A 72,089-nucleotide genomic window follows, 5' to 3' on the forward strand; every position below is an offset into this window, starting at 1 on the left:
CTACAAATGGTACGTTGCATGCCAAAGGCTAAAGGATATCAAGCTGTCCCTTACATGTGAATTAGTCAGCACATTAGTACATCGATTTACGTACGAGGTTTACAGCAGTATACGGTACAATGTAAGGAAGGAGTCACCGTTTCTAAGAAGAAAAGTCGAAAGATACATCAGTTTGACGAAACTGACTGCACCAGATGCGACGTCTATCACAAATTGTTATGTAGCCCTACGACAACTTTGATAATTACGTGCTTGATGAAACAGGAATAGAAGTTTTATATAGAAGTTTAATATTATAAGGAATATAATAGCAGATATCGCAATATAAACTTCGGAAATATGTTAAAAATAATATTTGGCAAGCAAGTAATAGGCTTCATTTTAATGAAACTGAAGAAGGATAACCACCTGTGACCAAGACCTTTGTTCAACGATGAATATTACATGCTCATTAGCCTTTGTGAATTTTCTTCTCATTTGTTATCCTGGAAGTCAATTTTACCAAAGTCAGTCGTGAAGTTCTCGGGAAAAAAAGTGGTCAATATTGCACATCGTAAGTGCAAAGGACCAGGACTCGACCCTCGATGGAAAGGAAAGGTTTTTAAACTGTGATATGTTAAAATATGCCTTGCAGAAGAGTGAGATCTGCAGCAGTGACCTTGATGCCCAAAACGTTCGATGACATATACCGCAATATAAAGACGTCCACGACCGAGGCTCAAGAAATTTTTCTCGACGTCTCTGGAAAGCCATAATAGGCAGAATGCATGCGCTGTCTTTACCACCAGTCAAATTATAGTTGTAGAGTTATTTGTCCTGGTATTGCTGTTTCGGCATTACGTTATTGTCAGACATAATTATTTGATGTAAGTAATGGTACCCTTGTAGGGGTGATATCCAGTTTTATAGCAACGGAGATCAACAGTTGTGCTCGTTAAGTAGCATTATGGCAAAACTTGTGCTGTTCTCATGCATTGTGAAATACGATGCTGCGGTTTCACTCACGCAACTCACACATGAGCCCTCAAACATGAACTACCACCGGTACACATATGCCAAGGGTATTCCTCACAATTTCAGTAAGCTTATATTCATTACATTGATGACAGTGAGCGTAAGATTGCTGGCATCCAATAATTTCAACCATTTTTAGAAACGGCATGGTCCTTTAAGTGCGGCTGGTCCCGGCGGAGGTTCGAGTCCTCCCTCGGGCATGGGCGTGTGTGTTCGTCCTTAGGATAATTTAGATTAAGTAGTGTGTAAGCTTAGGGACTGATGACCTCCTCAATTAAGTCCCATAAGATTTCACACACATTTGAACATTTGATTTGGTCCCTTAAGATTGAAAATATTTCCTCTTTGTTTTTACTTCTTCTTTTTCGGCACAGTAAGATTTCAGTATTGTATCTAACTAGCAACGTTTACTAGTCTCACGAGTTCACAGCCCTACAGGAGGAGTTATTCAGATCGCGATCAGCTTCAGTTGAGAACTCTTCTGATTACTGTCTCGTATTGTCCGTCTAGTATCTTTTGGCGTGACCTCTAAAGTTAAGCTTCAGACCTAATCGTACTACAAGTATTCTTCGTCATTATTTCTGACGACCTGACCATTGGTATAATTTGCGATTCAAGGAGGCATAACTGTAGTTACACAGTTAGCATGTATCACCTATTCCACGAAAAAGGACAAAACTGCATCAAACTTTGTATTGTAAGTCACTCTTGTCCATTAAGAATAGAAGGAAATTTTCTTGTTGCTGTGTGTGTTCAAATGTGTGTTAAATCTTATGGGACTTAACTGCTAATGTCATCAGTCCCTAAGCTTACACACTACTTAACCTAAATTATCCTAAGGACAAACACAAACACCCATGCCCGAGGGAGGACTCGAACCTCCGCCGAGATCAGCCGCTCAGTCCATGACTGCAGCGCCTTAGACCGCTCGGCTAATCCCACGCGGCTCTTGTTGCTTATCTTGATAGCACTGAAATGGGGTACCAATACTAGAGTCAGATCATAGACAGCAAGAGATCTACGTTTGATGACAGTTTAATAAAATTTCTCTATTGTGTCACTAATGTGAAACGAGACGGACAGGTGACAAGCTGTTCTGTGAGCGTTATAGCTTGCCTATGAAGTCTGCTGTTATATCAGATCTGTATTATTGCAGTTCATAGTCTCTTTGAGTTTCTTATTAGTTGGAACCATTAAACTGAATAGATTCGAAGCAGGATTTAGATATTTATGACGGTCTTTTGGCTGGAAATACAAAAACATGACAGTCTGCTGAGCAACATTGTAGGAAGAAAGAAACGAGAAATACACAGCGTGAACACCTGCTCCCAAAATATTCGTTCTCAAAGAAGTCTTGTATATAGCGCTTCCCCCTATCAAGCTCTCCCTGCGCTACAACACAGAAAAAAGTCTTGTAAATCATTACTGAGCAAATATCAGGGAATATACGACGACGTATTGTCTACAGCTCATAATGTGCTACTTGAAAGAAGAATAGATATCTGAGACCAAAATGGAAATGATGCGGTTACTCTCTGCTTCTGGAGTATGAAAACAAATATAAATGAGGTGACAAAAATCATGGGATAGCGATATGCACATACACTCCTGGAAATTGAAATAAGAACACCGTGAATTCATTGTCCCAGGAAGGGGAAACTTTATTGACACATTCCTGGGGTCAGATACATCACATGATCACACTGACAGAACCACAGGCACATAGACACAGGCAACAGAGCATGCACAATGTCGGCACTAGTACAGTGTATATCCACCTTTCGCAGCAATGCAGGCTGCTATTCTCCCATGGAGACGATCGTAGAGATGCTGGATGTAGTCCTGTGGAACGGCTTGCCATGCCATTTCCACCTGGCGCCTCAGTTGGACCAGCGTTCGTGCTGGACGTGCAGACCGCGTGAGACGACGCTTCATCCAGTCCCAAACATGCTCAATGGGGGACAGATCCGGAGATCTTGCTGGCCAGGGTAGTTGACTTACACCTTCTAGAGCACGTTGGGTGGCACGGGATACATGCGGACGTGCTTGTCCTGTTGGAACAGCAAGTTCCCTTGCCGGTCTAGGAATGGTAGAACGATGGGTTCGATGACGGTTTGGATGTACCGTGCACTATTCAGTGTCCCCTCGACGATCACCAGTGGTGTACGGCCAGTGTAGGAGATCGCTCCCCACACCATGATGCCGGGTGTTGGCCCTGTGTGCCTCGGTCGTATGCAGTCCTGATTGTGGCGCTCACCTGCACGGCGCCAAACACGCATACGACCATCATTGGCACCAAGGCAGAAGCGACTCTCATCGCTGAAGACGACACGTCTCCAATCGTCCCTCCATTCACGCCTGTCGCGACACCACTGGAGGCGGGCTGCACGATGTTGGGGCGTGAGCGGAAGACGGCCTAACGGTGTGCGGGACCATAGCCCAGCTTCATGGAGACGGTTGCGAATGGTCCTCGCCGATACCCCAGGAGCAACAGTGTCCCTAATTTGCTGGGAAGTGGCGGTGCGGTCCCCTACGGCACTGCGTAGGATCCTACGGTCTTGGCGTGCATCCGTGCGTCGCTGCGGTCCGGTCCCAGGTCGACGGGCACGTGCACCTTCCGCCGACCACTGGCGACAACATCGATGTACTGTGGAGACCTCACGCCCCACGTGTTGAGCAATTCGGCGGTACGTCCACCCGGCCTCCCGCATGCCCACTATACGCCCTCGCTCAAAGTCCGTCAACTGCACATACGGATCACGTCCACGCTGTCGCGGCATGCTACCAGTGTTAAAGACTGCGATGGAGCTCCGTATGCCACGGCAAACTGGCTGACACTGACGGCGGCGGTGCACAAATGCTGCGCAGCTAGCGCCATTCGACGGCCAACACCGCGGTTCCTGGTGTGTCCGCTGTGCCGTGCGTGTGATCATTGCTTGTACAGCCCTCTCGCAGTGTCCGGAGCAAGTATGGTGGGTCTGACACACCGGTGTCAAAGTGTTCTTTTTTCGATTTCCAGGAGTGTATATAGCCGGCGATAGTTTCGAGTACACAGGGTATAACGGAGCAGTTCATTGGCGGAGCTGTCGCTTGTACTCGTGTGGTTCATGTCAGAAGGTTTCCGACGTGATTATGGTTGCGCAATCCATTTTCATGGATTATATCTCGCCAGGGGCAACGCGGTGACCACCGACCTTCACATAACCACCAAGAGCGGCGGCTTTTGCGTAGTCAGGGCTAACAGACAAGCAACACTGCGTGAAATAACCACAGATATCAATGTAGAACGTATGGTGAACGTATTCGTTAGGACAGTGCGGCACAATTTGGCGTTAATGGGCTATGGCAGCGGACGACCGACGTGAGTGGCTTTGCTAACAGCACGACATCGTGTGCAGCGCCTCCGCTGGGATCGCGGTCATGCCGGTTGGACCCTAGACAGCTGGAAAGCCGTGACCTGGTGAGATGAGCCCCGATGTCAGTTGGTAAGAGCTGACGGTATAGTTCGAGCGTAGTGGAGACCCCACGATGCCACGGACCCGAGGTGTCAACATGAAACTGTGCACGCAGGTGGTAGCTCCATAGTGGTGTGGGCTGTGTTTACTTGAAATGGAATGGTTTCTCTGGTCGAACTAAAGAGATCATTGACTGGAAATGGTTAAGTTCATCCCTTGAGACCATTTGCAGCAATTTACGGACGTAATGTACCCAAACAACGATGCAACTTCTATTGACCACAATACACTATGTAACCGTGCCACAGTTGTTCGTAATTAGTGTGAAGAACATTCTGGACGATTCGAGCGAATGAGTTGGCTACCCATATCGCCCAACATGAATACCATGGAATATTCGTTGAACTTCATCGGGACGTCAGTTTGTATACAACAACCTGCATTGGCAACACTTTCGCCATTATAGAAGGCTGTAGAGGCAGCATGGCTCAATATTTCTGCAGGGGACTTCCAGCGACTTGTTGAGTCCATGTCATGCCGATTTGCTACAGGAAGCCGGGCGAAAGAAACTCCGACACTACATTACAAGATATCTCATGACTTTTGTCATGTCTGTGTATAGGATAATACAGTAATACTTCCTCATTTTTAAATTTATACCTACAGCTCTAATCTTATTTTCTTTCCTTCGTCTCATAGCTGATCTGTCCAGTAGTATTTATGGTTACTTAGGATCGACAGCCTCTAAATAAAACAACTGTCGGGTTGTAGCGAACACTGGATATATATCTGTGTAAAATTTGTACATTAATGCTCACTTTTACTAATCACTGGAAGGGATGATCAATACGGTTACTTTCCACTATAGAACTTACTCACCCTGCGTGTTTAAAATTATTTGTTACACACTGTACGATTAACACCAATATTTTTCCTGAAGATAGATTATTACTGCACAAAGGATGTCAGATTACTCGCTAAGTGTAACTTAACCAAATTAGATACTAAAGCTCATCTAATGTTGCTAATATGCATCGTCATTTCTAAGATGCCTGAAGTTTCTCGAATAGTAAGAGTAATAACATTTATTTTCGAGGATATTCTGAGTACTTGAGCCCGCATTCGAAGGTAGTGTTCTGTGGTAATATGTTCCAGCTTGCTGAAAAAAAAAAAAAAAAAAAAAAAAGGAAACGCAAACTCCTGTCACATTACATATGCCAGGCAATGTGGCATGCACTGCACTGTATTGTTATACTTGTTCAATGACGCCAAGCTAATTTGTTCACCTTTGGTGATACACTTTGGCTTAATCATATTAGAATAATATAGTGCTTCTTTTGTACAGGTCAGATATGAGCCGGCCGGAGTGGCCGAGCGGTTCTAAGCGCTTCAGTCTGGAACCGCGCGACCGCTGCGGTCGCAGGTTCGAATCCTGCCTCGGGCATGGATGTGTGTGATGTCCTTAGGTTAGTTAGGTTTAAGTAGTTCTAAGTTCTAGGGGACTGATGACCTCAAAAGTTAAGTCCCATAGTACTCAGAGCCATTTGAGTCATTTGAGTCAGATACGAAGATGGTCATTATGGGGCGAAATCGATAGTCTGACGAAATCATTTTCTTATCATTAACTGGAATAAATACATTCTTTTTTGAGAAACCTAAATACCCAAATATTAAGCAGAACAGCAGTTTATATGCTCTTATTCCTTGTAGTACCCGTAGACAATTCAAAAACAGAATTATTCAGAAACGCTATGTATCGATTCTACGGTCAACATCATGGGAAAAATTATTTATAATAGGCCGTGTGAAATGGGACAGCTTACTGAAATTTGTTTTCCAAATTAAAATTTAAAGACATTCTCTTCATTAGTTTTGTCGTCAGTTAAAATCGTTTCGAATGTCGCAAACATACGACATGAGAAACCTAAATACCCAAATATTGAGCAGAACAGCAGTTTGTATGCTCTTATTCCTTGCAGTACCCGTAGACAATTCAAAAACAGAATTATTCAGAAACGCTATGTATCGATTCTACGGTCAACATCATGGGAAAAATTATTTATAATAGGCCGTGTGAAATGGGACAGCTTACTGAAATTTGTTTTCCAAATTAAAATTTGAAGACATTCTCATCATTAGTTTTGTCGTCAGTTAAAATCGTTTCGAATGTCGCAAACATACGACATGAGAAGCCTTTCCAACGTCAGAGACATGTGAAACCTACAGTTCACTGTAGTGATTGTGCGAAGTGGTACTTCAGCTCTCTTGTAGCAGAGACCGAATAATTTCTATTTGCCTTTCTGGCCATCGCCTTCTTTCGCGTACACAGCCAGCCGTAAGAGCTTCTTGTTCAGACGGTCTACATGTGGCAGCCGCCTTTGATGTAGCAGTTGCTCTCCTGAAGTGCCTCGGTCAACGAGGTCCGCTAGCGTCCTGCCGCTGCTAGCTCACGAAATTTTCTGCCTCAGTGGCCCCTGTTACTGCACGGTTTTTCCCTCTTCTGAGTATTGAAGGATGTTCTTTCTCTCTTCGTTTCACCGTTTCGCTTTCTCCAATATTATTTCGTGCATTACCTTCCATTTTTCAGTAAATAACGCGTGTTTCTTACAAAGTAAATGCCAGAAAATGTAAGTGTTATTCCGTCTTCATGTTTTGGTGAGTTTGTATAAGATATGCTATATTTCATGGCGTAACCATTTTGTTCGCCGTAGGCGTGAAGTTAAATCTGAATTTTTCTTTTCCATTCACGTGCAGTTTCGCTCGTTTCGTTATTCCCACGCTAAGCTGTGCGAGATACAGCATTAAGTTTATAAAAACACGTCTTGCTGCTTGCACTGTGCTTGCTGTTGCAAGATATTGAAGCTGTTGCTTGCCTGCAGACTGAGTTTTCAGAATTTACAAAAAGTGGTAGGAATTTACTCGTCATACTCGTAGAAGAAATCTGCTCAATGCACTGTCGAAAAAACCCGGATTCAAATATCAGTTCACTAGTTCTCACATAACTTCTCTATTTGGGCTTTAGGCTTAATGAAATGTGAAGGACGATTGATTCATCTTGGTCATGCCCAATATCTTCTTCCCGTACAGAAATATGAGGACATATTCGATAAGACGCTTGACCAATTTTTTTTTTGTTCTGTTAGACAGCTGTCACAACATTTACATCTCTTACAACATATTTTGATTTTAATATGATGTTTTAAGTGGCTGTGGTAACCAGCGAATACAGCTTTTGGCCGTTGAGTTCCCGGGTTCATTCCCGTATGGGTGAGAGGCGTTTTCCTAGTTCCAGTGTCTGCAGGACGACCCCTAATCCACTGAGCCTACTGCCAAAATGAAAACCGGAGATCTTTCAGGGCTGGTGACAGACAGCCGGGGCGATGCGCCCGCCGCCCTTCCCCTCCTACAGCCGTGGCGAATAGAAAGGCTTCGCCCTACATAAAATCAGAACGGTAGTCTCGTGTCGGAGTTGTGCCACAGATTTTACCTGGTACCGTATGATCTGTTTAAATTCTCTTCATAGCCATTCTTCAGATGTTCCAATCTCAAGATAATAATAGAAAAATAGTAATAATAGATAAATAGTTTTAATAGATTTAAATAGTAGATAAATATTTCAGTATTTAATTACCTCTTCATTTTGGGAAGTCGATATAACTTATCAGTTTTGCATTACACTGGGTATGACACTTTTAAAACGTTTCCTACGTAACGCGTGATCATAGTGAAAGTGCGCAGCTGACTGAGGTCCAGTGTCGGCTACAATTATCGCATATCAGCGAAACTTGGGAGCTACCCCAACGCGTTAATGTGCACATGATTTATGCAAGAAAGAAATTAGTTCCAGTTTTGTCCACCAGGTGCAAATCTGGCGCAGTACGCTGTTTGTATGACGGTATGACGTCCACGCCTTCATTTCACAAGCCATAACGTGAGTGAACAGGATGGCTATCGAGAAAAAAGACCGAGCGCTTTTAGTGAAATCATATGTAAACCGCAGCAGTTACAGTGCCACATTGAGAGAGTATAACCGACTGAACGGTCAGAGAAGAGGCGCGAAGTCATTAAAGGTTTAAAGAAGATAACGAAATTCTAAAAAAGAAGGGTGAGCTCGGTGCGGTACCTGGAAGAGGAAGGCGTCATATCCCGATGAAAGTTATTGACGTGGTTGCTGTTGCTGTAAATGTGCATGCAGCGTGTGCCCTGGGTAGTGCTAGTGCTCGTGCAAGATCATGAGAATTGTCTACACCATGGCCTACAGTATGAAAAGTTTTGCGCTCTACTTCACACTCGTATCCGTACAAGATTCAGACGGTGCATCATCTGGAGCCTCATGATTCGCTACAACTTTCTGACTTCGTTCTTCGGCTTTTGGCACGGATCGAAGTTGATGACACGTGATCAGGTGATATTCCATGGAGTGACGAGGCACATTTTACGCTACAGGGTGCAGTGAATACACAGATCTGGCGAATTTGGGGCGCTATTAAACTGGGTACTGTGCACGATGCTCGAAAGGTCACTGCACTTGCCGTATGTGACTGTGTGGTGTGGTTTCACAAGCACGCTTAATCTCGGTCCGTTCTTCTTTTGAGCAAAATACACCCAGAGGGCCTGTAGGGCGTATCCTGACACCTGTACGTTATCGAGACCGCTTTGTAAAACATTTAGTTCATACTTTGTAAGAGCGCAACTGCGTGGAAATCACTGTTTTCATGCAAGATGGAGCAACATCTCACGTCGTTCACCCAGTGAAACATCTGCTTAATGCAACCATCCACGAACGTGTTATCTCCAAAGGTTTTCCAGGTGCATGGCCTACAACATCACCTGATCTGACTCCATGTAACTTTTGGACGTGCGGGTGTCTAAAGGAATGCGTTAACCTAGGACACGTTCGGTCTCCACCTGATCTCAAATCTAGTTGACGGGTACACGTTGTTCATATTCTATCAAAACTACTGCGAGCAAAAGTTCAAAATGGTTCTAATGGCTCTGAGCACTATGGGACTTAACATCTGTGGTCATCAGTCCCCTAGAACTTAGAACTACTTAAACCTAACAACCTAAGGACATCACACACATCCATGCCTGAGGCAGGATTCAAACATGCGACCATAGCGGTCGCGCGGTTCCAGACTGTAGCGCCTAGAACCGCTCGGCCACCCCGGCCGGCGAGCAACAGTTGATCAAGTCGTTTTACGGATGCAGCATCTCTGGACGACTCCGTTAATATAGAACAAATTGTGTAAGCGGTGCCTAATAATAAGATCAATATTAAACCTTTCTCACTTTTTTGACATTTTCTGACGACCGCACCTCGTTCCTAAGCCATTATATATAGAAACATTTCCATAAGTCTTTCTTTCATTCACAGCCCTGGTTTTGCGCCTGCTGGTCAAAATTGGAATTAATTATTTCTAGCGTAAATCGTTTCCGCAATTAGCATGTCTACCAAGTTTCGCTGCCATACGATAATTACAGCTCACACTGGAACTCTGTGAGTAGCACCACTTTTGTTATAGCCTCCAGATATATTGTTTTCTTCACAGATCTTGTGTATCCATGGCACATGAGTACAGAACGTGTCGCTCAGAAATATGTTTATGCATTGTATTTTCAATTTAAATCCTAGGTATTGTTCCATCGGGGAGGGAGCGGGGTTGTACCACACCTTTCTTACTTGTGCAGCTAATGACACTGTTTTGTCATACTTCAAAATAATTGCACCATTTACGTGAATTGCACTGCAGTACAGTTTTCAACGGCTGTTTATGTGTAAAAAGCACTAGTTATGCCCACAGTCTCACAGGATTGATTTTAGGTGTTCTGGTAGTGAGAATCAAAGAACACTTGGTTACTAGTCACAGTATTCATTCAGACACACTCAGTGTTCTAATATGACATTTATATTGCTTTTTCCCTGGCGGAAAAACATAATCTGTTTGTACCTGGTCTTTTTATGCTACGTTTCGAGAAGCTGACCGTGGTCGAGACAGTGCTGCGCACGCGACATCCAGATTATAATTTCTTCTAGGACTCCTATCCGTAGCCAGTCAACAGATTGTAATAACACTTAGATAGTGTATTTTGGTGCAAACATACACGCTTTTAAATGGAACAATGCCCATTGGCATTAACAAACTAAAAGTAAGGTAAATTAGAATGTCACCAGTTTTTGTTGCAGGATCTAGTGCGAGTCGCTTGCGAGATATTTTATTTTGAAAAGTTCCACACCTACACTTTTTGTGCGATTAAACCTGCGTAGTTGCTAGACACAGTGTTGCTATGTTTGCTTACAGTGTGTTGCTTGGGTGTATTGTCACTTGCTAGTCAGTTAGAGTGTGAAAGTCCAAGCAGTAGGTAGTGAGCAGACAAAGGAATTTACTGATGCAGAAAAAGCCGACATGCTCCTGATGTACCGAGAGTGTAGGGAGAATGCAGTTCGTTCTTGTACGGTGTACGAGGCAAGACATCCCAACAGACGTCAATCACCTATGGATTCTTGATCAACCTCTACAACCAGTTTCGTGAAAGTCGTAGTGTGGCACACGGACAGCGTAATACAATGAAACAAGTGAGAAGGGGAGTAAATTAACCTTATTGCTGTTATTGCAGTTGATTACTCGTTACTCACCGCGCTATGGCACGAGGAAGTGGCATGAGTCTGGCAAGTGTCCTACGCTTAATTCGTCGACGTAGGTTCCATCCCTATCACATCTTCTCCAGCAACAGTTGCATGGATACGATTATGAGAATCTTGTTAACTTCTGTACAGGGTCATGAAGACAGGATAGTCCCTAAATGACATGCATCTTGTTTAGTGATGAAGCCATACATGCCAATCGTGGCCAGGTAAACCGACGGAACTGCACTATTGGTCAGTAGACAATCCCCGTCGGCTTTGTCAGGTGGAAGGTCAATGTCCAAGGAGTATGAACTTGTGGTTTGGGATAGTGAACCATCAGCTCCTAGGCCCATTTTTTCATAGACGGAACACCGAAGGCGGACAGGTATCGCAGCCTCCTCACTGGACATCTTCCACGGATGCTAAAAGACGCTCCTCTGGTGACTAGGAGGAACCTGTGGTACCAATATGATGGGTGTCCAACTTTCAGTGTGCGAAGTTCTACAGAAAGTCCTTACGAATTGTTTCCAGATCTTTCCCCGGATCTGACGTTTGTAGACTTTTTTCTTTGGGAAAATCTGACAGACTCTGTCTACAAGGACATACCAACTACACCCGATACCATGCAACGACGTAATACTGCAGCATACTCGGATATCTCTGATGAAATGTTAGCACATGAGACTGGAAACGTGTATTGCCGCTGCCGGTGGTTATTTTGAACACAACCTGTGATGGTCAGTTGTCTCGTTACTGATCAGAATCTACGTAACTAGGGAATGCACTTGTATTGTTTTTTAATGTGTTCAAAATGTTCAAATGTGTGTGAAATCTTACGGGACTTAACCGCTAAGGTCATCAGTCCCTAAACTTACAGACTACTCAACCTAAATTATCCTAAGGACAAACACACACACCCATGCCCGAAGGAGGACCAGACGCTTTTAATGTGTGTTACCACGTATTGTACAAGTGTCGGTGTGGGAACTTTTCAAAATACGATATCTCGTAAACGTCTCGCACTACATTCCTGCAACCAACACCACTGACATTCTAATTAACCGTACTTTTAGTCTGCTATGTCAGTAGGGATTGTTGCATTTGAAAATATTATGTTTGCACAAAATATACACTTTCCAAATATTATTGCAACCTGTTGATGGCTAACAATACGTGCCTCTGACTGGATCCGTTCTGTGAAAACCGCACATCAATAGCACTTTCCATTTTCTAAATATTTGGGGTGAAGGTTTTAAATGATTCACCCTGTATGTTAGTGTCACTACATACACTTCTTGTGTGTTCCAGGACAACTGTTCAGCGATATCATGCAGAAAAAGAGACTGTAAATCCACTGGGGTTAATAACAATAACTAAAGTGGCCTCAGACTGCAAACATGCTTTTATAACTTTTTATCCCATAATCGTTTCGAGACTTCACGTCCCATCTTCAGAGTACGTTCATACTCATCTAATCGATGTTAGTTTTAACTTCCCAGGGCACAGCAGGCTGCCAACCAAATTAGTGGTACGTGGTGCTGTAAACGAGAGCGTGCGCACCGCCAATTTGGGTGTCAGCCTGCTGTGCCCTGGGATATTAATAACTAACATCGATTAGACGAGTACGAAGATATTCTGAAGACGGGACGTGAACTCTCAAAATCGATCGTAGAATAAAATAGGTATAAAACCATGTTTGTAGCTTGAGGCTATTTTAGTTGTTCTTATTACAATAAACGGCTGCATTCCCACCAAGCCACTACGATGGATATTCGAGATATACAGTATATATTCCACTGGAGTTGTTTCCGTTTAAACTGCTGGAGTTTAACCTGTACTTACGGAAAACAATTATTGCGAACATAATGTTATGTTGATGGAACGAACCCATCAATTAATGGCGACCTGTGCGCTGAGATGACACTTTCCGACAGACGGTGCACCAAATCGGGACGACTGAGATCCAGATCATTATCTTCTGAGGAAAATTCTCGAATAGAAATGTAGGTGTAAATTTTATGATTACTTTAAGACAGTAATTAATCAAATAATTTATGACAAGGAACATTTTAACGACACACCATCAAATGGATGCTTTTAAAATCATAGCTTCCTTTTTTCAGTTACGTACTAAACAGAAACACAGGTCGCTCCTTTTCTGACGATATCCTTAAAGCCATAGATCAGCACAGTCAGATATATGCGGTATTTTTAGACTTCCACACGGCATTCGGCACCGTACCATAAGAAAATTTTTTAACAAACGTAGAGTCATATAGCACAACAATGAAAATGTTTGACTGTAGTGGTACTTTCTTTATAGGAAAGACATGATATGTGACCCGAGATGCATATTCATCGACACATGTAGAAATAACTTAAGGCATGCCCCTGGGAATTGTATTCATACTCTTGTTGTTCTGTTGTAAATTACCGATCTTGGAGACAATGTTAATAGTAACCTAAGACTTTACTGTAGGTGATACAGTTATCTATAATGCAATACTGTCTGTCAGAACGTAATATGTTTTAAAGTGGTGCAAAACCTGTAACTTGTTTTACGTACAAAAACGAAAAATTGTGCACTACACAAAACGCGAAATGGCACTGAGCACTATGGGACTTAACTTCTGAGGTCATCAGTCCCCTAGAACTTAGAACTACTTAAACCTAACTAACTTAAGGACATCACACACATCCATGCCCGAGGCAGGATTCGAACCTGCGACCGTAGCGGTCACGCGGCTCCAGACTGAAGCGCCTAGAACCGCACAGCCACTCCTGCCGGCTACAAAACGCACAAAAGTCGTGTTCTATGACTATAACATCAGTGATTCCAAAAAGGTATCAGGCAAGTCATACGAACTGCTTATGGGGATAAAAAATGTAATCATCACATAGGCTCGGTCGTAGCTAAGGCAGGTGACAAGCTTCGGTTCAGTCAAGGAATTACAGACACTGGCTGCGAGCGAGGATTGACTGAAATCAATGGGGAAAGTGAAAATTAATCCCGAACTGGGATTCGAACCCAGGTTTCCTGCTTATTAGGTAGATGCGCTGACGGCTGTGCCATCCGGACACTGTGGTCGTAACAACTGCACGGACTACCTCAGCACGCCTTCCCTGAGACCAAAATTCTCAACTTCTCCACACACCGTCGATGTAGTGCTCCTTGTCCATTATCCTCATTACTCGAGGCATTTTGCAGATTCTCGCGAGCTACAGTGTGGTGTGCATCCATAATGAAGTGATCAATGGTTGTCCTAACCTTAATTATGTATATGTGGTGTCTGATCTTTCAGCCATGTCCAAATATAAAACTTCGGTTCCTTGGTAGACTATGAAAAGTCAGACTACAAAGAAGATTGCTTGCGAAACGCTCGTGTCCCATATTACAATATTGTGGGGGTCAAGACCAGACAGGGCTGAGGACACTGAAGGTGTAGGAAGAATAGGAGCACAGGTTTTTTTGCCCCACGGGAGAGCGTCTCTATAATCCCTAAAACCATGGACTAACACAAACATAAATATATATGTCAACTGTCTCGTAAAAGCTAACTTAAGAAATATTCAAGAACCAGTATTAAGTCGGCCGCTGTGGTCGAGCGTTTCTAGGAGCTTCACTCCGGAACCGCGCTGCTGCTAGGGCCGCAGGTTCGAATCCTGCCTCGGGCACGATTGTGTGCTATGTCCTTAGGTTGGATACATTTAAGTAGTTCTAAGTCTATGGGACTGATGACCTCAGATGTTACGTCCCATATGCTTAGAGCCATTTGAAACAGTATTAAACGATGAGTATACCAATATACGACAGCTTGTACGTGTCGCTGTTGTAGCGACTGCAGAGACGAAGCTACATTGCGCACGGAGGCTTTTGAGTAGTAATTCTTCCTGCACTCGATTTGCGACCGAAACTGGAAAAACTAAGTGGTACAATGCCAAATACCCTCTGCCATGCACTTCCTGTAGTTAGTAAAGTATGTATATAAATATAGACTTAAAAATAAAAATAAAATAAAACACTGTACAGTCTACAGATAAAGACTTCCATTTTTATAGGCTACACTCTGACCTTTTAGTTCCGTCCGATGACGATCTTGTGATCACTGTCCCTCTAAAGTGACTGTTCCGAACTCCCAGCAGAAAGCAGTTCCAGCGGGCACTGGGTCAGACTTTTAAACTTATACGTGACAATGCAACATAACAATGCAGCTATACCAGTCGTCATCATTATGTGCTCTCCGAGGTGACCACCTGCCAAAGAACTGAATGACCATCTTTTGCAGCTCGAGACTTGCAGGGAGGGGGTCAGAGAGGTGTTGGAAGGTATGGTCAGGGATTTGGAGCCATGGCGTCTGCAGTGCCGTGGCCAAGTGCGCTAGGTTTCCCGGTTGAGGGTCGATGGCACTAAGAGCCCGATCGAGGAGGCCGCACAGAATTTCTATTGGGTTCAAATCTGGGGGATTTGGTAGCTAGGAGATTACGGTAAACTCATCCTGTTGCGTTTCGAACACACACGTACACTGCGAGCTGTGTGGCAGGTCGCATTGTCCTGCTGGTAGATGACGTCTTGCCGAGGAAATATAAACTGGATGCAGGGGTGGACGTGGTGCTCAAGGTTCAAATGGTTCAAATGGCTCTGAGCACTATGGGACTCAACTGCTGAGGTCATTAGTCCCCTAGAACTTAAAACTAGTTAAACCTAACTAACCTAAGGACATCACAAACATCCATGCCCGAGGCAGGATTCGAACCTGCGACCGTAGCGGTCTTGCGGTTCCAGACTGCAGCGCCTTTAACCGCATGGTGCTCAAGGATAGGTTCATTCTTGTGTTGATCCTTTGTGCCTTCCAGAATTACGTTATCACCAATGTAATGCACTCCGGCCTAGAACTTAGTGGCGATTGTTGCAGCATGTTTGGTTTTAGACGTATCAAGCCGTTCAAAATGGTTGAAATGGCTCTGAGCACTATGGGACTCAACTGCTGTGGTCATCAGTCCCCTAGAACTTAGAACTAATTAAACCTAACTAACCTAAGGACATCACACACATCCATGCCCGAGGCAGGATTCGAACCTGCGACCGTAGCAGTCGCACGGTTCCGGACTGCGCGCCTAGAACCGCGAGACCACCGCGGCCGATCAAGCCGTTCACGCCAACGCAAAACTGCCCGATGAAGCATAAGGTATGATTCATTGAAAACGGCCACCTGTTGCCACTCAGTGGACGATGAACTGAGGTACTGGTGTGTAAATTCCAGCTTTTGTTGTCGATGAACAAGAGTCGCCAAGGGCGCTTGAACCAGGTGCCAGCTGCGGAGGCCCATGCGTAGGAACGTTCGTTGAGGACACACTGTTGATAGTCCCTTGGTTCATCTGGGAGGCTCGTCTGTGCGCATCTCCGAAGCTGTCGTCCACTCTTGCCATCCAGGATTGCGAGGTTTTGCCATGACGCTATACTTTAACTACGGAGGCACGCGAACGGTTTGCAGGCTTACCCATTTCGGAAATGTCCCCACCATTAGCCCGAAAGCCAATTATGACCCCCTTTGGACGTTTGATATATCGCTCCATTCCTGCATTATGACAACGACTGCACGGTTCATCGCGTTCATTCAACACACTTTATATACCCTCCACTGACTGCGCTACCAGCTGCCGTCTGAGAGTGGTTATTGCACATTGACAAGGAACAAAGGCGGTGGTTGCATTAATGCGACTCGACCCTGTATAGTTCCACAAGCGCACATGTCGAAGAAACGCACGTGGTGAGTTCTACAATCGCATACACTGCTGTTATCAATGTAACTGAGGACGTGTTCATTTTCTTTGTTAGAATGCAAGCACTGGGTAGACGACTACTATAATAATACTAATCACGATTACTTCAAATGCACGACCTGGTGCTATTTTTTCAGTGGGGATTGAAAATTCATGTATAACACTGTTATAGATGTAACATTACCGGTACAGGAATAGCCAATGAGCAGTACAAATAATTAACATGCTAGCATAGTGAAACGCAACCCATTACGACAAGTCTTAGTGTGTATTTCTATACTTGCTGTTATTACTTCGCCTACGAGACAAATTATTTTCTTTGCAACTGCCATGAATGCTTCATACCACAGTACTGGAAGATCCAAACGGCGGAAATAGTTCTTAACACAAGAACCCGTATAGACTACAGGTTCTTCAGTATATGGCAACTCGAACCTTCAAGTCAAAGTAATAGGAGGCATGTAGAAACGCTAATATAATAACATACCTATCGTAAAAAAATTTCTCTTCGGCAGGTTGCACATTAAGTGACTCTCTCTTCGATAAATGAAGAGATCTACATCTACATTTATACTCCGCAAGCCACCCAACGGTGCGTGGCGGAGGGCACTTTACGCGCCACTGTCATTACCTCCCTTTCCTGTTCCAGTCGCGTATGGTTCGCGGGAAAAACGACTGTCTGAAAGCCTCCGTGAGCGCTCTAATCTCTCTAATTTTACATTCGTGATCTCCTCGGGAGGTATAAGTAGGGGGAAGCAATATATTCGATACCTCATCCAGAAACGCACCCTCTCGATACCTGGCGAGCAAGCTACACCGCGATGCAGAGCGCCTCTCATGCAGAGTCTGCCACTTGAGTTTGTTAAACATCTCCGTAACGCTATGACGGTTACCAAATAACCCCTGTGACGAAACGTGCCGCTCTTCTTTGGATCTTCTCTATCTCCTCCGTCAACCCGATCTGGTACGGATCCCACACTGATGAGCAATACTCAAGTACAGGTCGAACGAGTGTTTTGTAAGCCACCTCCTTTGTTGATGGACTACATTTTCTAAGGACTCTCCCAATGAATCTCAACCTGGTACCCGCCTTACCAACAATTAATTTTATATGATCATTCCACTTCAAATCGTTCCGCACGCATACTCCCAGATATTTTACAGAAGTAACTGCTACCAGTGTTTGTTCCGCTATCATATAATCATACAATAAAGGATCCTTCTTTCTATGTATTCGCAATACATTACATTTGTCTATGTTAAGGGTCAGTTGCCACTCCCTGCACCAAGTGCCTATCCGCTGCAGATCTTCCTGCATTTCGCTACAATTTTCTAATGCTGCAACATCTCTGTATATTACAGCATCATCCGCGCAAAGCCGCATGGAACTTCCGACACTATCTACTAGGTCATTTATATATACTGTGAAAACCAATGGTCCCATAGCACTCCCCTGTGGCACGCCAAGGTTACTTTAACGTCTGTAGACGTCTCTCCATTGATAACAACATGCTGTGTTCTGTTTGCTAAAAACTCTTCAATCCAGCCACACAGCTGGTCTGATATTCCGTAGGCTCTTACTTTGTTTATCAGGCGACAGTGCGGAACTGTATCGAACGCCTTCCGGAAGTCACGAAAAATAGCATCTACCTGGGAGCCTGTATTTAATATTTTCTGGGTCTCATGAACAAATAAAGCGAGTTGGGTCTCACACGATCGCTGTTTCCGGAATCCGTGTTGATTCCTACATAGTAGATTCTGGGTTTCCAAAAACGACATGATACTCAAGCAAAAAACATGTTCTAAAATTCTACAACAGATCGACGTCAGAGAGTGGAGATGGAAAAATGTACTAAGGACCATTTTTCCGGAAAAGGGTTTTTCAGCACATCTCGGTTCTGGGTGTTTTATTGCACGTCCCTAGACTCGTCTTGGTCTTTGTGCCAAGCAGTGATACCCTCTGGAGTTCCAAGTGCCGTGCGTCAAAGTCTCCTCCATTTAGCGAGGCATGATTTGAAGAGATAACACACAAGTCTTTGGTGAGTGGGCACAGCATCTTAAGCTGCGACCACAGATTTCGGAATTATAGTCCAACGAAGAAAGGTAAGCAAGGTCCTTGCTTCGCAAGATTGACACAAGGTTTTATAGTGAACAACGAACCTATTCCGTGTAATTTCAATGAATATAGGTAACTTTTGATTTCTCAGATGCTACTGAAACAGTGCTGTCAGTACAGGAGTGGAAGATCTGCAAATGCATTATGGTCAAACGGTCTGATACTCGTCAATCTCAAATAGCTAGTAAAAGTTTTTGCTCTGAAACAGAAGAATAGAAAATTGTCAGTCTATTAAAAAGTGGGAAGACAATAGCTGATGTATATCATAGCGTACCTCACCTGAAAGACTAGCCATTTCTTCTTCAACAGCACATGGAGTTTTGCAACTTCCGATCTCAAGAATGGAGTAGTACAAGAAAAAGAAAAGAAAACTGAGCGATTCCTTCTTTAGTAATTACTTCTCTAAGTTAAAATATTATTCCTGTATTTATCCTTAAGTTATCACAAATAAAACGTAGTGCCTCACTATTAATAGAATATCAAATAAAAACTACGTTATTACCAATTAAGGCGAGTCTATAGCAGTTAGAACGTTCTTGATAAACTATTTATTTCTAATTCGCCTCATTATTGTTTTGCAGTGATGGTGTGGGCAGTATATTCCTGCGACACCAGAACACTCTTTCAGTTTTCTAGCTGCAATAAGTCATCTACAAACAGAGACGCCTTTTTCCTTATTCTTCTGACAAATGTGAGAGGTGCACTTGGAACGTCTGCCATTTCCACTCTTCCAATTTCATGTAAATGAAGCGTCATCTCGAATCAAGATTGGACACCCGTCATTAAATACGCTTCGCTCATAACGAACCTTATAATCCCATAATTGTAGCTGCAGTCTTTTGAAAACATGAGAGCGTCCAAGGCTAAGGGATTATTACTCACATTTCTGTACCATAAATCTTCAGAAAATCTGTGTAATCTTGAATGTATTGTTAATGGTACTATGGCATTTAAGAAAAACGTGGCATTATTATAAATATCATGAAACTTCCTGGCAGATTAAAACTGTGTGCCCGACCGAGACTCGAACTCGGGACCTTTGCCTTTCGCGGGCATGTGCTCTACCAACTGAGCTACCAAAGCACGACTCAGCGCACATTCCGCTGCAGAGTGAAAATCTCATTCTGCAAACATCCCCCAGGCTGTGGCTAAGCCATGTCTCCGCAATATCCTTTCTTTCAGGAGTGCTAGTTCTGCAAGGTCCACAGGAGAGCTTCTGTAAAGTTTGGAAGGTAGGAGACGAGGTACTGGCAGAAGTAAAGCTGTGAGTACCGGGCGTGAGTCGTGCTTTGGTAGCTCAGTTGGTAGAGCACATGCCCGCGAAAGGCAAAGGTCCCGAGTTCGAGTCTCGGTCGGGCACACAGTTTTAATCTGCCAGGAAGTTTCATATCAGTGCACACTCCGCTGCAGAGTGAAAATCTCATTCTGCAAACATCCCCCAGGCTGTGGCTAAGCCATGTCTCCGCAATATCCTTTCTTTCAGGAGTGCTAGTTCTGCAAGGTTCGCAGGAGAGCTTCTGTAAAGTTTGGAAGGTAGGAGACGAGGTACTGGCAGAAGTAAAGCTGTGAGCACCGGGCGTGAGTCGTGCTTTGGTAGCTCAGTTGGTAGAGCACATGCCCGCGAAAGGCAAAGGTCCCGAGTTCGAGTCTCGGTCGGGCACACAGTTTTAATCTGCCAGGAAGTTTCATATCAGCGCACACTCCGCTGCAGAGTGAAAATCTCATTCTGGATTATAAATATCGTGCTTCCCCTAAGCGAGTTGAACTACATCAATCAGTTCAGAGTGTCTGTCATTCCTTGCTGGTTCTGCTCTTTTTGTCTTTCACCTCGCGTAGCAGTTTAAGTGGTTTTACGACAGATGTTTAAAAATGACATAAGAGACACAAATGCAGACGTTGTGATTTGCACATGGTTCAATAACAAGCCTGAGGATTTATTATGGAAGCAAACAAATCTTCTTGACGAATTTAAGCTAACAAACAAAATTTGAAGGACGACTACAAGAACTTCAGCACAAGGATACAAGCGCTGTTAAATCAATCTCAAAAGAAACTGCTGAAAATTTTTGATTGCATGCCGCAATCTATATCTTATCTCTTACTTGTCTCTATCATCCTATCTAAAGTTATTTCCAAGACAAAGTAGTTCTATTTATTTTGATACTGCATCCTGACCAACTTAAATGTTGAGGATATTGCTATTCTTGTTTCCATTAACCATCATATCCGACTCATCTTTCCGTATTATTAATTAGTATCTTGAGCTATGTGTGATCTAAAATTCCTTTCAGTCAGTGAGAAATGGTTTTACGACATTGATATCTGTTCCTGCTGCAGTTCTAATCTTGAACTTATCTTCTTTAAACATTAACTGGCTGCAACAGTTCAGATCATAACAAATTCAGGAACCCCGTGTTTCATATATGCTGCTCTGAATGCAAAAAACCAAATACTCCCATAGAATGTATATAGTACTCACAACAGTTAACATAACATTTTACGGATCAGTTCCGTATCAGTGTCCTCCAGAAGTCAATTAATGTAAGCTCCTCGTGTCCAAATTAGTTGTGCTTTTCTCTTATGCAGGCACTATGTGCAATGTATATTAGATTTCTTATGTTGAATACAGAAAGAATATGTTAATGAGAGAGAACTGGTCGCTAAAACAATTTCTGTTTACCTCTGTGTAGCTCAGTAAGTAATGTTGTTCCAGTTCTTGTTAGACTGTGCTGCTGTTTCGTGTCCCATTTGGAAAACAGATTTCAGTACCAGTGAAGCCATGCATTGTAGTTACTTTTCTTAATAATTACTAAAGTAAGTAGTTTCACTTTGCTTAATTACGCTAGCGAGCATTCTTTCATTTACGTAATTTATAGTATACTTTAGTATCCTTGATTCGATTCCCGCAATGTCAACTACTGCTTTCTATCAAAACGCAGTCCTTCGGTTAACTAAAAACAGTCCGATATCTTTCCATTAGCGTACGATCACTATCATTCTAAATTCCTTCCATAAGAGTAACATTATCGGCGACAGCTATTTTAGTAGTAGCCGGTACTGTTACAACCAGCTGTCACAAACTTTCACGTTGTAATATGTAACAGTAGTACACCATTAATATTGTCCCCTTCGTCATTTGATTTTTAACTTAAATGAGAAATGTAGCGAGGACACAGCCGCCGTTTCGTTTTGTGCGAAAGCGAACATAGCAGCACGTATTGCGTGGTGCTTAAACAATATTACTTGCAGTCGGTAATGTGCTACATATTGTTGCGACAAACTGTAACAAACCTGACACAGTATCTCAAAAGAATGTCTGCCAGCGACGGGAAGGGAAACTACAATGTAGCTAGTTAGGTGTATCCCCCGACGGACAGCCTACGGAACTCGACTCGTTGGTGCCATCGTCCCTCGCAACTGATAAACCGTATTCTGTCTACAGAAGCCAGATATCGACTGCTCTGGGATGTGCTCCGAAAAATCCAAGATGGGAAAAAAACTGTCGGGCCATCGCTGCCGATTTCCTACGTTTGAGCGAGCGATTTCCGCTATCTCAGTTAATGTCATCCCACGACCACTCTAAGGCGTACACATCCATCAGAGAGTTGCCTCCTGACTATGGAAATGGTGCAAATCTTCGAAAGCTCGAATTACTACCAAATGTGAGAAGTTTTCAACGCAGAGAGAACTATATACAATGAGCACATCGATTCATGATAACCTGTAACAATACAACTGTCATTACGACCATAAAAAGTAAACTTCCATCCCTATAATTTTTTCGGTAATTACATGCATTGTAATAGCTAGCAACGCTTAAGACTTAAGAGCACGGCTAACTATACGCGTATGCCATCTAGCAAGCGTTACCGAGAACTAATGCTGTGAAGTGACGGAACATAGCAAGTCACTGTAACGCGCTGCCGCCTCGTGGCTAAAGTTGCACCAAGGACGCTGTAGACCTTCATGGACCATATTTGTGAAATATTCAAATGTATACTGTTTTATTTATTTTGTTAACAGGATTATGTTGTTAAGAATATTGTAAGGAGGCATGGCTTTAGTATTAAGGAATATCCTGTAGGGGAATCTCTGTGAATGTATTGGCGCCGCCATATCCCACTTTTTTTTAGTCACTGTAGTTTCAGAAGAGTAAAAATTATAGATTCGTGTTTCAGCGGACATGGTAAGGTGAAGACATAATAGGTTTCGGAGGGGGGATTAATCATCAGTAAGAGCCTCAGAAGACAATGGTAGAATTCTACAATTCTACAAAAAGACCAGCTAAATAAATGCTTCAATTATCTAAGAAGAAACAGGTTCTGCTATATTACAAGACGTATGCCAGATATGTTGTGCAGTCGGAGGCTCTGCATAACATCAAGACACATCGTACTGGCTAGTAGCGCAAAGGAAGAAGCAGAGTTATTCAGAGCCACGAAAACGTAAGCTGAGAAATGCATTTTATAGCAGCATTTTTGACGGAGACTTGGACATAGCTCTCCAGACAAGTGGAAGACTCAAGTTTATTTTTGTATGTGCTTTTATATGCTTCGGACATTGTACAGGGAAGGCATATTTGAGTTGTGAAAGCCATGTTGTCTTCTAGTGTTATTATTTGTGGATATAGGAAATGATCCATTTCTCCTTTGAGAATGTGTTTTGTTTATTTTGTTTTGTTTTAGGGAGCAAAAACAACTAGGGTCTTACGCGGACATGTCAAAAAAATAGAACACGAAGACAAGTGAGGAGTTAAAAAACGACTATACGTCAATCCCAATGGAGGTAAGACAATACAGCTAAAAACAGGGACGTGGAGAAAGATCTATAAAATACACGATATAAAAACGAAGGTCCAGAACTAAAAATTAAAAAGCCTTCGCCATATTACTACGAGGGATAAAAAGTAGAACGCAGTTGACAGCCCGCGCGTCGTTCGATTAAATGGCCGATAACTCAGACGGCAAACCCAAGTAGGAACGTAAGTGGTTAAAAATGGGCATTCTGTCAGGAAATGGCAGACAGTTAAAAGTTGGGCGCAATGGGCACATAATGATGGGGGAGCGCCACTTAACAAATGACGATGGCTAAAAAGGCAGACGCCAATACACAACCTAGTTAAAATGACCTAATCGCGGCCGGAGGGCCGAGAGGAGGTCGTCCAACCCACCGGGAGAGGCTTAGTAACACGGAGCTTATTTCCATTACGACAGGACCAGTGGCGATGCCAGAGTGACACCACCTCCCGCAGGCCGCTGCGTTAAACTACGTTTTGCAGTGATAAACGTTGCTAGAAACTGAATGTAAATAATTGCCAATTACTTAAACGAAGCTACATGTAAATTGTAAACCAACTAAGTCCTATTATAGAAGTTACGTGTTGCTCATGCTGAAACTAAGGATATTTCACCGCAAAGTAATGTGAAATTATTATTGTTGTTGTTAAAAGCGCTGTGGTATATTGTACATTGCAAAAGACATCAGTTAGTGTGCGTGTGAAGAGCCGGCCGGAGTGGCCGAGAGGTTCTAGGCGCTACGAGAAATCAAAAATAAATAAATACCCATTGCAAACTGAAAGCGCTACAATCTGGAACCGCGCGACCGTTACGGTCGCAGGTTCGAATCCTGCCTCGGGCATGGTTGTGTGTGACGTCCTTATGTTAGTTAGGTTTAAGTAGTTCTAAGTTCTATGGGACTAATGACCTCAGAAGTAAAGTCCCAAGTGCTCAGAGCCATTTGAACCATTTTTTGCGTGTGAAGAAATCTTACTCTGCGTGTTCAGAATTAGGCTCAAGGGATAGGTGAAACGGAGAGCTTAATACCTTGTCAGATGTTAACAAGTGATCCAAGTAACGTCAATTTTGGTATTAAATGTTCGTAACTGTGCAGTTACAAAATCTGCAACCACAGTAAGCTTGTACGTTTTTCAGGCTACTTAATATAATATTTCTATGATGATCGTCTATAAAGTCTCTTACACTCAAAGTAGTTAGCTATGTGTTAGTGTATGTCAATATGCTCGTAATACATTGACGTATATAATGTGTTCATATTAGTTAACTATTTCCTGTTATCGTCACCTCAAAGGCGCTTCGTATAAAGTTAGTCAGGTTTCCTCTACTTTCAGTTTGTCTGGTTCAAATGGCTCTGGGCACTTTGGGACTTAACTGCTGTGGTCATCAGTCCCCTAGAACATAGAACTACTTAAACCTAACTAATCTAAGGACATCACACACATCCATGTCCGAGGCAGGATTCGAACCTGCGACCGTAGCGGTCGCGCGGTTCCAGATTGTAGCGCTTTCAGTTTGCAATGGGTATTTATTTATTTTTGATTTCTCGTGTGGTAGTGTGTAAGCGCTGTCTAATATATAGAGAGGGATGTGTAGTTTTACTGCTGAGCAGCTACTGCACACGATCGTTTCACTTTTCTTCGTGCCCGAGTGCCAACCTCGATCATTACAACAATTAACATTCATAACGAGTACATGATTTCAACGAGCGTGGACATAGCCAGCTACAAACTGATACACACAGTATTTCAGAACTACTTGTGCTAGAGCGGTCTTGCTCCTCCCCGCTCCTCGGCAGCTCAGGCTAAGACGGACTTCTCGGCCGCCCACGGCTTGTCGGCCCGGGGAGGCCGTGACGTAGAGCCGGGCGGGCCGGCAGGCTGGTCCGCGCGTCAGCTTAGCCAGGTCATCAAAGTTGGATGCCGGGCAGGCAGCGCTGCTAATCGGGCGTCGACGGCCCGCGCGCTGTCGGCCGGCGCATGAATAATGCAGCGTCGGCTCTCCCGCGCGGCGCACAAATTAAATTCGCGACCTCCGGCACGCCGCCAGGTCGCCGCTACCTTCGACCACAGCTGGGGATTTTTAATTTCCACGAGGAGGCGTCTCAGTCGCTGACCTAATTTCTTTCCCTACTGCCAACGCGACTTTCATGCTGAGAGGAAAGACTGACGAGCCATAAAGAACAAAATGTTGGCAGATATGGTTTCACCATCATCGTTTCCAGACTAAGGACAGCGGCATTAGGCATGCTTTGACTTATCTGAGACTTCCCAAGAACTGTAAAGCGTTATCTCTATTCTACACCACTGGCCATTAAAATTGCTACACCAAGAAGAAATGCAGATGATAATCGGGAATTCATTGGACAAATGTATTACACTAGAACTGGCATGTGATTACATTTTCACGCAATTTGGGTGCATAGATCCTGACAAATCAGTACCGAGAACAACCACCTCTGGCCGTAATAACGGCGATGATACGTCTGGGCATTGAGTCAAACAGAGCTTGGATGGCGTGTACAGGTACAGCTACCCATGGAGCTTCAACACGATACCACAGTTCATCAAGAGTAGTGACTGGCCTATTGTGACGAGCCAGTTGCTCGGCCACCATTGACCAGACGTTTTCAATTCGTGAAAGATCTGGAGAATGTGCTGGCCAGGGCAACAGTCTGTATCCAGAAAGGCCTGTACAGGACCTGCAACATGCGGTCGTTCATTATCCTGCTGAAGTGTAGGGTTTCGCAGGGATCGAATGAAGGGGTAGAGCCACGGGCCATAACACATGTGAAATGTAACGTACACTGTTCAAAGTGCCGTCAATGCGAACAAGAGGTGACCGTGACGTGTAACTAATGGCACGCCATATAATGACGCTGGGTGATACGCCAGTATGGCGATGACGAATACACGCTTCCAATGTGTGTTCATCGCGATGTCGCCAAACACGGATGTGACCATCATGATACTGTAAACAGAACCTGGATTCATCCGAAATAATGACGTTTTGCCATTCGTACATCTAGGTTCGTCGTTGAGTACACCATCGCAGGCGCTCCTGTTGTGATGCAGCGTCAAGGGTAACCGCAGCCATGGTCTCCGAGCTGATAGTCCATACTGCTGCAAACGTCGTCGAACTGTTCGTGCAGATGGTTGTTGTCTTGCAAACGTCCCCATCTGTTGGCACAGGGTTCGAGACGTGGCTGCACAATCCGTTACAGCCATGCGGCTAAGATGCCTGTCATCTCGACTGCTAGTGATATGAGGCCGTTGGGATCCAGCTCGGCGTTCCGTATTATCCTCCTGAACCCACCGATTCCATATTCTGCTAATAGTCATTGGATCTCGACCAACGCGAGCAGCAATGTCGCGATACGATAAACCGTAATCGAGATAGGCTAAATCCGACCTTTATCAAAATCGGAAACGTGATGGTACGCTTTTCTCCTCCTTAGACGAGGCATCACAACAACGTTTCACCAGGGAACCCCCGTCAACTGCTGTTTGTGTATGAGAAATCGGTTGGAAACTTTCTTCATGGCAGCACGTTGTAGGTGTCGCCACCGGTGCCAACCTTGTGTGAATGCTCTGAAAAGCTAATCATTTGCAGACCACAGCATCTTCTTCCTGTCGGTTTAATTTCGCGTCTGTAGCACTTCATCTTCGTCGTGTAGAAACTTTAATGGCCAGTAGTGTACATTTCTCATATGTTCAGCATCCTCAAAATGTTTTCTACAATGTGTCCTTGCTCCAGTATTGACACTCTTACATTTCCTTGATTACTGCGAGTACCTACAATGATTCTTGTGCAGTATGAATAGAAACAAGATTGATGATTTTTCCTTGGTTGGGACCACTGTCACATCTTTTAACGAAATTATTGCAGCCATTTGATTGTATGTGTTCCTTACTTATTTACTTTACTTTCGTGATTTCGGCTGTAGAGTCTTTCTCAAGAGAAAGGTGAAGAAAAGCATCACACTCATCTGAATCACATTTCGTCGTCGAAATATACATACAAATTATAAGCATATAGTCACACAATCGTAAAAAACGAACCTGCTAAACTGACGTCAATATTTTGTTTTATGCATAATAATCACTGTATAATGCTAATGCAATGCCCCTGAAACAACTGGAGTAAAACAATATAGTCATATACTGACGAGTACAGACTGAAAATACATCTGATTAAATGCTGTCATGTAGTAGTAAAACATATACCACTTAGTGGAGGTCAACCCCATTACAATGAACCCCGTAACTATCTGTATCATCATGTTCCATATACTACTGATAACTAATAAAAGGAGAATATAAAAATACATCAGTGGAACTTATCGATCACAGAGTCATAAGATGCAACTTATTTAATAAAACATTTCTAGTGAACCAAACTATGAATCTAATGCAATATACCGTAACGAATTTCCACTAAGCAGTACATATTGAAATACCGGGTGATCAAAAAGTCAGTATAAACTTGAAAACTGAATAAATCAAGGAATAATGTAGATAGAGAGGCACAAATTGACACACATGCTTGGAATGACATGGGGTTTTATTAGAACAAAAAAAAAAATACAAAATTTCAAAAAACGTCCGACAGATGTCGCTTCATCTGATCAGAATAGCAATGATTAGCATAACAAAATAAGACAAAGAAAAAAATGATGTTCCTTACAGGAATTGCTCAATATGTCCACCATCATTCCTCAACAATAGCTGAAGTCGAGGAATAATGTTGTGAACAGCACTGTAAAGCATGTCCGGAGTTATGGTGAGGCATTGGTGTCGGATGTTGCCTTTCAGCATCCCTATAGATGTCTGTCGATCACTATACGCTTGCGACTTCAGGTAACCCCAAAGCCAATAATCGCACGGACTGAGGTCTGGGGACCTGGGAGGCCAAGCATAACGAAAGTGGCGGCTGAGCACACGATCATCACCAAATGACGCGCGCAAGAGATATTTCACGCGTCTAGCAATACTCTGGTTTTTTTTTCGGTTCTAATAAAACCCGATGTCATTCCAAGCATGTGTGTCGATTATTCGGTGGCTTATTAAGTTTTCAAATTTATACTGCCTTTTTGATCACACGGTATATGGAAAAGGCAAAACCAGCGTTATTACGAAACTAATGTCTGACGGTACGTAAGCGTGTGTCTAAGTGATGTCACACCATAAGCTATAAAATAAGCCTAAAGAAAAGTACTGCGATGCATACACAGCGTATTAGAAAGACACTCACTGGTACCATTGTTGTCTGTACACGTAGCCTGGAGATGGCGCAGTAAATCACCGAAACTGGTAGCCAAATAAAATAAGTTTGGAAACTAGATGGCTGAAAAGTGTTTGACTTGATATCCTGTACCAGTAGGTTTGTCATCCAGTATTTGGGAATGAGAGCACTTAGAGACTTGCAACGAGCTTAGCAGGTTACTTCAAACGTTTAAGAAACTTCTTCGAGCTGACGACCACCACATATTGATGAAAGGGGAAAAAATTTATCGTTTTCTACATTTACGCTGTACATTCAGTTAAACTGTCACTTGAAGCATGACGTTATAATTTATTACTTTCTATTTATTACTTCATTACTGCCAGCTTTCTGTAACATATTTCGCAGACGGTAACCACATATGCCGCTAAATGTACCTGCAAAAACATATCGTTGTACGACATACAGTCCAGGAGATATGATGTCACGACCACTGAGATGCGTCAGAAAACGCTGCATCATGCATGACGATTTAATTTATTGCTTCTTTATTTCCTTAATTTATTTCTTCTTTACTACGTCGCAGACAGTACGCATATATACCACTGGATGTATCTGCAAAACAATACGACTGTGCAGCACATACTTCAGAAGATATGTCGTCGTAAACACTGAGCGCGCGAAAAATGAAACTGCAGAGCGAAATTCGCTAGAGATACTAGTGAAATACATGTACAATACACGTGAAATATATTAAATATGTGTGAAACATATCTGAGATGTGCGTATGCGGGCAAAGCCACAGGTGAGAAGCTCATCCTACACCCCTGGAACTATTTCAATCAAATTTGGTACAAATATTATTTAAAACCTGGAAAGAAATACTGTAACGGTAAGAACCACTAGCCTACTATTGGAGTGCGTGTGATAACGTAGGGAGACGAGGGAGGACTAGGAGTTGGACAGACAGTAAGGGGGAAGGAGGAAAAGAAAATGGCTCTGAGCACTATGGGTCTTAACTTCTGTGGTCATCAGTCCCCTAGAACTTGGAACTACTAAAACCTAACTAATCTAAGGACATCACACACATCCATGCCCGAGGCATGATTTGAACCTGCGACCGTAGCGGTCGCGCGGTTCCTGGCTGTAGCGCCTAGAACCGCTCGGCCACCCCGGCCGGCGGGAAGGAGGATATAGAAGATGGACAGAGGGAGGGGAGGGGGAAATGGACAGGGAGAGGAAGAGATGGACGGAGGGGGAGGAGGAGTTGGACAGAGAAAGTGACCAGAGGATATGGACAGAAAATAGAGGGTGGACGGGCGGACACAGAAATGGGGTGTTGGTTATGGAGATGGAGAGAGAGAGAGAGAGAGAGAGAGAGAGAGAGAGAGAGAGAGGGGGGGGGGGGGAGAGGGGAGGGGGGGTGAAGGAAGAGATGGACTAATAGAAGTTCGGAATAAATATGTACATGGGCAGCGACTGGTACTCAGCTAGTTACGAAATATTATAAAACATTCGTTGATAAAAATACCAGTCGTCTCATCGATCTGAGTGCCAGTTATAAATCAAGATTACAGCTGACGTTAAGCACGGCAGGCACTAATGTACTGCGCTTTCATAATGGTGGCCAGTACAGTACCTTGGTAAGCACAAACAGTGGCCATACATGAAACATTTCTGTGTATGTGGAGATGTGTACGAATGATCTGAGTATAGTGTAACTGTAACGAGTTGTATGAAACTGTTTTTTAAACAGATAATGGTTCATTATTTTTATCACAGACCTTCTTTCAATCTTTCAAAGTGCAAATATATTAACACATATTTACTACACCCAACACTTTGTTGTTCTCAATAACTGATTATAATTATTTCCTTTTACTGACGTTACGTTATCGTGTTGATGCGTTATTGCACGACAAAGCAATAACAACATGTGAACATTTTCTCCCTTTACCTCAGGGATTACAACATCAGGGTTTGTATGCATTTATATTTATTAGTAGCACATTGGTTTGTTAATTTTAATTGCACGAGCAACATTTAGTTATGCCTTTTTCGGTAATGGCGCCTACATGAAAAATAAAGTACTCCACCTTTGTGGCCCAGTACGACAAAATTTGTATCAGAAAATGAAGATAATGACGGAGATACTTTAATACTTTCATAAATGCTTAAACTGAATAAGTTATCTCAATAATATCTGGGCTAGAAGGGCCGTAATTATCAAAAATAGTAAGACCGACCATAATGGCGGACAACAAAACGCTAAGATCTTAACTAATAAAACTTTTAGTAACTACGGGAAAGGACACAATTCTACTATAAATAAAAGACGGTTTCAATAGTAACAAATAACATTTTGCATTCTGAAAACAGTTTAGATAAACTAACAGATATTTGACTAGTACAGGCTTCTTAATATGGAACGTACGAAGAGTGCGTCTTGCAAGGTCAGCGGTATTACTCGAAAAGGTACAGTGTCTTGTCTATTATCGGACATGTTGAATCCTGCCTACTCGTCAAATATGGAGTGCCTATGAAACCTGCTTTCTCGGATCGCTAGATAACAATTCAAGCAAATCGTATTAATGAACTTTATAGCGAAAAGTACATGACAATACTTAACCTTGAGAAATGCATACATGTGTCACAAGCAAGGGGCGACATGCAACATAATCAGTATTCTTCAATATAACGATTCCAGTACAAGTGAAGTAACACGGTGGATGCTTCTATCCAGGTCGCTGGTCTTGACGCTTCTGTAGAAGTGGGCCGCCAGCAGTCGGCGCAGCGCTTATGTCCTCTTGGCATAGAGGTCGCTGCCGTCGCGTTGTCGTCCTGGTGATGGGTCGGTCAACGTTTAATTGGCTGACGTCTACTTCACAGGCCTCTCCGCTCTCTCGTTTCCGACTGGCTTGTCGGCACTTGAATTTACGCCGTAACAAGACAAATGGAAAATAACGGCGTGTGTATCGTCTTTTTCAATCACTGATTACACAGATAATAAATCATGCTTATTATCTTTGTCCTCTTCACTCGATGCACCTCTCATGAAAATATCGATGTTTTCTTCGTATTACAGAAAGATTTAAGTCTTTTCTTCATGTATGTTCACAGGGAAAAATGCGCCAGGAGACGGCACAGGTGGAATCCGATCACGGCGTCGCTCGTTCGTTCCTAGCGAATCTTCATATCCTCGAGAGGTACGAGATGCATTCAAGTTCTAAGGCCTCCGATTTTTTTTCTCCAGACTGGAAAGAGATAGAAACATGCGCATTGTTTTAAAATGAGGCCGCGTTCATTGTCAATACGTCCCAGAGATGGCAGCACCGTACGGCAGATGGAATTTTACCGCCAGCGGCGAGAATGAGAACTGCTTTAAATACTTAAAATGGCGACGTTTTCCTTACTTGAACAGCGTGCAATCATTCGTTTTCTGAATTTGCGTGGTGTGAAACCAATTGAAATTCATCGACAGTTGAAGGAGACATGTGGTGATGGAGTTATGGATGTGTCGAAAGTGCGTTCGTGGGTGCGACAGTTTAATGAAGGCAGAACATCGTGTGACAACACACCGAAACATCCTCGGGCTCGCACAAGCCAGTCTGACGACATGATCGAAAAAGTGGAGAGAATTGTTTTGGGCGATCGCCGAATGACTGTTGAACAGATCACCTCCAGAGTTGACATTTCTGTGGGTTCTGTGGACACAGTCCTGCATGACGACCTGAAAATGCGAAAAGTGTCATCCAGGTGGGTGCCACGAATGCTGACGGACGACCACATGGCTGCCCGTGTGGCATGTTGCCAAGCAATGTTGACGCGAAACGTCAGCATGAATGGGACTTTCTTTTCGTCGGTTGTGACAGTGGATGAGACGTGGATGCCATTTTTCAATCCAGAAACAAAGCGCCAGTCAGCTCAATGGAAGCACACAGATTCACCACCACCAAAAAAATTTCGGGTAACCACCAGTGCTGAAAAAATGATGGTGTCCATGTTCTGGGACAGCGAGGGCGTAATCCTTACCCATTGCGTTCCAAAGGGCACTACGGTAACAGGTGCATCCTACGAAAATGTTTTGAAGAACAAATTCCTTCCTGCACTGCAACAAAAACGTCCGGGAAGGGCTGTGCGTGTGCTGTTTCACCAAGACAACGCACCCGCACATCGAGCTAACGTTACGCAACAGTTTCTTCGTGATAACAACTTTGAAGTGATTCCTCATGCTCCCTACTCACCTGACCTGGCTTCTAGTGACTTTTGGCTTTTTCCGACAATGAAAGACACTCCCCGTGGCCGCACATTCACCAGCCGTGCTGCTATTGCCTCAGCGATTTTCCAGTGGTCAAAACAGACTCCTAAAGAAGCCTTCGCCGTTGCCATGGAATCATGGCGTCAGCGTTGTGAAAAATGTGTACGTCTGCAGGGCAATTACGTCGAGAAGTAACGCCAGTTTCATCGATTTCGGGTGAGTAGTTAATTAGAAAAAAAATCGGAGGCCTTAGAACTTGAACGCACCTCGTAAAGTCACAGTGAAGTGCAGAGATAAACAATCGATGATTCAACCGGAATTCGAAACTGCGACAGTTGTTTTCCAGGCAGACGTTGTACTGCTAAACCATACGACTATTCTAAGTGGGAAAGTAGCATAATGACAATGCACTATTTGCGTATCATATATATTGTTGATTTACTACTAAAAGCGCTACTCTACTGAGGATCGTACTTTACTGTTATGCTAACAATTCAGCTTTATCGTAGCACATTCTTTTATCGCTCTTTCGTTAAAACTGTGGGCGCAAAATACTTACTCACATTAGCAAGGTGAAAAACAATCCATAAAATTTCTGAGTGTTGCCAGCGCAGTTGATATTGTTAATATAGTAATGATCCTACAACACAGCTTTCTCGCATTTCATCGTTATTCTCTGCCTTCAGATGTGGCGAACTAATATTGCTGTAATGTAATTAAAAATTTTGCTTTTACAGCAAATTGGTGTTATTGCTACCAGATCTTTCACTTTTTCACTTGGGAAATATTTCCTTCAATCGAACAAATACCTATTAATCGACTACCGCTATCACCTGTGAAAATTCAAAGATATGATTTAGCTCGCAGTCCACATAGATATCGTGTTTACGTTTTCTCTAGCTAATCACTCCTCATGCTTTCCTGCGTTCAGATAGGTACAAACTCGTTTTCTCAGTGCATCTAAATGCTTCTCTAAATTCGAAATACGAATCACAGTCAAAACTGGTTTAAGTACACATCGTCATATCTCCTAAACTACACTACTGGACATTCAATTTGCTACACCAAGAAGAATTGCAGATGATAAACGGGTATTCATTGGACAAATATGTTATACTAAAATTGACATGTGATTACGTTTTCACGCAATTTGGATGCATACATCCTGAGAAATCAGTACCCAGAACAACAACCTCTGGCAGTAATAACGGCCTTGATACGCCTGGGCATTGAGTCAAACAGAGCTAGTATGGCGTGTACAGGTACAGCTGCCCATGCAGCTTCAACACTATACCACAGTTCATCAAGAGTACTGACTGGCATATTGTTACGAGCCAGTTGCTCGGCCACCATTGACCAGACGTTTTCAGTTGGTGAGAGACCTGGAGAATGTGCTGGCCAGGGCAGCAGTCGAACATTTTCTGTATCCAGAAAGGCCCGTACAGGACCTGCATATGCGGTCGTGCATTACCTTGCTGAAATGTAGGGTTTCGCAGAGATCGAATAAAGGGTAGAGCCACGGGTCGTAACACATCTGAAATGTAACGTCCACTGTTCAAAATGTCGTCAATGCGAACAAGAGGTGACGGAGACTAGTAACCAGTGGCACCCCATACCATCACGCCAGGTGATACGCCAGTATGGCGATGACGAATACACGCTTCCAATGTGCGTTCACCGCCATGTCGCCAAACACGGATGCGACCATCATGATGCTGTAAACAGAACCTGGATTCATCCGAAAGAAATGACGTTTTGCCATTCGTGCACCCAGGTTCGTCGTTGAGTACATCATCGCAGGCGCTCCTGCTGTGATGCAGCGTCAAGGGTAACCACAGCCATGGTCACCGAGCTGATGGTCCATGCTCCTGCAAACGTCGTCGAACTGTTCGTGCAGATGGTTGTTGTCTTGCAAACGTGTCCATCTGTTGACTCAGGGATAGAGACTTGGCTGCACGATCCGTTCCAGCCATGCGGATAAGATGCCTGTCATCTCGACTGCTAGTATACGAGGCCGTTGGGATCCAGCACGGCGTTCCATATTACCCTCCTGTACCGACAGATTCCATATTCTGCTAACAGTCATTGAATCTCGACCAACACGAGCAGCAATGTCACGATACGATAAAACGAAATCGCGATAGGCTACAATCCGACCTTTATTAAAGTCGGAAACGTGATGGTACGCATTTCTCCTCCTTACACGAGGCATCACAACAACGTTTCACCAGGCAACGCTGGTCAACTGCTGTTTGCGTATGAGAAATCGGTTGGAAACTTTCCTCATGTTAGCACGTTGTATGTGTCGGCACCGGCGCCAACCTTGTGTGAATGCTCTGAAAAGCTAGTAATTTGCATATCACAGCATCTTCTTTCTGTCGGTTAAATTTCGCGTCTGTAGTACGTCATCTTCGTGGTGTACGAATTTTAATGGCCAGGTATGTATTTCCTAACTTTAACTGACTCAAAAATAACAATTATGTGCATCAGAAATCAATTCGAGCTACGCATGTATGTTTTTACAAGGCCAAGTACAGCGGAGGACTGATTTAATTTACAAATTTTAGATAAACTCAGTCTGTCGCCGGCAACGTCATGTTCTGCTTGGTGGCTGCCTCATTCTTCTTATATTGCAGTCCCTGTGTTTTTACGATGTATGCTGCAATGTCCTTCAGACCGGCATGCATGTCTGATGGACATTACAGAGTACATCGTAAAAAGACAGGCACTGCGACGTAGTATTTTGTGGCAAGACAAGTTTGTGACAGAAATAAGTCTCTCTCTGAACGAGAATCACAGCAATTATGCGATTACAGATGTAGACACGTGGTGATATAGAGGTGGTTAAGGGGACAGCTCGCGTTAATCCGCGTTCGAGTGCCGGTCCAGCATAAATTTTCATTGTCACTTATAGACTGTGCAGCTGGGGTGTGATCATATTCGCAATTACAATTACATTTCTTATGTTTCTTGTGCCTCATTCTAGCCGCGCCGTCACACGTTGTTAATGGTGTGTCCCACAGCGGCGTCGAGTTTTATACATCGCTCTTTCTGCAACATTTTTTTGCTACGATTAGATACAGAAAATCTCTCCAGTATGGAGCGGGGTTAAAAATGGTTCAAATGGCTCTGAGTACTATGGGACTCATCATCTCAGGTCATCAGTCCCCTAGAACTACTTAAACCTAACTAACCTAAGGACATCACACACATCCATGCCCGAGGGAGGATTCGAACCTGCGACCGTAGCGGTCACGCGGTTCCAGACTGAAGCGCCTAGAACCGCTCGCCCACCACGGCCGGTGACCGGGGTTCCAGACATCTACACCGATGGAATGACTAGTACAGAAAATTAATATTGTCACAATAAGCGGAGTTTTACAAGCAGTTTCCCAGTAACATGATGTTTGAAAATAACGAATATTTCCATTTTAAACCAATACCAACTTTTTTATTTTTTATTTACTTAGTTTTTTTCTGGGTGTATGGCTGCGGCCCGTCGTGAATTCCTCTCCTGTGCTAACCTCATCAGTTCAGAGTACCGCTTGTATGCTGTTCGACGCATCCTAATGTCTGTCTCCCCCTACAGTTTTTACCCAATACAGTTCTCTATAGTATCATGGAGGTTATTCACTGATGCCTTAACACATGTCATATGATCATGTATCTTCTTGTTATCAGTGTTTACCATATGTTCCCTCCTTCACCAGGTCTGCGGAGAACTTCCTCATTTCTTGTCTAATAAGCCAGCCTGATTTTTTTACATCATTCTGTAGCACCACACCTCAAGCGCTACAATTCTCTTCTGTTCCCGTTCTTTCACTGTCCATTATTCACTACCATACAATGCTCTGCTCCAAATGAACATTCCCAGAAGTTTCTTCCTTAAATTGAGGCCTATGTTTGACCCAGTAGACTTCCATTAGTCAGGAGCGCCCTCTTTGCCTGTGCTAGTCCGTCTTTTATGTCCCCCTTGCTACGTCCGGTATGGGCTGTTTTGCTTCCAAGACAGCAGAATTCCTTAACGTCGTCTGCTTCGTTATCATCAGTTCTTATGTTAACTTTCTTCTATCCCCATTTCTGCTACTTCTCGTTACCCCCGTTTTATTCCGGGTCATTTCCAATACATATTCTACACTAGTTAGACTGTTCATTCCATTCAACAAATGGTGCAATTTTTCTTCACTTTCAGTGAGGACAGAAATACCGTCAACGAATTTTATCATTGATGTCCTCTCACCCTGAAATTTAATCCTTCTATTGAAACCTTCTTTTATTTCCATCATTGTTTCTTCGTTGTGTAGATTGAACAGCAGAGACTAAATGCTGCATCTCTGTCTCACACCCTTTTAAATCCGAGTAATTCGTTCTTTGTCTTCCAGTCTTATTGTTCCCCCCTGCCTTATTTGATCGCAAAAATTCTAGCGTGTAATAGCAAGTTTATTGCCGGCCGGTGTGTCCGAGCGGTTCTAGGCGCTTCAGTCTGGAACCGCGCAACTGCTTCGGTCGCAGGTTCGAATCCTGCCTCGGGCATGGATGTGTGTGATGTCCTTAGATTAGTTAGGTTTAAGTAGTTCTAAGTTCTAGGGGACTGATGACCTCAGATGTTAAGTCCCATAGTGCTCAGAGCCATTTAAACCATTTTCTACTGGTTATTCAAATGTTCGCTCGTTCTTCTGTCGCATGAAGATCAGAACTGAGTATAGAAGGTAAATAAGTCTCTCTTTTATAATCATAAACAAGCGCGAGAAAGTTCTTTCATTATGTGAGGTAAGCTATAAAAATGAAAGTAAATTGTATAATGAGCGACCTCGTACACTCGTAAACCTCTGTCTACACCATCTATCGGCTACTATAAGTACAGTATACTTTTCACTGTTTCCTTTATTGGTGTGCCATGATCGACTGTCGCCTTAGTTAATATTTAACTCCAAGGAGAAGTGATTTTGAATTCATGCTGGGGAATGCTGCTTGTGCTTAAAATATCCTAAAGCGGGTGAAAAAACTCATTTTATAATTAATTTCCAAGTAAACAGATAGCATATGAAAGGCAAAACAGGTCGAAAGTGGACAGATTATAACGTTGCCGGAAGTAGAACTGGAAACTGTTTGATTATAAAACATTCAAAATTATTCTTGTACCGTTAATGAGAAACATGCGAGCGCCCCCTACACAACACGCGTTACTTACAGAACGCTGTTCGCGTGTCCTGTTTGTAGCCAGTGACTCCTGTCCGCGGCAGTGGAGATCTCATCTTAGATAGGAGGCAGTTGCACACGCGAGCCGCCCCACTCAGTGACAGAATGCCGCATTTCCCATTTCGACATTTGTATTCTACAAGGCTGCTTGTAAACCGACACGGTGGATTTGAGAACTCTGCCATCTCTAATGACCACGTCAAACCTTTAGTTCCATAAAAGTGTATAGCAGAGCGTATATTACGAATCTGTATTCCGGAAGCTTTTCCATGCCGCCTTCATGCAACCAACCATCTTTGTTTTGTTTATTTGTGGCTGTGAGAAGTTGGAATGGCAGAACTAAATTCCTGTGTGTATGCTATTTTAGTTTAGACCATTTCTGTCTTTTAACCTGTAACAGGTATCTCTCAGAACTAAATAACGATCTGAGATTAATGAATTTATCATCATGTTCTGCTCTTCGGAGGGGACTGGATATTATATAACCTACGCACAGTCCAGGAAACTTTACCGAGAGCCCGCACGAAGTCTTTGTTTCTACCAGTCTTGTTCTTTGGATGCGCCAGCAGTTTCTTCCTGATATAGTGGGATACTTCGGCATTGATCTATAAAATACGGCGCTCTAAGTTAGCTCCGAGAGTTTATGCCTTAGCTTTACGCTAGCGAACCTCCCATGAAGCCCATAAAGGCAAAGTACGCAAGGTATAGAGTCTTTCGTGATGTAAAATAAACTAGATGGAAATTATCATTGGTCCAGGAAGCATCGACCATGACAAATATACAGTTTTTACTTACGATGTATTCAGGCCACTGTTATATGAAACCATTGTTAGACGTGTTTCTGGACTTCAGAAATGGTTCTGAGTCAGTAACACACCGACGTCATCTAAAAAAAATGCGAGATCTCGTCAGTGACTGGATCAAAGACAGCTCGACAGTTAGAACGCACACGTTATCCTGGTGTAGTGTCACCTATAGACGCTAAAGTAGTATACGGTATGCTCCAGCGAAGTGTAGTAGCACTACAACTTTTCATGTTAAACGGTAATACCTTAATGGGTAGCATTAATTCCAGTCCCAGAATTGTCGTTATCTCTTCTTCTTCTACACTTTCCGTATTAGGCCACTTGTGGCTTACACTTTTGTCGGTCAGCCAGGAACTCTTTTCCCTTTTGATTCAAAGATAGTTATCTGACGTGGTAGTCTCTCTGCATCCATTTATTGTTGATGTTTATTCCATTTCTTTTTGTTTTCAGCAAATTTTTCTTTCACACTCCAAATTTCCAAATCATTTAGGGTATCTTCATTTCGTATTTACCTTTTTTTACATACCTTCAATCTAAAAAATATCATTTCTATTCCTTTCTTGTCTTGTATTCAACACTCATCATCCCCTTCCTTATAGTATGGTTGGCAATGCGACTGTTTTATAAAATTCAATCGTGTTTCTTGCTATGTGTTACGCTTTAAAAGTTTTGTTACTTGCCCTACAGATACTTCCTACCTTCTTCGTATCCATACAATATTCTACGTCCAAGATAAAACATTGTACCGATTGAAATGTTTTATTCATTAAACACGATCCCAGTTCTCACGGAGCACTTTCCACAAAATTCCTCTGACAGGCTTACTATAAGATATTTTCGTATTGCATTTTGCACGTATTTTATGTAGAATCATCGGCACCTAGGAGTGATTTTAGGTTTACCAAATTGTATAGTGCAGCCCAGCGTTTGTCTTAGACTTTCATGTGCGATCTCCATTTCTATATAAATATCGAACAGCGTAGGTTTTTCACTGGATACACAAGATCGCACATGCAGGATGGAGAAGACATGATTACTTCTTGTACATATTTGTATTACAGGGACGCATTAATTGTATCAATAGAGAAATCTATCCGTGTAACTTGTACAATAAAGAAGTGTAAAAATATTTTCCCGGCTGGAGAGATATAATGTTTGAAGCATGAAGGGGTGCAAAAAGAAAAAAGAAACATAGTCCCCACGCCCGGGTTCCCGGGTTCGATTCCCGGAGGGGTCATGGATTTTCTCTGCCTCGTGATGACTGGGTGTTGTGTGATGTCCTTAGGTTAGTTAGGTTTATGTAGTTCTAAGTTCTAGGGGACTGATGACCATAGATGTTAAGTCCCATAGTGCTCAGAGCCATTTGAAAAATAGTCTAGCTAGCAGAAGATTGCCAGCAGCCTGACTTTGCATTCCATGTAAACACAGCCCACACCTTCATGGAGCCACTGCCAGGTTGCACAGTGTCTTGTTGACAATATTTGGTCCATGGTTTCGTATGTTCTGCACCACACTCCAAACGTACTATCAGCACTTACCAACTAAAATCAGGATTCATCTGACCAGGTCACAGAGTTTCAGTCGTCTAGAGTCTGACCGATAAAATAACGAGACTAGAAAGGCGCTGCAGGCGATGTCGTACTGTTAACAAAGGCACTCGTGTCGGTCGTCTGCTGCCATAAACCATTAACGCCAAATTTTGCCGGACTGTCCTGACGGATATGTTCATCGTACGTCCAACTTTCTTTTCTGCGGTTATTTTACGCAGTGTTGCTTGTCTGTTAGCCCTGACAACTATAAGCATACGTCACTGCTCTCTGTCGTTAAGTGAAGGCCGTCCACCATTGCCTTTTCCGTGGTAAGAAATAATGCCTGAAACCTGTTGTTCTCGGCACACTCTTGACACTGTGAACCTCGGGATACTGAATGCCCTAACGATTTCCGAAAGATAATGGTCCATGCGTCTACAACTTCGCGTTCAAAGTCTGTTAACTCCCGTCGTGCGATCATAATCGTTTCTCTTGACTCACCTAAGTACAAATCATAGGTCCGTCAATGCACTGTCCTTTTTTATATCTTGTATACGCGACACTACGCCATGTGTATATGTTCAAATAGCTATCGCTTGACTTTTGTCCCTTCCCTGTAATCCTCGGTGCGTTTTAGAATTCAAGATATTAATGATAGACTCATGTAGCACCATGGCCACGCCGTGCAAATAAACATAAACGCAGTTATGCCATAAAGGAAATCCTCATGATCTTACTGTACTTCTTCACAACAAAAAACAGTACAGACAGACTTCACCAATTCCCGTGCACACTGCTGCGCTGTCTTTTGTTCAGCTAAACCCCTGAGAAATAGCGATGTCTGCTAACTGCAGTTATGGCACACACACTCACACACACACACACACACACACACACACCAGAGAACGCATACCTTTATGCTCTCATTGTATTGCCATTTGCAACAACTGAGACTCTCCATTGTCCTTCCTTGCTATGAGCTGCCGTCTTCTTCTGGATGACGGAAGAAAGGCATCATCTGCTACTACAGCTAGACGACGTCTCCTTTACAAGTGGCCATGCCCATCAATGAAATCTAGTGCTGCTGCACCCACGCTGATCTCGTATCCATGGCACTGGCACTCTGCTTTCCAAGGATCTGTTTTTCGTGATGGTCACGAACTCGAAGCCATTCTCTACTAAACTGAATCGCATGGCGACTCCATGAGCCAGCCATGCCAAAGCAAAACATGTGAATCCAGCTTGACTCACAAGGTCCCGGCACTGTGCCACACCTTGGCATCTGTTGCCCACAGTGGTCTCCGGTGGCGAGCCAATCGATTATCAGCAATCTCAGGCGTCGCACCACTGCTTAGTTGCCAATGATGCACTGCAGAAATTTTCACTGTGGTTCCGGCGCTCGCTTCCAGATGAAGTGTCTGATTCAACTTCATGCTGTGTTGCGCCTGCCCTGGCAAGACTTGGTGCGCCTCATTATGTGCTCTCTGGCGACCTGTGCTGCTGCGGCCATCTGAGGGGGATTAACGTGCCATGAAATCTCAATTTCAGGTCACAGCTTGTTTGGTAATGTCCTAACGCCAGTTAAGTAGGTCATCCATTGCGGCCTCTGCAGCTACTGGAGAGGCTGCTGACTCTCTTCAGAAAGTCATCCATTGCGGCCTCTGCAGCTACTGGAGAGGCTGCTGACTCTTCAGAATCCCTATGTCAGTCTGGCCGCTTCACAAATGTGCCTCCGATATTGCTACATCTACAATATAACAACCTGTATACTTCAAGCACTCCAGCCACCCAGTCATCCATTGCGGCCTCTGCAGCTACTGGAGGGGCTGCTGACTCTCTTCAGAAAGTCATCCATTGCGGCCTCTGCAGCTACTGGAGAGGCTGCTGACACTCTTCAGAATCCCTATGTCAGTCTGGCCGCTTCACAAATGTGCATCCGATATTGGTACATCTACAATATAACATCCTGTATACTTCAAGCACTCCAGCCACCCAACCACGGCTTGGTTCACGGTTCTTCCAGAAGGATTCAAGCAATATATTGCTTACTCCTACATATATCACCTGAGAGAACTACTGAGGTACAATTAGAGAGCCTTGAGCGCATTTAGAGGTTTACCAACAGTCGTTCTTTTCACTAACCATTCATCGATACCAACTAGAACAGGAAATGAAAGAGGGGAGGGAAGAGGGAGAAGTGACAGTGGTACACTTAGTATAGGCTATTTTCCTGCGCTAAAAATATGACTGACTGATTATAACATTCAAATAGCATTTACGGTTATATTCTCAAAAAATCTGTTCATTTTATGTAATTAAAGCTTAAAAAGTAATAAAAATCAAGATTTGGTCACATTATGGAAAACGCTCTGTTATTGGTTGATGCTCATGTGACGTCACAAACTGGGAGTAAGACGAAGCTACACGTGTTTTATAGGACTGTTGGCCGACGTTACGGGGTTTTAGGTACTTCTTCTGCAAACGGTTAAGCTAATTAGTGATGGAGCACGATTACAATCTTTAAATAACAACAGAAAGAAATTGTGTGAGCGTTGATAGTGGAAACTCTGCGAAAGTTTATGCGTTTACGTCCCCCCATAGAGAGCGGCGATATGTTCTACGAACGATATTCTTTTCCCTACGCCCTGCAACATCGTTAAACTCGCTCCAAACTAAGGGACTGTAGAACTTTTGCTGGCTGGCTCTGAGCACTATGCGATTCTTGCACATTTTAGCGCCGATTTTCTATATAGAAGACAGTGAGCGGAGAGATTGCTGCGACAAGGCGCTCGGTGGCGCAACGGATCACATGTTTGACTCTTGAAAGGGTCACATGTTTGACTCTTGAAAGGGTCATATATTTTCAAATGTTTTTCATGAAATACGGAAACAGCGTCAGCAAGAACAGATTGCAGCAGTTGTTTCGATGATGGGATGTATTATATACAGTTTCACGTTAATCTTAGTCGTAGAAATGGATAACAGAGGATAAAGGCATTTCCTTTGCGGAGAGAGAAGTCGCCTTTTTGGAAAGTTTGGTAGTAGTGGAGATGTCACCATATGCCCACAGTACAACGAGGTGTATGACGATGAGGTTTTGTATAGGGAAAGTTATAAAACATGTACAACATGCAGGTATCACAAGGATAAGGTTTGTGATGTTTGTGAGTGTAAACTGACATCAGTGTCTGAGGTAGACTTACTTCGTCTTTGTGTGAGACGATGAAACTTTGAAAGTTAAACAACAAGGATCCTAGATGGACAGTACGAAGATGAAAAAGACTTTGTTTCTAATTAAGTAAAATGTGTGTAGTTACATTAACTAGAAAATATCTTTGAACGTGACGTGTGTGAACAGCGCTTACAACTACACGACCCTGTAAACAGAAAGGAAGACACAACAATATAATGTTTCTGATCGCTGAGGTGTAGTTTTGTAATTGTGGTTTGGTTTTCATGTGAGAGGGCCTTCGAATTGTTTTACAGATGAGTTAAAATATTCTTCTTGTTGGATCCGAACAAGCGCTCTATGGACATCAACTTATAAAATTCGAGGATTATCCCCTCTAACAACTGAGCTACCGAATAAATTATGTGGCGTCGTGTAAAACCAAAAGTTTCACTAATAGTTTAATTGCGTTGATTGACGCTATCCTTCTTAGTAACAGCGGGAGAGCAATTAATGTTAACTCCGCAGTGAAACACTTTTTTAATTAAGGAGCTTGTGCGTCGACGCTGTGGCAAATTTACTGTACAATGCTACCATATTTTACGTATCTTCTCATCTCTGGAACACTGAAAAAGGCTTTTGAGGAGTTTTTATGGACGTACTTGTACAGTGTGGGACTACACACTATTTGTAATTCGTTTTCCAAAACGTAAATTAAAAAACATGACAACACTGTGGATTAGCATTATGACAGTAGGGAGCAGCGAGCTAGCCAGTGACGTCACAGGCACCATGTAACTCGAATGGAGCGTTAGGGGGCTTTCAAATTATCTGAATTTCATTTCCGATTTTTTAAAAGAATACTGAAATTCAATTGGAAAAAAATCATGTTAGGAGCATAAAATGACATAATTGAACATTTAATATAATTTTCAGAAAACAGTCAAATATCCTGTTCTCCGCACAACACATCTGAAGGTGAGCTGCTTTGCATAGATGTCCTTTATAGATATCAGCGTATACATAAGTCTTGGGCATGATCGAACGTCTTTAATTTCTGTATCGTCTGTATTACATATATACGATATCCAACGCCATGAGATAATACTTTGTGAAAATAAACTGCTGCCTTATAATACGAAATTAAGAGATAAGTTGCTTGCAAGCTGAAAGACAAGCAGGTATCGATTTGATAATCATTATAATGTTTCACTTGAATCGAAATATCTGTCACTTTTGTAGATTACTGATTGGGTATGAATGATTCGATATCGTTTTAATGCGCTCGCTATCGAAGGAAGAGCATACCCAGAGGGAAATTCGTACTAGTTTCATGGTAAATAAGGAAACAGATTTGAAATATCACGATTAATGTTTCTGTGTGCACTTACTTCTAGCCAAAATCGATTACATTCTCTGGTTTTCTTCAAACTGCTAGAATGATCCGTTCGTCTGGGTCTACGCTACGAGTTTTGGCACCTCTTACTCTCACGTACCAAGACACGAGGAACGATTATGAGATATTTTTGGGCTGAAGATGGTAAGCCACCGCTGCCGTAAGCGAGCTGACTGGAGCAAGTAGCTGTTGCAGGATTTCGCCATCACGGCCAGACTCAGAATGTTGGTGCGACCCCCAATTTTCGTTCGCTTCTGACTTATGACATTGTATTCTGGGAAACTCCTACCATTCACAAATGGTATTTCTGCCAAAATGTGCTATAACTTCGAGAGCCTCTTATGGATCTCGGTTCAGGAGTCTGGCAATTCTGACATACGCCTCTCAGTATTTAATTTCTTTCATGCCGTTCGTTCTTAACAATATCAGCTTATTCTTAAGAATTAGAAGATTTCACTCAATTGATGTTAGGCAGAAACCCTGTCTACATTTGGATCACACCTCCTTGACTCTTGTACAGAAAGGTGTTCAGTATTCTACTGAATCAGTTTTCAGTAACCTACTAACAGAATTAAAAACTCTTAGCAATAATGCTCATCCATTCAAGTCTAAACTGAAGAATCTCCTAATGGATGACTCCTTCTATTCTGGCTGGGACATCATGGAAGAAAATTAGGTTATTCCTGTGTTATTTTGTTGATTATGCTAATCTACGGGAAGGGGGGGGGGCGTCAATAAGTAACGAAACAACTTTTTTTTCCTGAAAGCAGTTTGGCTTTATTCAAGATTCTAATATAACATATTATTCCCAATTCTCTTGGCTGCAAAATCATATTTTCCAACTTAATCTCCGTTCAATGCGACAGCATTGCGCCACCTTACTGGGAGGTCTCCATGTTCGCATTATAGCACTCAACTGTCGATCTCGGAGCCAACATCTTGCTGCATGAATGACTTTCTCCTAATCTTCTTACTGCTTCCGTGGAGTGCATCCGTCATTGAGCCAAACAAATTTGGAAAGTGCGAGATAAGAGCTGCAGAGTGGATAAGTTTTGCGAGTTCCTCTTGAGTGCGCAGACTTGTGTGACGCCTTGCGTTGTCATCCCGAGGGAGGAGTTTTTTTTTTCATAATTATGGTGATTTATATGCTGAAATCGTTTCTTCAATTATCTGAGGGTAGAGCAGCACACTGCAGAGGTGATCATTGCACCATGATGGAGGATATCAAACAAAATAGCCCCTTCAGTGTCCCAGAAGATGGTCGGCAAGTGACTTTACCAGCTGAGGGTGTGGCTTTGAACTTTTTCTTCGGAAGAGAGGTGGTGTGGCTTCATTCCATGGACTGTTGTTTTACTTCCGGGTCGAAGTGACGAATCCATGTTTCATCTCATCCGTGACGAAGTTCCACAAAAAACTGTTACGATCAGCCTCGTAACGTGCAAGCAATTCTGCACCGGTGGCCCTTTGTTGCTCTTTATTGTCTTAGGTTTAGCGGTGAGTATCCCAGCGGGCACAGACCTCTGAGCACCCCAACTGGTGGACAAGTGTATCAGCTCTTCCAACAGAGACGTGCAGTTACGCAACAAGGGGTGATGATCGTGAGTTGTCGATCACCTCGAATATGAGTGTCCGCACGTTCCAACGTTGCTTGAGTCACAGGTGTGTGCGGCCGGCCGGCATGCGGGAAATTGCACAGGTTTGTGAGACCTTATTGCAACGATGAAAGACGCCTCGTCCAACGACTTACCGTGCTTTTGTTCAGTACCATGTCTCCGTAGACATTCTGCAAGCGCCTATGAAGAGCTATGATGCTCTGGTTTTCCTCCAAAATAAACTCAATTACAGATCTCTGCTCGGAACGTATCTCCGCTACAGACGGCACTTACAACGTTACGTATAGCGCCGCTACCTATTGGAACGTCGTGAAACTAAGGGGGCTGAAGCGGGAATATTCCACGATGTCGCAAAACAAGCCTCGTATTTTTCAACCGTAACTGGCCGAGAAGAAAATGTGTTGCATTACTTGTTAAACGCTCCTTTTATACTCGGATGCTTGTCGTCTGCATAGGATTCGTCAAAACTTTATTTTATTATTAACTTCCCAGGTGTTGATTTTATCTACTGACTCGTTCCATGGCTATGGAGATTTGTTCCTCAATTTGGGCCTAAGGAAATCACCGTGTAAAAAAGAAATTAAGAAATCGGCAACAAGTGATCTTACCGAAATCGAGGAGGCATCTGCACCATTTTGATATTCCTACCTGGGGCATCTGAAGGTGGACACATCTGCTCCTGGTGCAAAAATGTTCTGGCTACGACAGTGATTGAATCGGGGACGGTTTGTGAGTGAGCTATCGCCGTGCGCCCCGAGAAGCTTCGTGGCTTTATTACCGTCTTCTGATGCAGCCACCAACGTCCGTTACCCTATTGTACAGCTCACCATAAGGTCCATAATTAGGTCCAATGGGGCCAACAGTCGAACTAGCTCCGTCCCAGTGACCCACACACAGCGTCCACTATCGCCAGGGGCTGCCAGCCAGACGCCGTGCGCTGGGGTTCGCTCTCTTAATGCCACCGTTTCCACCCCCAGCCACAGGAACATAACCTTGTCGGTATGCTTCGACATCAACTGACGCAGCTCCAGATGCTTATCGGGAATGCCTATCGCTCAAGGTCGCTCCGCTCACCCGTTACGCCTTGGACGGGGTCTAGCAAGATGGTGAATAAACTTCGCATAGCTAATGTTGCACATGAAGACCGATAATGTCTCATATAATTACACATCCACATAGGCATGCTGCTCTCACTCAGCTGTTGCCACCTGCTCATCGGTTGCGATGTGCAGAGTGCGCAGGCACAGTGCGATTACTTCATTCAATATTACACTTTAGACTGCATCGTGTTGTAGCTAACCACCATGTTTTCTTAGTCAAGTGGTAGGGCCGCACACGTGTTGGGTCGCAACTAACGAATGCTTGCCCACGTGAAGAGGAGTGAGGGCTGAGTGAAATTATTGCAAGCGCCACAACCTCATTTCCCAGAATCTTCGCTCAGTGGTAGAGGGGTCAAAATAAGTGAAATTGTGTCTCGGCTTATCCATAGTTATCGACCGCGTCTGAAAAATGACGGTCAAAGTTGTAGGAATATTTTCCAGGTACTTTATGTACCTGTAACCGACACTCTCAGACGAGTTGGTGGCACAGTGGTCAGCGTCGCGGCTTATTAATTTTGCGCCCTGTGTTCGAAACCCGATTATTACTTTAATTTTTGATTTTCATTTATTTACTCATACCTGTACAAAATTACTACACGAACGTTTAGGGTGTATATTGATATAACGTTGTTCTCATTAATCCACTAATTCTATGAATATCGTACTAAAATGAATAATTAAACAAAATGAATGAGAAAATTATTTGAAATTATTTTCGGCGAAATTCACGTAGTGTATCTTGATTTATAATCAAGCGCCAGTTTTTGGAAAAGCGATTCGTTATGCATGGGTGGCCGCGAAATTCTTACCGACGTTGGAGATCTTCAACTATGTCAACGACGTTCCTTTCCCCGGTGAGATTTATGCGAAAAAATGTCACTATGTAAAACCTGCTTTCACGCGATTCACTTGGTATTCGGAATAACTGTGTTTGGAATGCTTCTATGATCGACGTCATTCAAGGAAGTGCACAAATCTACCTGAATGATTAACATGTGAATAAAATTTCACTATTGGTATAAGAATTGATATCAGAATGAAATATCGTGCTGTGGGAAATCGGTAAGATTGTAACCCCTCAATATCACACACACACACACACACACACACACACACACACACACACACACACACACTCAGAAACACAAACATTATATATTTGTGAAATCTAGTCGTAATTTTACAATTAATATAACGCCTTTGTATCCCCTAATTCGTGTACTAACTGTCTACGGACATTGGTAGATAAACGAAAACAATAAAAATAAAATAAATAAAAATAACTATCGGGTTTCGAGCACGGGTTCCAAAATTAAGAAGCCGTAACGCTAACTACGCAGCCATGATTTCGTCTGACAATGTCACCCACTAAAAGACATATACAGTACCTCGAAACGGCGTCGGAAACTTTGAGTGTCTGCGGATAAAGTGGGGACACGTGTTCGCAATTTTTGACTCCTCTTCCACTGAGCGAAGTTCCTGGGAAACTGGGTTATGGCACTTGAGGTTTCCTCGTCAGCCTGATGAGGCGCCGCTGGCGCCCAAACCCAGAGTCAACCGCCTCTCGGTCCTACTGGCGCCTAGCAGCTGACGGACTGACTGACGCGCACGCCTCTGATGTACGGCGGGCTGCGTGCATTACAGGCGACGGTCGATACGAGTTGCCTGCGGCCGTGCTGGCGTGCGGCCCATGCTTTCTGTGTTATTATAGGCCATTCTCTCCGCATTGTGCCACTGACAATAATACACCCTCAACTTCTTTCTGCCACACTCTGTTATCGGCATGATAATCCGATGCAGCGCGGCTGAAGTCGTTGATTTTCCCTTTTATCGCTACAGTCTTTTTTTACACCTATCTGGCATGATCTCTGCGTAATTCATGACTTCGTTGTAGATATTTGATATCAGTGTGACCTTCTAATAATGCTAGGTTTTGTTCTAACAAGTCATAGTTGCTCACAGTAGATTTTATTTTTCATATTCTGCAGCTACTTCTACATCTGCATTCTTACTGCATCCCACTATAATTTTCATGTCAGAGGTTTACTTCCCACTGTAATTCGTCCATTCGCGTGAAGAGCGTGAAAAGACAAGACCTTAAAAGCCTCTGTGTGATTACTAGTTAGTACAATACTTTCGATCCGTGTGTTATTTCATGTGACATTCAAGATGAACTTCCTGGTACACTTTTAATATCCCTAGGCAGTTTTATTTTGTATACGCTCCAAACGCTTAGCTTTATTTTACCAAACTGTCGCTCTTTATGAGTAAGCAGTCATATTTGTACACTGAATTTTCGCAGTAACTTACCAGTCAACCGATGTTCGGCACCAAACCTACCTTTGAATGAGCCTATGTAATGATTAATTTCAGATTGCTACGAATTATTATAGTGACATATTTGTCTGTACTGACTGATTCCAACTGTGACTTACTAGGGTTGTAGTCATATACTATTACTTATGTGAAGTGTATAGTTTTACATATATTATTTAATGAAAAACTACACAGCACTTTGAAACCCATTCGAAATCTGGCTTGGTACCAGTCTCGCTCTTCTCAAAGCGCTTCGTATAGATAACTGCTTTATCTGCAAAATGTGTGACGGTTCTATTAATATCGTCAGCAAGGTCATTTATTTAATACATTAAGGGCGAGAGTCGAAGCAACCTTCTCACGGGCACGATAGAAGTTTATTTTCTGTCGATGACTCTCTACCAATAGTAATTTTCTCTATCCGCCCTAATGAGTATTTTCAATGTTTCATTTGATACTCTACATAACCTCTAGTCTTGTTAATCATATACTAAAAATGTGTATGGGCTGTAGTTTTCTGTGTCGGCTGGATTGGCGGAGCGGTTCTAGGCGCTACAGTCTCGAACCGCGCGACCGCTGCGGTTGCACGTTCGAATCCTGCCTCGGGCATGGAAGTGTGTGACGTCCTTTGGTTCTAGAGGACTGATGACCTCAGAAGTTAAGTCCCATAGTGCTCAGTGTCATTTGAACCATTTTGTAGTTTTGTGGATGATTGCTGCTACCATTATCACAGATGCCTATGACCTGTGCTTTCTATGAACTATTGAATAAAGCGTTGTAATAAGGATCTACAATATGTTACAGTTAATAGGGGAGGAGTAGGATGAGTGGGTTAACAGCGCAGAGTGGGTTACTGTGAAAAGTTCAGTAATAGCGCAGGTCTACTTATAGTCGGCAATAAACCAAAGTCAACAACAATAGTTCAGGTATGTATACCGACGTCAGAAGCATAAGATGAACCGTATGTGAGGAAAATAGAAAGTATAAGAGTATATTTAATGTGGAGAAGGAAATGATAATTTAATAATCAAAGGGAATTGGGACTTAGTTGAAGGGGAGCAAGACTTAAATGTTTCTCAACCTAGAAATCTACCGACGTCTGGAGAAGAAGATTAAGAGATAGTGACCATATATGAAGAGATAGAGAAAGTATAAGAGTATATTTAGAATGTAGAAGGAGATGATAATCTAATAATGATAGGGAACTGGGACATGGTTGCATGGTTGAAGCGGAGCTAGACTAACGTATTTGTCAACCTAGAAAAATCATTCGCCAACGAAGGATGTTGCTGGATGTTCGAAATTCTCAGGACAATATGGGTAGGGTATAAGTTAAGACGAGTAACATAGAGGAACCAAGAGGAAAAATTAAGGGGACCATGAACGAAGTGTTCGAATTAAATATGGAGTGATAGAGGGATGTGGTCTTTCGCCCATTCGGTTCAACCTACGCATCGAAAAACAAAGACGCCAACAAAAGAAACTTTCACGGTGGTATTAAAAAATCAGGATGAAAGGATACAATATTCAGTGACAACATTCCCATTCTCAGTGGAAAAGATGATGAATTATAGAACATGTTGAACGGAAAGAATAATCTAATGAGTACAGAATATGGATTGAGAATAAACCGCAGAAAGACGAAAGTAGAGAATATCAAATAATAGGATAAGAAGTGTAAGATTCAAGGAGTATTATTAGAATACATTTCAATCAGTTGACAATATTTATAATGTCTTCGACTAGGGCTCGAATTATTGCCGTTAAACATTACAAAAACAGTCTGAAGAAACACCGTAGCATCACATACTAACTCTGAAAAAAAATTATCTCAGACTTTTTTCAGGGTGTTACTGTTTTGTGACATATGGATCATTGATAAGTAGTAAATTACGAGAACTGATAAGTAGAGAGTTACGAGAATGCTGTGGTGTATGCCATAATTAGAACGCTCTCGGTTTGCATGCAGCATTGCAGACTATGCGAACGAGTCAAGAGCATTCCTAGGCGATAGCTCATGCATGTTTGCGATCGGAGTTGGTGTGGACTTCTGGCGTTTGCAGTTGCGACCGTCGATCACACGTTAGGTACAACGTCTCGCACTATCAATATTTACTCTAGGCGTGTTCTTACATCTGACTGGAAAGTTCAGAGTTTTCATCTCTGTAAGCAAACTAGTTGTTAATGACTTTTGTTGTTGTCCTCTTTTCCCATGATGAAACAAACACGTACTAAGAGTGTTCAGTCTAAATGATCCTGCCAAAACTCAATTACAGTACAGTTTCTCTGATATCTAAATCTACATTCATACTTTGCAAATACTGCGAACTGCTTGTACAAAGTATACTCCCCCATTGTTCCCGTTATTAGAACTTCTTCTCGTTCCATTCAAGTATGGATTTAGGGAAGAATGCTAACTTAAATCTCTCTGTGCAGGCTGCTATTATTCATTGTGTTGTCTATAGCTACAGGACTGATACAAAGGGGGTGTTAGTATATTTGTAAATTCATCAATACTTGAAACTTACTATATTCCGTTCGACGAGAGAAGAGCTATGAGAGTTGAAATGTCCTTGGCGCCGGGCGTCGAGCGTCCACGACGGCCAATCAGATCATTCGATTTTATTTACGTCACTATGACAACACCTCAGTATTGCCGTAATGGTAGGTGACCCCTGTTTCAATCAGTGGTGCCTCGTGCTTCGTTCAGATTTATCCGTACGAATTCCACTAATTTTGTGAGTTCCTTGCCGTGTGTGCGGAAAATGGCATCCTGTAGTGTAGAGAAGAGGACTGTTGCAAAAGTAGCTACGCTGCGATCTCAAGCACACGAATTTATATACATACTGTGTGTTTATTTTGAAAGCGAATTGTCCAATGGTGGATCTTTGATACCAGTGAGTAAAGTGACTGATGGGGTGGCGGAAGCTTTGAGTATCTCTACAGAGAAAGTGAAGAGAGTCACCAGCTATGAAGAGTTTCCCAGTTCAGCTGGGAGTTCTTTTACTGTCACTCCTGGAAAGTGAAGAAAGAGATCGAGTGGTCTAACTGAAACAGACAACTTTGTCGAGAGTTCTATCAGGCAACATTTATATTCATACTACGTAGTAAGGAATACCCGACACCTAAAAGGTTGACGATGTCACTGTCAGACATTGGTCTGTTCACAGGCAGAACGACAAGTTTCTCAGCTGTTCAAAGAGAAAAAATGGCTACCGGTGGCAAAAGTTCTCAGGAAGAAAGATACTACTTGTACGTGCAGGCATTGTGGCAAAGAGATGTCGTTTTTGTAATGCATGATCCATCGGTGGACCGACAACATGCGCCACGGAACTAAGAATGTGCCAGCCGGTAAGGGAGGGCAACTGGTCACTGTTCAACCAGGCTCTTTTTTTTGGGGGGGGTGGGGGGGGGGGGTCAACAGTCTTCTGACTGGTTTCATGTGGCCCGCCACGAATTCCTCTCCCGTGCCAACCTCCTCATCTCAGAGCAGCACTTGCAACCCAAGTCCTCAATTATTTGCTGGATGTATTCCAATCTCTGTCTTCCTCTATAGTTTTTGCATTCTACAGCTCCCTCTAGTACCATCGAAGCCATTCCCTCATGTCTTCACAGATGTCCTATCATCCTGTCCCTCCTACTCATCAGTATTTTCCACATATTTCTTTCCTCTCCGATTCTGCGCATCACCTCCTCATTCCTTACCTTATCAGTCCACCTAATTATCAACCACATCTCAATGTAGCAACACATCTTAAATGCTTTGATTCGCTTCTGTTCCGTTTTTCCCACAGTCCATGTTACTACCATACAATACTGCAATGCAGAGATACATTCTCAGAAATTTCTTCCTCAAATTAAGTCCTATGTTTCATTCTATTTTTCAGGAATGCCCTTTTCGCCGCCTTGCTAGTCTGCTTTTGATGTCCTCCTTGGTTCGTTCGACATTGCTTTTTTACTGCCTAGTTAGCAGAATTCCTTAACTTCATCTGCTTCATGACCATCAATCCCGATGTTAAGTTTCTCGCTGTTCTCATTTGTGCTACTTCTTATTACTTTCTCCTTTCTTCGATTTACTCTCAGTTCATACTCTGTGCTCATTCCATTCAGTAGGTCATGTAATTCTTCTTCACTTTCACTCACGATAGTAATGTCATCAGCGAATCGTATCATTGATATCCTTTCACCTTGAATTTTAATTCCACTCTCGAACCTTTCTTTTATTTCCATCATTGTTTCTTCGATGTTAACGTTAAGGGCGAAAGCCTACGTCGCTGTCTTACACACTTTTTAATCCGAGCACCTCGTTCTTGGTCGTCCACACTTATTATTCTGTCTTAGCTCTTGTAGATTACCCGTCTCTCCCCATATCTTTCTCAGAATTTCGAGCATCTTACACTATTTTACATCGTCGAACGCTTTTTCCAGGTCGACAAATCCTATGAACGTGGCTTGATTTGTAGTAATTCTCGCACTCGTCAGCTTTTTCAGTCCTCAGAATTGTGTGGATGGTATTTTTCTGAAAGTCAGATGGTATATCGCCTGACTCATACATTCTACACACCAACGTGAATAGTCGTTTTGTTGCCACTTCCCCAAGTGATCTTAGAAATTCTACAGAATGTTATCTATCCCTTCTGCCTTATTCGATCTTGAGTCCTCCAAAGCTCTTTTAAATTCTGAATATAATACAGGATCCCTTATCTCTTCTAAATCGACTCCTGTTTCTTCTCCTATCACATTACATAAATTTTCCTCCTCATAAGGGCTTCCAGCGTATTCTTTCCACCTATCCGCTCTCTCATCTACATTTAACAGAGGGATTCCCCTTGTACTCTTAATGTTACCACCCTTCCTTTTAATGTCACCGAAGGTTGTTTTGACTTTCCTGTTTGCTGAGTCTGTCCATCAGACAATCACTTCTTTTTGGATTTCTTCACATTTCTCATGGACCCTTTTGTGTTAGCTTCCTTGCATTTCATATTTATTTCGTTCCTCAGCGACTTGTGTTTCTGTATTCCTGAGCATCCCGGAATATTTTTGTACTTCCTCCTTTCATCGATCAACTGAAGGGTCTATGAACGGTTTCCTGCCAACATTGAAAGACTGGTTCGTCACTCACTTCTCACCAACCTGGTAGAGTTTTTGTAATGGACAATGAGAGAACTATTCTGTACAGTTAAATAAGGCACCAATGGCGGCTGTTGGAAGAGACGAAATAGTCATCTGGTTGAAAGATTGTAAATTGAGCGAAATGCGGAACTTCTAGGTTTAGTGAAACGATACAAGCCACAGAAGACGCAATATGTAGTGACTGATATCAACGTCCACAAAGTTATACCTCTTCCACAGCGCCACAGTCATTACAATGCCATCGAAATCGTATGGGCTCAGATAAACGCACATGTCGCAGAGCGAAATAAAACTTTCATTTTGAGAGACACAGAGAGGCTGACGATTAACGTCAGAAACCTGGAAGAATGTCGCTAAGCGTGTGTGGAAAGCGTTTACTAGGCGGAACAGAGAAGAAGGCATAAGAGAAGAATCCATAGAAACTATTGTAATTTCTTTGTCAGGTCACAAGAACACAAAAAATGGCTCAAATGGCTCTGAGAACTATGAGACTTAACAGCTGTGGTCATCAGTCCACAGGAACACAAACAGTGAAGATACTGAAGCTTGTGAGGTCGTGACGAGAGATCACTCAGGAGAATACAAGATGACTTGGTCAGGATTTGTGATTGGTGTAAAGAATGGCAGCTAACTCTAAATATAGATAAATGTAAATTAATGCAAATGAATAGGAAAAAGAATCCTGTAATGTTTGAATACTCCATTAGTAGTGTAGCGTTTGACACAGTCACGTCGATTAAATATTTGGGCGTAACATTGCAGAGCGATATGAAGTGGGACAGGCATGTAATGGCAGTTGTGGGGAAGGCGGATAGTCGTCTTCAGTTCATTGGTAGGATTTTGGGAAGATGTGGTTCCTCTGTAAAGGAGACCGCTTATAAAACGCTAATACGACCTATTATTGAGTACTGCTCGAGCGTTTGGGATCCCTATCAGGTCGGATTGAGGGAGGACATAGATGCAGTTCAGAGGCAGGCTGCTAGATTTGTTACTGGTAGGTTTGACCATTACGCGAGTGTTACGGAAATGCTTCAGGAACTCGGGTGGGAGTCTCTAGAGGAAAGGAGGCGTTCCTTTCGTGAATCGCTACTGAGGAAATTTAGAGAACCAGCATTTGAGGCTGACTGCAGTACAATTTTACTGCGGCCAACTTACATTTCGAGGTAGGACCACAAAGATAAGATAAGAGAGATTAGGGCTCGTACAGAGGCATATAGGCAGTCACTTTTCCCTCGTTCTGTTTGGGAGTGGAACAGGGATAGAAGGTACTAGTTGTGGTACGAATTAACCTCCGCCACCCACCGTATGGTAGATTGCGGAGTATGTGTGTAGATGTAGATGTAGATGTAGATCTTTGGGTTTCTGTTGTCCTGCACGACAAACAAAGGTAACATCTTCATTCGATATTTTACACATAAGATTTGTGCATTTTGATATACGTTGCCACTATCAAAAACCTATTTCCGATCGTTTGTGCAAGGAGGCAAACACCGCTAGCGCATGAGGAAAAAACATCACGGAACACATGGCTCAGTAGAATGCTGTCAAGAAGAAGGCTGCAATGAGTCATCGTGCGGCATTGTGAGGCTCTGTGGACCTCACTGCCGAGAGACCGAGGGGTGGAAGATCTGTAACAGCCCCCCCCCCCCCCCCCGGCCCCATCACTCCTGTCGCTGGCCCAATACACTTCCGTGTCGAAGTGTCGAATACCGGCAAGCCGTCCACTGTTGGAGCACTTTTTTACCGTTCGGTGTGTAAGCAGGCTCTCACGGGATAGTTTTCGACTAACTTCAAGCGTCTGACAATTCCTTTTAGCCTCTTCGTGACGCTCCGCCATGGATCAAAGAACCCTGTGACCATTTGTACTACCAGTCTTTGTATGCGTTCAGTATCCTCTGTTAGTCCTATTTGATATGGATCCCGTACACTTTAACAATACTGTATTCAATGGCAGTACAACCTCTCAGAAAAAAGGAGAACAAAGGTATGCTAGAGAAGACCTGTAATGGTACTTGTACAAGTGACGTCCAGTTCTCTTCACCGAAGAGTGATTGATGATTCGCCCTTGAGACTTGTGTAAATCGAAGAGGAAAGTAAAGGCAGACAAACTTGCAGTCACATGGAGTCAGCACAACAATTCGGCGTTGTGTTAGTTTTCAAGACGATAAAGCATGAGCGTAGGGCGCTTAACTCCTCCTAGAGGCAGAAATCAAGTGAGAGAGATGGTCAATTGTTATAAATCGGATTTCAGAACATTTTAAACTTGCAGTACGATGTCGCTGGAATCCTCTTCACACACTGGGTGACACCATGAGAGCCATCATCAAAGAGTGGGACAAGCTTGAGCACCAACATCTCAAGAACCTTGTGAACTGTATGACACGAAGACTCGGCGTACTTGCGATTCATATGATGTAGCAATACGGTATTGAGTATTATTCAGCACAAGATTTTGATTTCACACATTTGCATTACGTGCCACTTCAAACACGTTAGTTCTTCACAGGTTATTTGTTCTTGTTCCACAGTGATGCTCCTTTTTTGGTTTCTTAAGGCTTATTCTTTCATTCCTCATTCTCTCTAGATATAAATCTACACACGTTCGCAGATATGGAGCTGGCGTACAAAAAAAAATCAATTACATAATAAGGGCAAAAGGACTAGACTATCCAAAACAGCTTTTTATAGCACGTTTGGTTTTGAAATTACACAGAAGCGATCAACACACGATGGATAACAGCATCAAGCAACTGAAATAATGTGCACTTACAGGTAAATATCGATAATTGTTCATTTATTGTCTAAAATAGAACAGAAAACACTATTGCTTTCGGCACTTCCAAGATACTTAAATTTTTTAATTTGACTAAATAATATAAATTTTTGTCGCCATATCGTCATAAAATAGAACTAATTAATTTGACTTATAGAAATGTATAAGTTTGTATCAACTCTATATTGCAGAAGTAAGTACAAGGGCTATTCGGAAAGTGAGGAACGATCGGTCGCGAAATGGAGACCACTGTGGAAATCCGACGAAGCTTTTCACAGAAGTTTTGGGCAGCGTCTCCGCTATGCCCGTCTATCGCATCAAGACGGTGTTTTCAGTTGTGAGCGCATTGTGAGCGAGTAAAGGTGCCTAGAACAACAATGTCTCCTGTCAAGTAGGGGCGCCCGCTGAGAGGCTTCGCCTTAATGAATGCAGCCCACCTAACACAACTGCCACGCACTTCCGTCTTCATGTCAGTTCTCAGCTGCACTCTGCAGGTGCAGTAAAGACGCTCCTGCAGCCTTTCATATGGGAAGTCTTCGAACACCCGCAACGCAGCCCTAATTGGCTCGTCCGGAGTACCATCTCTGTTCACATGAAATGCTGGATACGAAGACAACACTTGCGCGCAGGCTGCACGCTATAGGCCAGCGTAGAGAATTATCGGAAAGCACAGACGGCTGCCTTCTATGACGATGGTGTTGGAAATTTGGAATAACGCTCCAACAAATGTCTAAGTCGGAGCGGCGACTATGTGAAGAAGTACCTGGTAGGTGTAGCTAAATGTTCAAAGAAAACAGTTCTGTTTTTCATTGTGGTTTGCATTTCGCGACCGATCGTTCCTTACTTTCCGAACAACTCTCGTATTGTTACCGCGTGTGTCTCAAACTGAACAAAACAATATCTTTTCGCTGGCCCTAAATCAAACTATGAAAAATTTGGATCATGATGTTTGAGAAGACTACTATGCTATTAGTTGTGACCATGTTTCGATAACCTCTGCTACAGAAAGCACAGCGAATTCAGAAATGAATGGCTACACTCCACATCTGAATGTTTACTAATTTATTTATGATGTCGAACAATATTGCTTATAATTTTAAGAGTTATACTGAAATAATAGAAAGCTGTTCAAATCGCAATAAACCGTTTTTGATTCTAGTTTTGGTTTCGGTCTAAACAACCATCTTCAGACCAAAGGCTCCAGATGAAGTGAGGAACCGGTTTACGGAGCTGCTGTGTAGCACCTACCGCTCCCTGTGATAGATTTGCAGTCCCTTGAAAACAGTGTGTCCTTCGCTGGCTCTATCTCCGTGAGCACAGTGTGAAAGGCACCAGTATGTGCTACACATAAGCTCCTTGAACTGGTTCTTTATGTCATCTGTAGCCTTTAGTCTGAAGATTATCGACAGACCAAAAAAGGTTACTTGAATCGAAAATAAATAATTTATTACGATCTGGGTTGATTTTCATTATTACAATAATGAGGACGATGGCTGTGGTTTCTCGTATAGCGTACTTGAAGACATAGAAAGGTTGCTCTGTGTACGCTTCGACGCAGGCGTGTTTCAAGGAGGCCGAACTGCTAGAGAGGCAATATCTGTACGTAGTAAAATGCTGACCGTGAAAATAGTTGAAACAAATGCTTATTCCTTGCGACAGAGGAGTATGTTATATTTTGACTAAAGTTCAGTCTTGATCACATCATGTATGTTTTAATGATATAGGTAACCGGTTTCGGTTCTTTCTACAAAACCATCATCAGACCCATGGCTCCCTTAGGATGGTAGGCGGAGCTCTCCTCAGCTGCTACGAAGTCAACTGATGTAGCAGCTGAGGAGAGCTCCGCCTACCATCCTAAGAGAGGCATGGGTCTGATGATGGTTTTGTAGAAAGAACCGAAACCGGTTACTTATATCATTAAAACATACATGATGCGATCAAGACTGAACTTTAGTCAAAATATAACAATTAATTGATCACTGCTTTCCAAAAATGTTTACCAAAATTGTGAGAGGAGTATGTTATAAGTATCAAACCAAGTAAATCCGATTTGCCACAATGGGCAAAAATTGAAAATAAATCTTTAGTTTCGGATAAATGTTCAAGAATTTTACAAATATTTCACAACAGTTCCTGCAGTCCTCTTGCGCGAACCTCTTCATATCAGAGTAGTACTTGCAACCTACGTCTTCCACTATTTGCTGGATGTATTCCAATATATATCTTCCTCTACAGTTTTTGCCTCTTCAGCTCCCTCCAGTGCCATGGAAGTAATTCCTTGATGTCTTAACAGATGTCGTAGCATTCAGACCTTTCTTCTTGTCAACGTTCTCCTTATAGTCCTTTCCTCGCCGATTCTGCGGAGAACCTTACTGCGTTTCTTACGAGTCCATATAATTTTCAACATTCTTCTGTGACGCCATTTTTCAAAAGCTTCGATTGACTTCTTTCCCTGTTTTCCCATAGTTCATGTTTCACAACCATACAATGATGAGCTCCGTAAGTATATTCTTAGAAATTTTCCTCAAATTAATGCCTATGTTTGATGGTAGTCGACTTCTCTTGACCGGGAATATCGTTTTCGCTATTGCTAGTCTCTTTTCTACGTCCTCCTTGCCCCGTTCTCGTGGGTTATTTTGCTGCCTAAATAGCAGAAATCCTTAACTTCATCTGCTTCGTGACCACGAATCCTAATCTCTCGCCGTTCTCACTTCTGCTACTTCTCATTACTTTCGTCTTTTTCTTTTTCTTTGCATCCATTCAGCAGATCCTGCAATTCTTCTCCACTTTCGTGAGGATAACAATGTCATCAGTGAATATTATCATCGATATTTTCACCTTGAACTTAAATCCAACTCTTGAAGCTCTCATTTATTTTCGAGATTCTTTCTTCAATGTATAGCTTGAACAGTAGGGGCGAAAGACAATATCCCTGTCTTACACCCTTCTTAATCCGAGCACTTCGTTTTTGGTCGTCCACTTTTAATACTCCCCCTTGGCTGTCGTACATGTTGTGTATTACCCGTCTCTCCCTTTAGCTTACCCCAAATTTCCTCAGAATTTCGAACATCTTGCACTATTTGACTTTGCCGAACCCGTTTTCCATGTCGACAAATCCTATGACCATGTTTGCATTTTTCTTTAGTCTAGCATCAGTTATCAATCACAACTTCAGAAGCGACTCTCTGGTGTCTTTCATTTTGCTAAAACCAAACAGATAATCGGCTAACGGATCTCAATTTTCTTTTCCGTTCTTTTGTGTATATAAAATGTTTTCAGCTACTTGGATGCATGAACTGCTAAGCTGATACTGCGAACATTCTTGCGCTTTTCGGCTCTTGCAATCTTTGTAATTCTGTGGGTAATGCTTTTCCGAAAGTTAGATATTATGTCGCCATTTTCATACATTCTTCGGAGCAACGTGAATTGTCGTTTTGTTGCCAATTTCCACTACGAATTTAGAAATTCTGATGGATTGTTATCTATCCCTTCTGTCTTATTCGATCTCAAGTGTTCCAAAAATCTTTTAAATTTTGATTCCAATACTGGATCCCCTCTCTGTTCTATATCGAATTCTGTTTCTTCTTCTGTTCAGTCACCTGACATGTCTTCCCTCTCATAGAGGCTTTCATTATACTGTTTCCATCTATCCACTCTCTCCTCTGCATTTAACAGTGTAGTTTCCATTGTACTCTTAATGTTACCACACTTACTTTTAATTTCACTGAATGTTAGTTTTACTTTTCTATGTGCTGTGTCAGTCCTGACTTGTATTTCTGTACTCCTGAATTTTCCTTAATGTTTATGTAGTTCCTTCTCCGTCGACCAACTGAAGTATTTCGTCTTTTACCCATGGTTCCTTCGCAGTTACTTCTTTGTACTTATGGTTTTCTTTCCAACTTTTGTGGTTGCCCTTTTTAAAGATGTCCATTCCTCTTCAACTGAACTGCCTACTGATCTATTCTTTCTGCAGTAGTTGTAGCCTCAGAGGACTTAAAGCGTTCCTCTTCATTCCTCAGTATTTCCGTTTCCCACTTCTTTGGCTCTGATACTTCCTGTCTAGTCTTTTAAAATTTAACTTACTCTTCATCACTTCCTAATTCTGATCTGAGTCTGTATCCACTCCTGGATACGCCAGCATCTGATGTCGAAATGTCTGTCTGACCACGACGTAAAACCGAGCGGGGTAGCGCAGTGGTTAGACACTGGACTCGCATTCGGGAGGACGACGGTTCAATCCCGCGTCCGGCCATCCTGATTTAGGTTTTCCGTGATTTCCCTAAATCACTCCAGGCAAATGCCGGGATGGTTCCTCTGAAAGGGCACGGCCGACTTCCTTCCCAATCCTTCCCTAATCCGATGAGACCGATGACCACGCTGTCTGGTCTCTTTCCCCGAAACCAACAAACCAACCAACCACGACGTAATCTAACCGAAATCTTCCCGTATCTCCCGGCCTTTTTCAAGGATACCTCCTCCTCCTGTGATTCTTGAATAGAGTATCCCCTAATACCAGTTGAAATTGCTTGCAGAACTCAATTAGTCTTTCTCCTCTGTCATTCCTAGTACCAACCCTTCTTCCGGAAACCTTTCTTCCTTCCTCTTCAACCTCATTCCAGTCACCCATGATTATTAGATCTCCACCTTCCTTTACGTGCTGAATTATCTGTTCATTATCGTCATATACGTTTTTCTATCTGTTCATATTCGACTTGCGACGTAGGCATGTATACTTGAACTATCGTTGTCGGTATCGATTTCTTGTCTATTTTGATGTGAACAGCCCTATCACTGAACTGTTGACATAACACACTGTCTGCCCTACCTTCCTATTCGTAACGAGTCCTATTACAGTTATACGTTTTCTGCTACTGTTGATGTTATCCTATACTCATCTGACCAGAAGTCCTAGTCTTTTTATTTCACTTGAGTGACTCCCACTATATCTAGATTGAGCATTAGCATTTCCCGTTTCAGATTCTCTAGCTTCCCTACCATATTAAAACTTCCGACATTCCTCGCCCCGACTTGTAGAACCTTATCCTTTCCTTGGTGATTCAGTCTTCTTCTCAAGGTCACTTACCCGTGGGCAGTAACAGCTAGCTGACGCTTGAGGTGCTATACGCATCTGTGAAGCTGCGAAATCATAAATGAAAAACTATTTTTAAAGACCACAAATTGCGCGCATCAACTGCTCCTGTCTGTGAAGCAGCAAACAATGCGTTATAAACTTCTCAAAGCATATGAATGAAATTATTAACGTGCATAACTTAAAAAACAACGGATCACACACGTCTGTGAACCTCTCAGTCAATGCACTAATCCAAAGTTTTTTCAAAGAGAACCTCTTGCACTCGACTGTGAAGCAGACAAAGCAGGGTGTCAATAAATATTTTTAAAGAAAAATAATTTACGCATGTTCGTCAAGCGGACGGATCAAATGCAGTAACAGAACTGAATCTTTTCAATTTTTAACAACACCTTTACTTTTAGGAGCTTTGGCGGTTGCTCGATTCAGAACAGACTGTAGGACATACAGAATACAAATTAGATTTACAGAGAGAAAGACAAAGGGTATTCAGGTCCCTTAAACACGACAGTGAGATTTGTTTATGGAAATTCGGTGAATCAGATTTTTATACCAGCCAATACACGCATCACTAGCGCGAATTACAAGAAAATAGAATTCTGACTTGCTGTAAATTGACGGAAGAGACCATTAGTCTCGGGTTCCCAAACTTTTCCTCTGACGTAACACTTTAAGAATCCAGTAACTTTGATGAAACACCCTGTTTATTGTGGATGTATGAAGCCAAACCAAGTCGATAAAATCTACCCGATTGTTGGAATAGCTCTCCCTACTATTATAAGGGCTGTTGCTGCTGATGTAGAGAGCGCTAAGCGAACTTATGATCCCCGACATCCACTGCATTATCATCAGGCTGCAGTCCGTCGACTGAAGTCGAGAATGAGTTTCATCACCAGGACTCAAACACTAGAGGGAACACCAGAGTCTAACCGCATCACCATATGGAGGAGCAAGCTACCACCTGATATCCCTGTAAAGGAAGAGCTACCTCCAGGAAATGACTTGCCCTACCCTTTTTGGAGATGGCTCAATCGTCTTATGCTGGGCGTTCCTCTTTGCAAGAGCAACATGCGAAAATGGGGTATCCTTCCAGCTGATGAAGATACATACTGCGAGTGTGGAACAGTACAAGATCCGGCCCACCTGCTAATGTGTCCTCAACTTGAACAAACCTGCACAGCAAAGGAGCTGATCGAGGGAAACAACAAGGCCATCGGAGTTGCTACCTTCTAGAAATGCTGACCGGACACGGAAATGCATAATAAATTACAACACAGATATCACAATAAGATTTTAAATAAGTGACAGGTACCACTCACAATTTAAAAAAACCGCCATGTTATTAGTAGTTTCGGCGGAGTACTTGGTCACATCCATTGGAACACGAGTGTTCCGCGGAACACAGTTTCAGATACCTTGTTGTGGACTAAAAACTTGCAAATTACGGAAGGGCATTACTGCATACTTTAGTGAGTACAGTACAGAATCAGTATGTATTCTTTTAGAATATATACACTCGAAACGAAAATAAAACAGCATGTCAAAGACAGCACAGGTATCCCCCAAAGTACTACAAAAATGCACAAGTGTTAAACGTGAGTGGAGGTGTATAAATTCAAGAATACAAAAAACTTATATTTACAAACGTGCGCACTAACTTAACAAAGCGAGAATTACAATCAAATGAGCGTTAATCTTAATGACGTTGAGGATGATGATCCACGTTTACTGCATTGGCCAAATTATGGCCAGCAGAATTGTCAGGCAAGGGCAACACACACTGGCGACAAAATAGAGGTTTGTCTCGCGAACCTTCAATAACAAATGAACGCCCGCCAAACATGGAGCTCACCATGATTCCTCCAACAGACAGCAGCCAATAATGGACGGTGTAAGTTGCCACGTCCACCAACCGAGGCAGCAGGGAACTCGGCAGTACGAACTGCATCGCGTGGCCTCGTCACCTGGCAGACAGAATAAGGTCTCAACTCTTCGGTAGGTGAAGGCGCGATCCGCCAAGAAAAGATCTGACAATGCTTCTGCCAAACCCCACACAGAGAAAGTGTCAAAGAAATCGGATGTCTATAGTCAACACGTGTACATAATCTTCTCAGCATTCATGCTGCGATAATTATTTCCCGAAGTAGAGAAATTGTAGAAGGAGCAAAATGGAACATCGAAAGTGGCGATGTAACAGCCAACTTTCAAGATTATCCGAGGCATTGGAAATGATTCGTAACACTATTGGAAACGATTGTAGTATTGTAGGCAAATGTGAGGACGGCACATGCAACACATACTTTAACAGGTACGAGTATGTAGTACATCGTAAAATAAAAGTGCTGAAGTATTTCTTGTTAAGGCAGGCAACGGATGAAATCTGAGACCTGTCCGATGGCCAATTAACGGAAACCTTTAAATTTAAAATATATTTGTAGAAACTACAACAATACTGCAACGTAATGTCAGTGGCCATACGTAAGCACATTTTTGAAATCATCGCACAATCGTCTTGTTTTCGCATTCCTGTTTACTGGAATGATTCTTCTTCTATTAACGTTTACATTCACCCGCTCAGTTCCCGTAATTAATTATAACACACCGTAAATAACAAAGAAAAATTATTAATCTGCACTACCTTTGAGCATGTATTATTAAAGAAGTGAAGTGAATGGACAAAATTTGATGTGGCACTGATCCACAACGGTTTTTTGTTGTTTGGACAAAAAACGGAGATGAATAAGCAGACGAGGAGAGCCTGGCATTAGTGCGACATGGATCTGATGCTAATTAGAGTAGGTGATCACCAATGGAGAAACGTTTGGACTCGTATTTGTTCTTTCACTATATTTCACTCAGTTTTTGGGAGAATCAGAGATTTTGTGCCACCTAACTCACTTGCGAGTGAAGAGGGTTAAGGATGAAGGTGCCGTACTCAGTTAATGAGGACTTGAATTCATGTCCTGATTCGAGAAAACTCTTAGTCTAAGCTGTGATGTCCGACAAGATATGTAGGCGAGAATTTCTAAAACCTGAGAAATAGTGTTGGCTGTAAAACCACTGTACACAGAAAGCAAGGCTGCCGGTTTGAGTCCCAGATAGGGACAGTTTTAATCATTCCGACATATTGAAGCTAAAATATACTTGCTTAGAAAGTAATGACAATTCTGATATCGCAAACAATTCAACTCGCGTATTTTTTTTAAATTAATGAATAATTGTAATATTCAAAATTTTGTTTTATTAGCAGTTAACATACATGCCTATTTTAATGAATATGCATTTAACGTACCTAATATTCATATGGCAATGAATTAAAGAAAATGTTATTTTCTATCAGTGACTTAATTTACTTATATTTTTGCAAGCCTTGCGCCGAATAGTTTCGTAAAAGCAACAGATAAGCTTTCTCTGGTTGAAGTGAAGCAATTGATAGTTTTTTTTATTTTATTCGTAGAATGCTCATGTTACTGTAATACCGATCAGTCTATTGTTATAGAAAAATCCATAAAAAAATCTGAAATTGAACATGAAGCAGGATCCGTGAATCCAAGGTATGGTATGCTCACCAGCCGCACGGGAGCCCATTAACAATAAGCAGGTGTTATGCAAAATGTTTATGGTTATTTTATTAAAAAAATATACCAGGTGGTAAGATAAAAGCTAAATAAGGGATTCTCACTCAGTGACGAAAGAAAAATATTATGATCGGGTGATGTTCTACGCAAAACGCTACTAGCCAAACAATAATATTTTTTACTTGATGAAAGAATGGTCTGTTCCAGCCAGCGTGGAACAAGATTAGTGGATACTGTAGACGTGTCAGAGCGACACCGACACTCACGATTTATAGAATAAGCTGAACTGAAGGTAAAGTCTGTGAGAATTTTGAAATTCTCAGAAAAATAGTTGTAACCTATCGTGGCTTGTGACGAGTGGCGTGGTGAGCTGCTCCAGAAGTGGTAGAGTACATCGATGAGTCGCCGTAAGATTTTCTGGAAACACTTTCGGAATGAGAAGGTTGAACAACGGTGGTAGTATGATATCTTCTTACTAACAAACTAGTCGCTTGGGGAACGTCTTTAACACACGAGCTGACGGCGAAATATTTCGCGTCGTTCGGACCGTGATAGTAGCAGATTCCACCATTACTGTTAATTTACGAAGAAATCACTATGCACTAGGTTGCTAAGCACACTTATCGTTTTACGGAGGTCCGAGGACCCCACGTCGAATAAAAGTTCGTAGACGATATTTACCTTCTTTTTCACAAAATAAATTTTTTATTCTTGATAATTACGATTACAAATTGCATCTTCTCTGCACTTCAAATTACGTCTAAATGCAAACTACGTATCTCATCACCCCTCCCAAAAGAAAAACGATCTCCAATAGCCATTCCTTATCTCCAACAATTGAAAAAAAGGCTAGATGCTTTTTTTTTACATCAAAGAGCGTTGTCGTCACAGCAAAGACGTTGTCGTCTCAGTTACGGTAGCGCATCATCGCTGGTACTAGCAGCCGGAATATTACAATAACATTACCAAAGAATTTAGAGGGAGAAGCTGCACAAAAGAAGAATGTTGCTAAAAGAAAAAACGATGAAAAGCTGCGCAGTGACTCAGAAAATCTTACTTGTGGTTTGGGACTTCATTAAACTTGGAGCACCATTTCTAGCAAATCTACTTCTTACCATGTCGGGAAGAGTGAATTATTGAAGTTCAAAAATGTTCATTACCTGTACAGCTTTACATTTACTCATTTTATCGTAGCCTTTTTCATGATATGTCAAAAAGTAACAGATCATTAACATCAGGAACTATTTTAATATTTGCAGCTATAAAAATTGTTGTGTGGAAAATTGTTACTAATATACTAAAATCACTTTAACAAAATTTTGCAGCTATAAAACTTGTTGTGTGGAAAATTATTACTAAAATAATAAAATAACTTTAACAAAATATGTCAATACTAAAACCACTTTAACAAAATATGTCAAAAACAGCCACCACACTATTCTAGAAAGTATTTTTACAGTCAATCGAGTGTATGAGAAAATATTCTCCTTAAAACAATTGTGCCATACGCAGTTTTAGAAACGTCTTCCACAACTCCTTATCAATATTTGACAACATTAGAGCTGCTTAGTAAGCAATTGTATGTTCACATGTTTTCATGTTTAGCAAGCAGCCATATCCTTCGTCGAGTAAAACTTCATCTGAAAGTTTGCAAGTCAACGTGCTACGAAGGAAGCGTAATACGGACGGCCTTTTCCCGAGCGTTCCTGCTGCCTCGTTTTCCTTCACGTCTTCAGGGAGAGAGCCGAGGCGGTCGAAGAGCATCGACGAGAGTAACATGACCAACGTGCGGCTCACCGCTTTAAAAGCCAAACACCGTGAAATTTCAGCGTACAGCCGTTGGTAAAAAGTGAGAATTTATCGCGGACGCTGGCACGACACTGCTCTACTAAAGCACTCGGCGGACAAACTCAATTTGCCCTGCGGGTTGCCGCCCTTCCCAGGCGCCCTCCGCTCCGCTTTGCGCCAACTTTCTCTAACAACAGAGAGCCGTCATTTTAGCAGCATTGTACCGCCAACGCCGCAATCGCGTTTATTTTAGCACTTGCTGTTTTTTTATGGCTTAAGAGACTTGTTCATTTACCAGGCCCGGCTGTTATCCGACGTGCATGTCGTCTTGTAAGCCCCATACCGGTGAAAAGATAGAAGACAGCTGTTGTTAAGACTTCTGTGCCTGAATCAAGTTTTATGTTCTTCATTCTCATTTCTATATGCAAAAAAATTGTATTTCTTTCTTTCTAATATATTTCAAACCCACAAGACTGCATATTCAGACACAAAATTTGAGAATCGGTAAACTGTACGTCCGAATTGAGTTGTGTTGTCTTCATTCTTGTTTGTGGCTGTATAAAAAGTTTACTCATTTTCAGATTTGGTACGTGTGAGTATATGTATATCGGTTCCTGCATTTTTGCCTGAAGATAGAACCTTAAGGCTTCGAAACTGATAACGGTTTATAGTTTCCATTCAACAGTAGGTTTGATCACTCACCTGTGATTCTGCTCATATTTGCTTCGACGCTTCTCCGGTCAGCAGACGAGAGGATTTTTGCGTGGTTTTGGTTCCAGAGGTGACCGTGGAGTCATAAGAAGTCGTGGTCGTGGTGGAGCACGTTACTGAAGCCGTGGAGGCAAAGAAACTGACGAGAACATGTTCCTCTTACAGAGTTCCACGACTGGTGCAGGGTAGGCAATTTGCTCACTGTCAGTTAATGCATTTTAAGTAACATACGAAGGTTGCTCGGAAAGTAAGGTCGCGAAATGGAAACCACGGAGAAAATCAAAAGTGTTTTCTTTGTACATTTAGCTTCATCTTCTAGGCACTTTACATAGTCGCCCTTGGGACTTAGATATTTGTCGGAGCGTTATACCAAATTTCCAACACCATCGTCATAGAAGGAGCCGTCTGCGCTTTCCGATAGTTCTCTACGCTGGTCTATAGCGCGTAGCCTGCGCCTAAGTGTTGTCTTCGTATCCAGCGTTTCATGTGAACGGAGATGATACTCAGGAGGAGCCAATTAGGGCTGTGTTGTGGGTGATCGAACACCTCCCAACGAAAAGGCTGCAGGAGCGTCTTCACTGCCCCCGCAAAGTGCGGCTGAGAATTGACATGAAGACGAAAGTGCTTGGCAATTGTGTAGGGTGGGCTGCATTCCTTAAGGCGATCGCCCCTCAGTGGGACCTCCTTCTTGGTGGAATACATTGTGGTTCTAGGCACCTTTACTCGCTCACAGTGGGCTCACAACTGAAGAGAGCGTCTTTGTGAGATCGACGGGCATAGTAGAGACACTGCCCAAAACATCTGTGAAAAGCCTCGTCGCATTTTTACAGTGGTTTCCATTTCGCGACCGATCGTTTCTCAGTTTCCGAATAGCCCTCGTATTTCCTCCTTTCCACATTATTTAAATATGACTTGCTGGAGATCACGTCAGTTTAGAAGCAAACACGTGATGGACAGGGGACAAGACTCAAAGTATTTGTTGCTACAAAAGACTTAACTATTCGCATAAGGCTTCATATGAAGCGTTCCAGCTCTATGAGGAGAATTTCTTCTTTATGGGCAGTTGCCAGTTGTGCCTGTTCGAAGTGGTTAAGGGGTTTGCCAATATTGTAAAACAATACATATAGCCTTACAAGATATTTGGTAAATGTGGCTCCGTTCACGCACGTCTCAGTTCATTACCCCATGCTAGAGGTAAGTATCATCGCACGCTCAACTGGGTGTGTGTGTGTCGTCATTCGTCCTGTTGTTATGGTTTCGTAATGCGATGTTTGTTCAGTTGGGTTAACGAAACATTTTGACAGCCATTAACATGTTCATTTTTACTCCATGTATTATGCACTATTAACATGTCTACACATACACACACACACACACACACACACACACACACACACACACACACACAGACAGAGAGAGAGAGAGAGAGAGAGAGAGAGAGAGAGAGAGAGAGAGACATCGTATGTACTTCGAAAAGACTATTTGGTTGAATATGAACGATAGCAGAAAATAAAACATTTTATTTAAATAATAGACAAAGATCAAGACGGGCAATCTACAATATGTACAAGAACCAAGAGGGAACAATCGGAGTGAAAGATCGAGAACGAAGTGCTCGGATTAGAAAGGGTATAAGGCAGGCATGTAGTCGTTCGCCCCTACTGTTCCATTTATCCGTCGAAGAAGAAATGACAGAAATAAAAGAAAGGTTGAAGAGTGGGACTAAAATTCAAGGTGAAAGGATATCAACAGATGACATACTATCGTCAGTGAAAGTGGAGCTACAGGATCTGCCGCATGGAACGAACAGTCTAATGAGTGTGGAATATGGATTGAAACTAAATCGTAGACACACGAAAGTAATGAGAGGCAGTAGAAATGAGAGCAACGATTGGCAGTCACGAAGTAGATGTTCAAGAATTCTGTTGCCTAGGTAACAAAATAGAGTGAGCAAGGAGGATGTAAGAAGCTGCCTAGCACAGGCACAAAAGGGCATTCCTGGTCAAGATAAGTCTACTAGTATCAAACATTGGCCTTAATTTTCGGAAGAAATTTCTGAGAATGTAGTTTGGAGCACAGTAACGCAAGGTAGTGAAACACAGTGGGAAAACCGGAAAGGAAGAAAATCAAATCAGTTGAGATGTGGTGCTGCAGAAGAATGTTGCAAATCAGGTGGATTGATAAGGTAAGGAAAGAGGAGGCTCTCCACAGAGTCGGTGAGGAAAACGCTGACAAGAAGAGATTCGTAGGACTTGTGTTAATACATCAGGGACTAACTTAAGTGGTACTAGAAAGAGTTGTAAAGGGTAAAAACTGTAGAAGAAGACAGAGAGTGGAATACATCCAGCAAATAGTTGAGGACGTAGGTTGCAAGTGCTACTCTGAGATGAAGAGGCTGGCACAGGAGCGGAATTCATGGTGCGTCGCGTGAAACATTGTGAAGACTGATGTGTCAAAATGGACAACCTTAGGAATTTATGACTTTCTTCAGTCAGCAGCAGTTATAATGGAGAGCAATAAATACAGCCGCTTGGATATCTAAATGAAACGTATTTTTTTCCGGTGTGAAAACAAGTATGTATTTATCCACAGCCAGCCGATTTCAGCTCTAAGCTATCTTA

The sequence above is a fragment of the Schistocerca americana genome, chromosome 3 (assembly GCF_021461395.2).
Source record: "Schistocerca americana isolate TAMUIC-IGC-003095 chromosome 3, iqSchAmer2.1, whole genome shotgun sequence".
Classification (NCBI taxonomy): domain Eukaryota; kingdom Metazoa; phylum Arthropoda; class Insecta; order Orthoptera; family Acrididae; genus Schistocerca; species Schistocerca americana.